Raw genomic sequence first — 60,948 nt, forward strand, 5'->3', positions numbered from 1 at the left:
AAACCCTGTGAGACCGAGGAAACCGCGTAGTGATTTGAGGGAGGTGGGGGTTGGCCAAGCCCGTACTGATTCTAGCTTCTCCGGATCAGGTTGGACTCCCTCATTCGAAACTACGTGGCCCAAGTATTGGATGGTCTTGACACCAATAGAGCATTTGCTTCCTTTCAAACGAAAGGAGTTGGAGAGTAGCAGTTTGAAGGCAATTTCCAGATGAAGGACATGATCCTGTAAAGTGGAACTGTAAACCAATATGTCGTCGAAAAAGACGATTATAAAGCGACGGAGGTGAAGGCGGAACATGTCGTTCATGGTGGCCTGAAATGTGGATGGTGCATTACAGAGGCCGAAGGGCATGACTCTGAATTCGAAGTGGCCATTATGGGTTCGGAATGCAGTCTTCTCCGAATCGGAAGGGGCCATCAAGATTTGGTGGAATCCAGAGTATAGGTCCAATTTAGAGAACCAAGACGCATTGCCCAACTCGTCGAGCAACTCGTCTACGGTAGGAATCGGGAATTTATCCTTAACAGTGACAGCATTAAGGGCCGGTAATCAACGCAAAAACGCCAGGTTCCATCCTTTTTTTTGACGAGCAGTACCGCAGATGAGAAGGGGCTAGTGCTTGGTTTGATGAAGCCCAACTCAATCATTTTCTGAACTTGTGTCTCAATCTCCTGTTTCTGAAAGTGAGGGTAACGGTAGGGTCTCACAGAGATGGGAGCAGTGTTTGGGGTGAGGGTGATGGTATGATCAGTGGTCCGGGGAGGGGGTAGGTGTGTAGGTGTAGAGAAAAGTGAGGAGTACTGGTGGATGAGGGAATGCAAGGGTTGTTGCGGGGAGGAGGGAAGAAGGTTGGTGGAGGAATTTGGTTAGATTCGGTGGGGTTGCTGGGTGTGGGTGTAGAAATTGGGGAAGGGTGATGTTCTAAAGACAATTGGAATAAAGCTTCAACTCTATTTGTGCTCTGCAAACGACGGAGCTGATGGGCCGATATTGGGGATGGGGTTGTGCCTGGATCACCCTTTAACTCTATCAACTTTTCATGCCACATGAATCTCATAAAGGGCTCGTTATAATCCATGACAAAAGGGCTGATCATGGAGAGCCAGTGGACACCTAACACAACGTCAGTCCCTGATAGCTCTAGTGGGTAGAGATCCACTGAAAATTGTTGTTGATCCAAGGAGAGAGTGACTTGAGGGCAATATGAAGAGCAGGGTAGGAACTCCCCATTTCCCACCATAACTCTTAATGGGCTTGATGTGGGCCGAGAAGGTAAATGAAGAAACTGAGCCACTCTACTCTGGATGAAGTTGTGGGTTGCCCCACTATCCACCAAGACCTGAACCGCATAACCCTGGATAGACCTTGTGACCCTGAATGTGCGTGGTGTCCATTGACCAGAGAATGCATGGAGGTTGATGAGACCCGCCTCTTGTGAGATGTCATCAGTAATCTGAAATTCCTCCGTATCCACCGCCTCAAGCTGCTCGTCTGAATCAAAGGTAGTGAGGAGGAGGAATTGCGGTTTGCACCGGTGACCAAGGGTGTACCTTTCGTCGCAGTTATAGCAGAGGTTCTTGTCCCGACGGGCTTGCATTTCTGCTTCGGTCAATCGTTTGATGGGGAGTTTGGTGCTTGGTGTGGGTAGGAGAGGAGGAAGTGGTTTCGGTGTGGTTGATGGAGGGAGAGTGAGGGAATGTGATGGGATGGTGAGGGGGCCGAAACGCGATGGAGGGAAGGGTGGGGGGTGGTGTTTATCGTCATGGAGTTTGGCCAGTGCTATGGCGGTGGGCAAATCTGGTTGTTGGAGGGCTGTCACCTCACGATGAAGATGAGGTTTGAGGCCGGAAAGGAAACAGATAAGATAGAAACTCTGTGGATAATCAGAGATCCGGTTGGCTAAGTTCTCAAACTCAGAGAGGTATGCTTGAAGCCCCTGAGTGTGTGTGAGCTTGCATAAGGCAGCAATCGGGTCATCAAATTTGGATGGAGCGAAGCGCAACTCCAAGGCCCTCAGAAATGCATCCCAAGAAGTCAAGAGGCCATTGTTAGACATCCATTGAAACCAAGCAAGGGCCTACCCTTCAAGGTAGAATGAAGCAACTTGAATGCGTTGGTCCAGGGGGGTCTGATGGAAGTCAAAAAACTGGTTGATCTTGAAGATCCAACCAAGGGCGTCTGTGTCATGGAAGGTGGGAAGGTCAAATTTGAGGGGTCTGGAAGAGGGTTGAGGGTGGCTATGAGGTTGGTTTTCAAGAAGGGTGGTGCGGTTGGAGAGGTCATGGAGGGTGTTAGAAAGGTTGGCATGTGAAAGAATGAGCTGGTCAAGCTTAACGTTGAGTTTGGTGAGCTCATCATGAGGTGGTGTATCAGCCATGGTGAGTAGGGACAATGAAAGCACCAGTGAAAGGTACTGCAGAAAGAAGAAAGTGGCAGCAGAGAATAACAGAAAGGAGAGAGAAATCTTCAGAGAGAAAGTAAAATACTTTTCTATTTCTTTTGTGCCTTTTACCCATACAAACGTGAGCTATATAGTCCAATTGGTAACCACCACACAAACTAATTATAAGCAATTAATAAAAAAGGAATATTACAATCATTCCCTTCTAATAGAATTGCCCTTTCTACGGGAGGAGGGACACGTGACAACATAATCCTTCAGGTGTTGGGGTTGTTGACGAGACCTCTTGGAGCTACCCTCTGGTGCAGCCATGACAGTAGGGGCATGAGGCAATTCAGTATGGGCCTTTGTTGGGTTATGAGTATCTACCAATGGAAAGGACCTTGAGTCCCTTACAGATAGTATATTGTTAGTATTTCTCATCAGATGTATATTTCGTTTTTCTTCTTCGATATATTTGCTTTTCATAAAGACGTTCTTAAATACTACTATTTTTGCGAGTTGGCCCAAACAGTTATGATCAGAGGGCGATATCAGATATAAAGTCACTTTGTTGAGATAAATGTCAAAAAGCATATTTAGTAAAATTTACTTCTCTACGTATATTAGGCCGTGGAATTACTTGGACAGAAGAAACTTTGTAGTGACTTTAATTCACTGTTCACTACAACAAAATAGACTTTTAGTGACATTTAATATGACTTTTAGTAGCAATAAAAATTGTTACAAAATATTTTATCGGCATTTTCACATTAGTTATTGTATACAGTGTCGCTAAAACATTTAGCGGCAATTATTTAAAATGCTGGTAAAAATCCTTATAATGGTCGGAAAAAGTGTATATCTTTTTGTGACATTTTTTACTTTCTAGTCGATGTGGGACTTGTAAGATAAGTACAAATAAATAATTACTTTATCTCTAGTTGATGTGGGACTTGTAAGATGAGAGTTGTCTTTCTACTTATATATTCTTTTTAATTACCTTATTTCTAGTTGATGTGGGACTTTAAGATGAAGGTTGTCTTCTAATTATATATATATATATATATATATATATATATATATATATATATATATATTATTTTCTTATCAATAGTCGACCCCCTTAAGTTTAAGGATTATTGAGTTTGATAATAGTGAGTAATCTCATACTAATTTAGAATAATAAGTTACAGGTCTAACTCAATCCTACATAACAAACTTGTAAGGTGAGAGTTATTATTCATTTATATACTCTTTAATTATCTTATTTCTAGTCGATGTGGGACTAAAGTTTTTCTTAATAAATAATTGTCGCTAATATAGTAAATTTTGGTATGATATAAATATATTTTTAGTGACAATTATATATTAGTCACTAATACTTTTATTAAATAATAAATAAAGGCAATTAATTTATTGCCAATAAATAATTATCGGTAAAAATGAATTTTGTTGTAGTGATTTAAGCTCAAATAGTACCTAGGTTAAGTAGTAGTAGTTTCTTAGACGAACTCATTACCCTATCCAAAGAAAAGTATATAACTGTTTCTAATTTTCACTATAAAAAAATTATACACACTTGTAGGAACACAATATTTATTGTTAAAAATTATTTTTATTTACACTATATATATAATATATATTAATATATAAGTTAATCATCAATACACTGCTAGTGTAAAGTTTTTTACACTAGCAACCAATCATATCTTTTAAAATTATTTATTTTATTATTATTTCATTAAATAAGTAACTAACATGACACTATTAAAAGATATGATTGGTTGTCAGTGTAAAAAAGTTTTACACTGATAATGTATAGATAATTAACTCTTAATATATTATTAAAAAATATAAATATAAGTTATAGTGATATATAATATATATTATTTAATCATATTTATAATTAATATATAATTGAGATAGCATGCATATTCTAACCTAAAATTTAGATGACGACTACATATTCTAACCTAAAACTTTATCGCGTACGTTAAAATATTATGTATCAGCTCGTATTGTCTCAACTTTAATATTACCCGTGGATGGCATGCATATTCACTGTATATTGAGAACGACAGTGAGATTTTTTTTTTTTGGTTTCAATATAACGTATGTGTAATGAATAATTAAAAAAAAAAATATATATATATATATATATATAATTATTAATATATCATTAAAAATATCATGAATTATTAAAAAATTTAATATTAATTAATTATATTTTACTAGCGGTTAATATATAGTACCATCAGATTATTGATCAATACACGTGATTAACTAAATATGAATATGGTTGTAAAAGAAAAAGAATACATACATATATATATATATATATATATATATATATATATATATATAATTTTACTATATATACAAGTGATTAAGATTTAAGAATAATAAATATATATATATATATATAAGTGTCCAAAAAAAAATTGTTAATATATATGTTGTTAAAAATGACATGAAATTATTGAAATGTATAATAGTAGTTAATTTTAGTGTCATGAGTCCGTAAAATACCTAAATATAATTAATATTATCACACAAGTAGTTAATATTTACCACAATAATACTTATATAGAACTGCATTCATTATTATTAATCATTTGTACAGTAAATATATTAATCATATTTAATGTAGTTAACCATGTATCATCCGGATGGATATATAAGAGACATATTTCAATAATAAGTTGAGCTTTTCCTTTTTTTTTTCATCAGTATGATAATACATATTTGCTTTTCTTAGGTTATCTCTAATAGAGTTGCTTATAAGCAACTTCACTTGTTACATTAACTTCATTTTTTACTTTTTCTTAAGAACTGGTGTTTATATAAACAATTTTAGTCAATTTTAAGTAACTCACTTGTTCTTTTTCATACTGATGTGATAAATAGGATTACTTATATATATGTTTAATAAATTTCTGTACGTATTTATGAGATTTCTTTTTTTTTTTTTAGAATAGAGTACGAGGTTGGTTTCTTTTTAAGTTTTAATTTGGGTTTTAATTATCTAATTAAATAAAAAAAATAATGGTTAAAAATATTTTATTGAGCAGACTAATTCAATTGACTCGATTCAAATTAGTCGAGACTTATAACATGATTTGTTATACCGACATTCTTGAGAAAGTAAGAAGAAAACAAAAACAAAAACAGCTGTCATATTTACTAGCTTAGTCGACAAATTGCATTGAAGCAGAAAAAGATAATACATCAACTTTAATAAGAGATCCCATTCGTGTCATGTGCGATTTATGAAAGTGGCCCACAAGTGTTACAATTAAGCTCCAATAGTAAATTTGGTATGTACTTTTTACCATTAATTTATTTCGTCAATTGTAGCTTTTACGTACATGCTATACTATTTTTATACCGTATGGTGGCCGAAACGCCCGAATACCCGAGATCGTTGACCGTATGGTGGCCGAAACGCCCGAATTCCCGAGATCGTTGCTTATGTCGAGTACCTGAACCCGTCGACCACCCATACATGAGGTGAAGCGGGTCGGCGGAGTCGGCCGAGTATGTCGACATCATCTAGATGGTTACGGAGAGATTAACTAGTATAATGCACAGGATTAAACTCCTAATTTTCCGGGGCCCAGTCCCTAATTGCAGCCCAATAAGAACCACTATAAATAGGACCCCAACGAGGTATGTAATTAATTCTGAACTACCGCATTTATTACGCCGAGCACTAACTTGAGCGTCAGAGTGTCTTTGCAGGCACACCCCCCTTTCCCTCCTTCGGACCACCCGGATTGGAACAAGAAAACGGAGACCGAAGATCTGACCCGTCACAACGAAGATAATTGAAGTGTGTATCCTCAAACAGGAACATTTGGCGCCCACCGTGGGGCCGAGAAGACGTTTTCAGCCCCTTCCGAACTCTGCGACTGAGACCAAGACATGGTAGAAACCTGCAAAGGACAATCAACAACAACTCAACCGATTCCTAATCCCGATAGCAACCCCGTCATGACCAACCAAGAACGCTACCCGTATGGAATGCCTCAAACCGAACCTGAACCTGTGATACAAGAGGTCCGGCCGAACACTAACCGAGACCAACCTGACCTCCAAGATGACTTGCGTGCTTTACGAGAGGAAATGGCCGCTATCCGAAGGCAGAGAGAGGTCGACGCTAGGGAGTTGGCTGAACTGCGACGACAAAATGCCGAGCTCCGAGGTCTTAACCAAACAAATGTGTCGTCAACCCCTACTCTCCAAGAGGAGTCGGCATATCACGCCCCGACTGACCATGTGACCCGAACTCCCGTCAGCTCATTGATAGCCAACAAGGCCGATACCACCACTCACTCCCTAAGGCATCCCTTTTCCCGAAGAATAATGGAGGCAACCCTGTTAGACTATTGGAAAAGCATGCCGATCGAGAAGTACGACGGATCATCCGACCCCGAGGAACATTTAAACGTTTTCCTGACCCAGGCAACCCTCTCCACTCAGGAAGACTCGGCTTTGTGCCGAATATTCCCCACATCGCTGAAAGGAAGAGCTTTGAGTTGGTTCACGAGACTGCCGAGTGCCTCCATTGACTCGTTTGGTGAGTTGTCGTCCCAGTTCACCTTGCAGTTCGCAACAAGTAAGCCGTACAAGACGACCTCATTAGCCTTGGCCGGGGTCCGTCAGGAAAAGAAAGAAAGCCTAACAAGCTTCATGGACCGATTCAACAAGATTACAATGGAGATTGGTGATCTTAATCCTGCCGTGGCATTGGATCGGCTGAGCACGGCCCTCAGGCCGGGACCATTCGTGAACAGTTTGTGCAAAAAACCACCCGTTGATATGAATGACCTCCGACGAAGAGCCGAGAAGTATATGCAAATGGAGGAACTGGCGGAGACCCGAAACCAGGCCAGGGCCGAAGAGGGTTACGGCCGAAAAGAGCCAGGCCGAGAGCCCCTGAAAAAGGCGAATGCCGAGTCCCCGACCACTCGACCGCCGAGAGGACCACGTTACACTGCCTACACCCCTCTGAATACGAGCAGGGTCAAGGTGATGGAGCAGGCCCTCGCTTCCGAAATCCTTGCGATGCCGAAAAGGGCAAACACTCCCCCGAGAGCCGATAAGGCGAAAGCGTGCCGGTTCCACCGAAACAGAGGACACTCGACCGAAGAATGCTCGGCATTAAAAGACAAACTCGAGGACCTCATCAAACAGGGCCACCTATCAAGCTTCATCACCCCCCAGGACCACCAGTTGAGGGGGAGTAACCGCCACCACTCACGTGAAGCACCCCCACCAAGAGACCGACGCCGCCGATCCCGGTCAAATGAAAGGAGAGACCAGTCAAGACATTCTCGAGAAGACGATGCCCGACCGAGAAAGATAATAAATACAATAGCCGGGGGCTTCACCGGGGGAGGTTCTACCTCTTCGGCGAGGAAAAGACACCTCCGGGCAATGCGGTCGGTAAATAGTGTGAACCAGCCAAGAGTGCCCAGGATGCCACCCATAACCTTCTCCGACCGAGATTTCCGGGGGGTTGATCCTGTTCAGGACGACCCCATGGTGATTTCCGTCGAAGTACACAACTGCATCGTAAAGAAAACTTTGGTTGATCAGGGGAGCTCGGCCGACATATTGTACTGGAATACATTTGTACAGCTCGGAATTCCTGAGGAGAGCCTAGAGCCGTACCAAGAGCCACTGGTAGGCTTCTCAGGCGAAAGGGTGATGACGAGAGGGTGCATCGACCTGTATACCCGATTCGGGTTCGATCAAAAGCCTTCCCAAGAGATCAAGATCCGCTACATCGTGGTGCACGCAAACACGTCGTATAACATCCTACTAGGTCGGCCCTCCATTAACGCCCTCGGGGCGATTGTCTCGACCCCCCACTTGTGCATGAAGTTTCCGTCGAGAGATGGACAAGTGATAACCGTACATGCCGATCAAAAAACGGCACGAGAATGTTATCTCTCCAGTCTCAAGGTACGACCAATGTCCGACTCCCCAAGGACGAAGGGTGTGAATGTAGTAGGGCAGTAGACGACGGAAGACATCGAACTCGATCCTCGGTTAGGCGAAGAAGAACGAATCGAGCCAACCGAGGACCTCAGACCTTTTCAACTAGGCAAAACACCCGAACAAAGCACAAATATGGGATCTCAGTTGAGCGAAGCCGACTCAAGACGAGTCAAGTGCGTTGTGAGGGATAACCGAGACCTATTCGCATGGAGGGCATCAGATATGCCAGGGATAGACCCCAAGTTCTTATGCCACCGGTTAGCCGTTTGCTGAGACGCGCGACCCGTCGCGCAAAAGAAAAGAAAGATGGGGGAGGAGAAGCGAAAAGCTGCAGACGCCGAGGTGAAGAAGTTGTTAGAGGCTAAGTTCATAAGGGAAGTCAGGTACACGACTTGGCTAGCTAACGTAGTTTTGGTAAAAAAAGTCGAATGGAAAATGGAGAATGTGTACCGACTACACCGACCTCAATAAAGCATGCCCCAAAGACGCCTATCCACTCCCTTGCATCGACCGACTTGTCGACGGAGCGTCCGGGCACTCTATCTTCAGCTTCCTCGACGCCTATTCCGGCTACAATCAGATAAGGATGCACCCTTCCGACGAGAAGAAGATGGCATTCATCACTGAAAACGCCAACTTCTGTTACCGAGTCATGCCTTTTGGATTGAAGAACGCCGGGGAGACCTATCAGAGGTTAATGGATAAAGTATTCCAGGGACAAATCGGTCGAAACATCGAGATCTACGTGGACGATATGGTGGTCAAGTCCAATTCTCTCACCGAGCACATCACGGACCTAGCCGAAATCTTCGGCGAACTCCGCAAGCATAACATGAGGCTAAACCCCGAGAAGTGTACTTTTGGGGTCAAGGGAGGCAAATTCTTAGGCTTTATGCTATCAGCAAGAGGCATAGAAGCGAACCGAGACAAATGTCAGGCCGTGCTGAACATGAGAAGCCCAAGCAATCTCAAGGAATTGCAACGCCTCTCTGGGAGACTAGTCGCCTTATCACGATTCCTCCCACGGTTAGGCGACAAAATTAGCCCGATGACAAAGCTCATGCGGAAGGCGTCGGCCTTCTCGTGGGACGAACATTGCGAAGCAGCTTTCACAACCTTGAAGACGACTTTGGCGACACCCCCGACCCTTACGAAGCCTGACCCTCTCAGCCCAATACTGGTATATTTGGCCGTGTCCGAGGAGGCGATCAGCTCGGTTCTGGTGCAGGAAAGAGAAGGCAACCAAGCTCCCGTGTATTTTGTCAGCCGACTGCTACAAGATTCAGAAACTCGGTACCAATTGATCGAAAAAGTGGCGCTCAGCCTAGTACACACTTCCCGACGCCTACGCCATTATTTCCAAAGCCACCAAGTTGTTCTACACACCGACTGCCCCATCGCTAAGGTGTTAAGGAAGTCCGAACTCGCCAGAAGAATGATGGCCTGGTCGATAGAACTCTCGCAGTTTGACATCACCTTCAAACCGAGGGGACCGATCAAGGCTCAGTGTTTGGCCGACTTTATAAATGAACTTCACCCACAGGGCCAATTCGAGGAACCATGGTGGACCCTCCATGTGGACGGATCCTCAAACAGGCAGGGGAGCGGGGCAAGAGTGATCCTAGAAGGGCCGAGAGGGATAACATTGGAACAATCCCTGCGCTTCCGGTTCAAAGCCTCGAACAACCAAGCCGAATACGAAGCTTTATTGGCAGGATTAAGACTGGCCGAGGACATGGGTGCATCAAAAGTCAAATGTCGAACCGACTCCAAAGTGGTGGCCGAGCAAGTTGGTGGAAGCTTCCAAGTAAAGGATCACAGCATGATAAAGTATTATCACGCTTATCAAAAAATAAAAGCGGGCTTTCAGGAGGTGTCGGTGGAGCACATTCCACGCGAAGACAATGCCCGTGCCGACCAGTTGGCTCGGCTCGCCGCAACCAAAAAGCCGGGGCACTTGAGAACGATAATCCAACAAGAGATCGACCGCCCCAGTGTCGACGCAGAAGTGGTGGCAAACGTCAATGCCGGCTGCGCTGATCAGGACGATTCTCAAAACTGGCGAGCCGAAATAAAAGAGTTCCTTGTAAATGGAAACACGTCGATTGGTCCGTCCGAAGCCAAACGGCTAAGAACCCAAGCCGGAAGATACGTTGTCATCGCCGACCAGTTGTACAAACGCGGTTTCTCTACCCCGTTACTCAAATGCCTAAACTCCGCCGAGGCTGATTATGTGACGAGAGAAGTGCACGAGGGTATATGTGGACTGCATTCGGGAGCAAGGACAACCGTTTCCAAACTCCTACGAGCCGGGTACTATTGGCCGACTATGAACACCGACTGCGCTATGTTCATAAAGAAGTGCCTGCCATGTCAAAAGCATGGCAATTTGGTCCATCAGCCGGCCGAACAATTACATTGCATTCCCCCAGCATGGCCGTTCGCCACTTGGGGTGCCGATATACTTGGACCTTTCCCGGTCGCCAAGGGCCAATGCAAATTCCTCATCGTTGTCGTCGACCTGTTCACCAAATGGATCGAAGCCGAACCCTTGGCGTGTATCTCGGCCCATCAAGTCCAAAAGTTTCTATGGAAGAATATTATCACCCGTTTCGGTGTCCCACGCACTCTTCTGACCGACAACGGCCTGCAATTTACCGACCGAAAACTAAACGAATTCCTAGCCGGCTTAGGAGTGCAGCACAAGGTCACATCGGTCGAACACCCGCAAACGAATGGTCAGGCCGAGTCAGCCAACAAGGTCATCCTCTCAGAACTGAAGAAACGTCTAGGGGAAGCAAAGGGAGCATGGGCCGAGCAGCTACCCGAGGTGTTATGGGCATATCGATGCACCCCCCAGTCAACCACACAAGAAACACCTTTCTGGTTGGTCTATGGATCCGACGCGATGATCCCAGTGGAAATCGGAGAACCGTCATTCCGCCGAGCCCACTTTGACGAAGGAAGCAACGAAGCCGAACTCCGAACAAACTTGGACATGGTAGAAGAGGTTCGCGACCGAGCACTAGTCGTGGCCGAGGCCACCAAGCAACGCTACAAGCGAAGATTCGACAGCAGGGTGAAACCAAGAGAATTTCGAGAAGGAGATCTCGTTTGGAGAGCCACAGGTGAAGCAAGAAAAGATCCGAGACAGGGGAAGCTCGCCTCAAATTGGGACGGACCATTCCGCATCCGACACAACCTAAACAATGGAGCTTTCAAGCTATAATACCTATCAGGAGAACCTATTCCTAGGACATGGAATTCGACACACTTAAAGATGTATTACAGCTGATGTAATGGTGCACTTTTTTCCTTGACCGACTCTTTTTTCCCTAAGGAGGGTTTTTGGGTCGGCAAGGTTTTTAACGAGGCACTTCATTAATAAAAGTTCAGAATTCTTCATATCGTGTTTTTATTCTATGTCTAGGCCGAGCACTACACCCAAATACGGCGGGCCGAGCAACACTCGGCCGACGACAACAAAGTGAACTCGTGCCTAACAGGTTTCCCTCCCAAGTACCCTCCTCGGCTAAGGACGTACCTAGGCCGAGCACTATCCCCAACCACGGCGGGCTGAGCAACACTCGGCCGATGACAACAAAGTGAACTCGTGCCTAACAGGTTTCCCTCCCGAGTACCCTCCTCGGCTAAGGACGTACCTAGGCCGAGCACTATCCCCAACCACGGCGGGCCGAGCAACACTCGGCCGACGACAACAAAGTGAACTCGTGTCTAACAGGTTTCCCTCCCGAGTACCCTCCTCGGCTAAGGACGTACCTAGGCCGAGCACTATCCCGAACCACGACGAGGCCGAGCAATACTCGGCCGACGGCAACAAAGTGAACTCGTGCCCAACAGGTTTCCCTCCCGAGTACCTTCCTCGGTTAAGGATGTACCTAGGCCGAGCACTACCCCCAATCACGACGGATACTCGGTCAACATTCGAGGATGCGCCTAAGCCAAGCACCACGCACGACCGCGAAGACGCCAACCAATATCCGGTCGATTACGGAAAGTGCACTCGTTCCCCAGGTCGAGCACTACGCGCGATCCGTACCGAGCCCGACCAATCCTCGTTTAATCATACGAAAAACACTCGTGTCCTATGCCAAACACTCCGAACACACCGCATCCAAAGTAAATCTCGAGTAATCGTTCAAAACACGTAATTGCAACCGAACACTCACCAAAACAATACACCCGGTTAAACACACGAAATACGCACTAATCATCACTAAACATCACCCATACAGGTCGGATTATGTCTACATTACTAGGCACTATAAACATGCAAAAAATCAGTATCTTATAGAAATAAGAGTATGGCCGACCAAAACGGCTACTTACAAAAAATCTAAAATCTACCGGCACCGATGGCCAAAAACGACAAAAGGAACTTAGGGCCCGGTTACAAAAAATAAGTAATCCTAAACTGTCAACGGGCTGATCCCTTAAGTAGCTGCCGAGCTTCCAGGATTACCTCCATCGCCTTCGCCAACCACGTCAATGATCGGATCTTCATCCTCAGCTGGTTGCAAGGGAGCTTGGACGGAAATACCGTGACGAGGGGCCTCGGCATCGGGTTGAGCCCCTTGGGGGAATTCAGAATAGCTCATAAACTTGCCGCCTAAAAAGTCCCGGCCAACATCGAACTGAAAGTCAGCTGGAACCTCGCAAAAGTGATAAGTCTGCCTCACCGCATGCCGGAAGCCGGCATCATGTTGCTCAAGTATCTGCTCGGTAGCTTCGGCTTCGAACTTTGCGGCCGCCTCTTTCAACCGAGCAATCTCGTTCGTCGACGCGACAGCGTCGGCCTTCATTCTTTGTACGACCAACTTCAAGTCGTCAGCCTCCCTTCGGTGGGCGTCGGCAATCATTTTTAATTCTTCAGCCGACCCGGTTAACTTGGCGTTCGCAGCCAACGCCTCTTTTACTGTGGCCTTGGCCTCCTTGAGTCGGCCATGGATCCTTTCCTCAGACACGGCATGCTTGTTCATGACATGCTTCGCAACAAGGGAGGTCCGAGTATCGAGTTCGCAAAACAGCTTATATGCGGCCTCGGCAGACATGGCCTCCAGGTATTGCAGTCCGCCCCCAGTAGCAAGATCCAAACCGACCAAATTTTTGGTCTGCACGTTCGGGGCAAGGAAGTTGGAGCCGGCGACAACAGCTGGGATAGCGAAGTTGCCGCAACCCGATTGCTCCAAAGACAGCTGCTTGGCCCGCTTGGTAGAAGAGCTCGGTCTCTCCAGCTCTATATTGTGCTCGGTCGCCCTCACTCGGGAAGTGCTTCCTTTCTTTTTGGGGTCGGCGGCAGGAATCAACACATGTGAAGGCTTATCCCGAGCCATCCTCAGAGCCGACCGCGCCGGGGGAACCTACCCACTACCCTTTGCATCCTTCGCCCTTTTCGCGAGCATGGCGGTCACGTCTAGTTTACCTCCGGCCATTAAACCTGCAACGAAGTAAATCTTAACATCAATTTAAACTGATTAAGTAACCGAATCCTAGAACGCATACCTAGCAAGGCCGTCTCAAAATGAGACGTTTCAAAAATGTCCAAAAGGCCTCGGACAGGCAAGCCTTTCGGTAGCTGATCTAACAAGTCCACGATCTCCTTGTCCTCGGCAGGGAGTTTAGACGCTGACATCGCTTCATAACGCGTCGGGCGCTTCGTCCAATAAAAGGGAAATAGCGGTTCGCCTTCTCGGTCATAAAAGCAATTCTTCATCTCCGACCCCCAGCGAACCTTGAAGAACCCGTCTTTAAACCCTTTGTAGGAAGAAGTGAAGGCTCGGAGAAATCCTCGCTTCGGCACCCGAGACAATGACACCCACTTTGCCAGTTTACTCGGGCGACTGGTATAATAGTAAAGGAAAGCCAGGGGTCGGGGAGTCAGACCCAAACACAAGCATAAATTCTGAAACGCCTGCATCGCGGCCCAGGCATTCGGGTGCAATTGAGTCGGTGCCACATTGAGTACTCGGAGAACCCCCATTTGAAAATCGTCAAAGGGTAGTTGAACACCGAGGTCTTCGAACCAGCACATGTAGGCGTAGAAGTAATCGTCTTCATCGTCCCCCGACTCCAAAAACACGAAGTCAGTCTCCGGGCCGTCGTCCATGCATGCCTCGGCAAGTAGGGGAAACTGATCCTCCCCACTCCCGAAACAGTTCTCCAAAGAGACAAATGTGTCTAATAGCCCCTGGTCGGACAACTTCGAAAGATAAATGCCGACCTCCCCGTCGACCCACTCGTAACCAGGAATCTCCACAGTTCCGTAGTCGATCCGTGCTCTTACCCGAGTACTCGGTCCAACAGCTCTCTTGCCTCGTGCATCGCCGACCACTTCCAGTTCGTCCCCGCTCACATCAACTTGCAACGCTTGCTGGTGCGGTTGACCGACTCGACCTAGACCTCGGTCATCCACCTCGGTTGCCCGTGCCAAGGCCACGGCCAATGTTGTCGGAGGCGATACTTCGACCACCTCATCCCCGCTATCCTCTTGTTCGGGGCGATCGGAAGGGAAGACAACTTCGCATTGCAGCGGGGGTAACCTCGATATTTCACTTGAAGTCGACCCCTCTTTGTCTGATGAAGCGCCCGACGCTTTCGAAGACGTCCAACTCCTAGCCGAATCGTAACCTTTATCCATTTATTGCTAAAATTAAAGAATACAAAATTTTACCTTGCTCGGGTGGTTCGGAAGAATATGATCTTGGGAGAGCTCGGAAAATTTACAGCGCGTAAATTTTCACATCAACACCCCTATTTATAGGCAAGGTAAATCAGGGGAGGTGAAAAGACGCCCCCGGGCCACAACCGTTCGATCTACATCATCCAACGGCCCAGATTTAGTAACCGTTGGGCTTGTAACCGCTAGGGCCAACGTGGCAAGACACACCTGCCGAGGCCTCGGTCTAAGTCATCAAGATTCAAAGCCCCAGCGCAGGAGGCCTCGGCCTGACCTCACATGGCCAAGGTCTCGGCCAGGACCGCCTGAGGTCTCGGCCTAGACATCGCTCGCAAAAGACCTCGGCTAGAGCTCATGGTCAAGGTCGACCCAAGCATAATCAAGACGACATCGAGATACGCCTATACCGACCCCTATTCCTCGACAACGAATACCACGTCACCATCTTCTCCGTACCGTCTTCGTCTTTTCTCATCCTTGACGCTGCGGGGGTTGTATACCGTATGGTGGCCGAAACGCCCGAATACCCGAGATCGTTGACCGTATGGTGGCCGAAACGCTCGAATTCCCGAGATCGTTGCTTATGCCGAGTACCCGAACCCACCGACCACCCCTACATGAGGTGAAGCGGGTCGGCGGAGTCGGCCGAGTATGTCGACATCATCTAGATGGTTACGGAGAGATTAATTAATATAATGCACAGGATTAAACCCCTAATTTTCCGGGGCCCAGTCCCTAATTGCAGCCCAATAAGAACCACTATAAATAGGACCCCAACGAGGTATGTAATTAATTCTGAACTACCGCATTTATTACGCCGAGCACTAACTTGAGCGTCGGAGTGTCTTTGCAGGCACACCCCCCTTTCCCTCCTTCGGACCACCCGGATTGGAACAAGAAAACGGAGACCGAAGATCCGACCCGTCACAACGAAGATAATTGAAGTGTGTATCCTCAAACAGAAACAATTTTTATGTTGCTTTTGGATATATATAAGTTTATCGATTTTGTAGTGGCTTTCTACTGGTTAGATTTTAGCCAATATATGATATTTCTTGATTTTTCGTATTTTAAAAATTAAAGTAAATTATCAATTTGGCATTCAAATTATTTGTGGTGAACCCCCTCTTAACCCCCTCTTTCAAAGTCTTGCTATTTACGTAATAATAATTTATATCACATTTTTTTATGTTTATTTCTTTTCATAATAATATTGACGGGGACTATACTGTGAACAACTAGTTCATATATAGTTTATTGTGGATGTACCTGTCTGAGGGCACACTCCTGTTCTTCCTGGTGAAAGGGGGACCGAATAAGAGCTCTGACGATGTCTTCAAAAGTGGGGGGAGGTACCTGCAAAAGGTACTCCGACGCTCAAGTTAGTATATGCACGAGTATCTAGGTTAAAAATGAACAGTGACATACCTTGTTACGTGTGACCTATTTATAGCATCTGACATGGGCCTGAGCGTGATGGGCCCTATCAGATGTTTACCAAATTAGGTAATACGGTACTAATTGGTCGTTTAGGCTTTAATCATATACTTACCTTTCTTGACTGTGATTACTTGTTATGACTCGCCTAACCCTTCGGCAAGAGGCCGAGCCGTCTAATCAATACTAGTCGGAGCGGCAAATGACCGAACCGTCCAGTCCGTACACGGCAGCCTGTATACTTCCGGTATGTTCTATGTCGGCACGGCACCTGACCGAGCCGACTCGATGAATGATGATGGTCCATATTTGCATTAACCAGCCTGATGTCGGTTCTCGGCCTCATGCCGAGCCGACGTTAATGATGATGCTTGTACGTGGCTATGCATGGGTGTCTGACGAAATGGCACGTATTGGTCAACGTGACCGATAGGGACCTTCCGGTACAGTGGATATTGAGTTTTTTTTTTTAACTTATGTGGTTAAAAATTAATATATCTTATAGGAATGAAATCTTGTTGCAGGGTGGAACATATATTCACCTTCCCCGCAAGAATTCGACATATTATTTATTATATTTTAAATTATAAAATTAATTTATTATATTTTTGTAAAAATGACATTTTTATTTAAATTATTTGTTATATTTTTATGAATATAATTCATATAATATTTCAAAATTAATAAATATTTACAGACATGATTTTACTAATTACATATTATTTTAACGTAAATAAAAATCAAACTCGAGATCGTTGGTATTTAAATTATTTAATAACTTTATTTTGTATATGAACATAACATATACAATTAGGCATGGTAATGGGACGCGGTGAGGGCGGGTTTTACGTTTCCTACTCCTGTCCCTGTAAATTTAAATCGTCCATGCTCCTGCTTCCGATACTCGCTAAGAGTAAAATCTGGGTCTCTATTCCCGTCCTTGGTGGGGTTCGAGTTTCCCCGCCCTGCCCTCGTCCCCGCCTCTATTTTTTTTCTTCTTTTAAATAAATATGAACAATTTAAAAAAATTAATAAAAAAAAGTAAAATAATATAAATTTTTACATATAAATATTTTTAATTTTAGTTTATATATATAAAAATAATTTTTTAATTATATTATTAAGCAGGATGGGGGCAGAGGCGGGTATGGGGACGGGGGCGGGTGGGTATTAACATCCTTGTCTCGCCCCCGATTTTATCAATTGAGAAAAATCTGAACCCGAACTCGAACTTAATAAATATGAGTTTTTCTCATCCAAATTAAAACGGGTTCAGGCAAGTAACTACGAGGGTGTGTTAGATTGTCATGCCTATATACGATGCCCCCATAATCAATGACTCATGTAAGAAATGGCACTGGAAATCCTTTATTTAAGGAATTAGCTGGAGTACGAAGTAGATATACCCGACTGTGGAAGCTTTTACTTCAGGGGCTCCATCTAAGTGATTGATCGAATTTGTAATAATATTATTAAGAATATAATAATATTATTTATTTTTTATTTGACAAAATATTTTTATTATCTTTTATATTTTTTATTATAAATATTTTTATAGGGAAATATTTTGTTTTTCTTTTTATGATCTTAGATCTTCTATTTTAAGCAAATTATTAACTAACATAAATTAATTTTTTTAATTTTTTCTTTTCGTTATATAATTTTTCTAACGATTTTAAAGTTATAAATAATGGTATTTGTAATAAAATGAATTTATTTTCATTCTTTTATATGAATTTGATTATAAATTGATTTGAGAATCAATAATGATTATTAATATTTGTTGATAAGAAAAACATTTGTACATTATATAAGAGATTGACATATTAAATTCTAAGTAACATTAATCAAATTTTTTTTATATTTTACGACAATTTTTCTTATATTTTTTTTTCATCTCTTTGTGACTAAATATAATATTTTATTATTTTTAATTTTCATTGACTATTATTGCCTTGATAAATAATTTAGTGAAAATTTTATTTTTATTGACAATTATTGACTATTATTATCCAAAATAATTGTTGAGTAACATAATTTATTTTAATTTAATATATTTTTATAACAAAATTAAAATACTTATTTATTATTAAACATATCCTCTAAAAATATTTGTGAAACATTTTGAAAATAAACAATTATAAATATTTTATATAAAATTTTGATATTTATATATTTATTAAATATTTTTTTTTTATATTTGACCCTTGTTGTAATTTAATTCAAACTTCATTCTATCCATAACTAAAAATTAATTTGGTTATTTATTATTGAAAAAAAAAACTAATCTAAACTCGTGCAGAATATGAATATATGACTTTTATTAGGTAAACATCATTTTAATGCATACAAAAATCAAACATCAAAACATCATGTCAAGTTGTATATCTTTGGACTGAAATTTATTATTATAATATACTTTTATTATATTTTTAAAATACTTTATTTATTTGATTATATTTTTTTTATTTGTCTCTTTCAATTAGTATGTCCTTCCATATTCAATTAATTGGACATGAATTATTTTGTACGAGACAAGGCCCACTTGTTATCAAGTTGGCAGGATTCACATGAGGAAAGTATAACCTAAACGGTATCCATTTTCTTAAATTAGGAATTAATTCCCGATAAAGTGCAGTGAATTTGAAATCATTGGTGTTTTGGATTCAATAATTAAAGTGTGGTTGTATTTTTGGTTTAGTTCTTAGATACAGGTGGTTTTTTTCTTTTCTAAGGAGTTAGGGAAGCTTGGTGACTTTTTGAAAATATATACTATGATATAAATATATTTATTATCTTAAATATATAATTATTTAGAAAATATTTAACTTATTACTTGACTAATTCTTCTTATTTCAATTGTTATATGAATTGAAAAAGTTACTTTTAGCTATATAGATGATAAAAATAAACTTAGGAAAAAAATTAACAAAAAATAGATTTTTCATTACATATTTAATTTTATATTAAGAGATTAGTTAAAAGTTGATACATATTTTATATTTTAAAAATGATATTCATAAGTTACATATAAGCGATATGATATATTTAATAAATTTATTATTAAAAAATTGGCCCCCTCTTTTACATATTTTGAATCTGTCCTGTACATCGATGTTTAAGTGTATCCTGTATTATGGTTAAAGCAAAAAGTGTATCTTGTATTTAATGATAATAAACATTTTTCTTATTAAAAAATAATTAATTCTTCATAGGGGAAAACAAAGAAGTTATATGAGAGGGAAAAAATTAGAAAATAAAAGAGAAAAACGGTGGAAGAGGCATTGGCTTTTTTTTTTTTTTTTTTTTTTTTTCTCTTGTTTGTCCTTTGTTACTAAATAAAAATAAAAATGAGTGAGAAGGAAATGGGTGAAAAGATAATGGAGTGAATTTTGTCTTTTTGATATTTATTTTTTTGTATGGATTTTATTACTTCATTTATGCTCTCTTTTTAGTGCATGTTTGGTTTTTAACTCTAACGTGAATTTTCACGTTTGCTTGAAGCAAAAAATTTTTGCTTCCACATAAAATTGATATCTAACGTGGAGAGAGAATGTAGAATCATGTTTCAAAAGCTAATCCAAACATGTACTTAATTGTTATATATGAATGGATGTTAGCTTTTTGTGTTTTACTTTTTTCTTATACCTCACTTTCACATATTTCCTTATGACCGCTGTTAACCAGAAGAAAACTCATTTTTTATTTTTGACATCTTCAAAATAAATTAAGGAGGTTAATTAGTTGTTTCTCAAGCCTATGGTAAAATATTTTCTTAGAAGGAATTGAGAGTTTCAATTATACCTTTAACAATTTGAGAAGAAAGGGAGGCAAGTGTGCCCCAATTAAAGATGGAATTAATATCAAGGGATCTATGTCCCTAATTAAAGCTTCTAATTATGACATTCTTTTTTATACATGATCGTGGTTAATTAACATTATGTAATAGGTAACGTTATTTCAGATTGTCAATTAACCTTTATACAAGGAAGATCTATTTTTGATGGAGTTGTGGTTGCCAATGAGATTATTGAGGAGATTAAAAGGAAGAAAAGTAAATGTTTGCTTTTTAAAGATTTTGAAAAGGCATATGATTCAGTTAATTGGGAGTTCCTTCAGTACATGATGGAAAGGATGGGTTTTCCGTTAAAATGGAGGAAGTGGGTTGCTGAATGTGTGAGCACTACAAGAATTTCTGTCCTATTAAATGGCAGTCCCACTGGTGAGTTTGGGGTTGGCAAGGGACTAAGACAAGGAGATCTGCTTGCTCCATTTCTATTTCTTATAGTTGCTGAGGGCCTTAATGCATTGATGAGCAAAGTTGTGGAATGTCATGTGTTTAGTGGTTATTCAGTTGGACACCAGTCAGTTAGTGTGTCTCACCTTCAATATGCAGATGACACTTTGATTATTGGTGGAGCATCTTTACATAATGTTTGGGCGATAAAATCCATCTTACAGATTTTTGAGTTGGTGGCGGGTCTCAAAGTTAATTTTCATAAAAGCAAGCTCTTTGGGTTCAATATTAATATTGAAGTGTTAAACTTGATGGCTTAGTTTCTAAACTGTAAGGTTGGTTCTTTACCTTTTTGCTATTTGGGGTTACCTCTTGGGGCAAATCCACGTTGTATCAAAACTTAGGAGCCCGTGATTTCTAAAGTGAAGAAGAGGTTATCAAAATGGAAGTCTTCAACTCTTTCCTTTGGTGGGCATAGTGTCCTCTTGAAACCAGTCCTTAATTCCATTCCGATCTACTATCTTTCTTTCTTCAAGGCTCCTCAAGGCATCATTTCTAAACTTGAATCTCTTTTTAAACTCTTTCTTTGGGGAGGGGATGAAAATCATAGGAAAATTGCTTGGGTGGCTTGGCAGGAGGTGTGTAGGGGAAAGGAACAAGGTGGGTTGGGAATTCTAGAGCTTAGAGCATTTAACCTTGCTCTCCTTGGAAAGTGGAGATGGCGGCTGTTAGTTGAAAAGGGTAGGTTTTGGCATAGGGTTGTCACTTCTATTTATGGGGAGGGTTGTTTTTAGGGAGTTGGTGATAAAGTACAAAGTTCAAAGTGGTGGGTTGATCTGTGGACCATTGATTCTACTCCATACACATCATTTGATTGGTTCACTTCTAGGTGTACCAAGGTGGTGGGGGATGGTCGAAATACCTTTTTTTGGAAGGATGGTTGGAGTGGTCAGGGACCTCTTTGTAATCGATATAGTAGATTGTTTTCTATAGCTTCTGACAAGGATGTATCGGTCGCAAACATGGTTCTTTGGAGGGATGGAGGTTTTGAGTGGATTTGGTCTTGGCGTAGGAGTCTATTTCAATGGGAATTAGAATTATTATCACAATTAGCTGCTGATTTAGGATCAACTGTCTTAAAGAATGATTGTTGTGATAGGTGGTGTTGGAAGGATTCTAATGATGGGATATATAATGTGAAATCAGCATACAAGGCAGTGATTAATGGTGGTATCTACGCAGATTTTCTGCTTCATAAATTTCTCTGGTCTAGTTGTGTACCTTCTAAAGTATCAGGTTTTGCTTGGAAAGCCTTGCTGAATAGGATACCAAGTAAATGTAACTTAATTAAGCGGAAGGTTCTTAATATTTCTGCTAGTGGATGTGCTTGGTGTGGTGAAGATTTGGAAAATACCTCTCACCTATTATTTGGATGTTATTATGCCTATTTTGTATGGTTATCTAATTTTGCTTGGTTTGGTGTTTCAACAGTTATACACAACTCCTGTCATGAAAATTTTGCTCATTTTATTGGATTTCCTAGATGCAGTGGTAGAGATAGAATGAGGTGGTCTGTGGTTTGGTTAGCCACAATTTGGTCTCTGTGGCTTGCTAGAAATGATGTCATTTTTAAAGACAAGGTGGTGGCAATTAAGGATTTAGTGGAATTAATCAAACTACGTAGCTGGAACTGGATTAAGACCAAAGATAAGTCATTTTTTACCCATTCTCAGCGTGGTTTTCTTCCCCTGGTGTTTGCCTTAACTTTTGGAATAATGATTCTTTCTAATTCTGTACACATCAGGGTGTTAGTTTTGTATTTGGTTTTCTGATTACTGAACTTGTTTGATTATTAGATGACATTTTATAGTCCTAGTTTTGTAATGGTGGTAGACATTACATTCAGGTGATTACCTTTTGTATGGATTACGTTGAATTTTGTTTAGGTGACTTTGTATTTTGTAATGGGTTGGGGTACCCCTTGTACTCCCATTAATTTATTTTGCTTATAAAAAAAACATTATGTATAGTTATCTTTAAAAAAAATTATGTATAGTTTAATAATTAACTAAATAATTAAGAGATAAAGATTAAATAAAATTAATATTATAAACTTTTTTTCTCATTAAATTTTGTTAAATGACTAAGAAAATTTTAATAATTAAAAGATAAAGATTAAATAAATTATGATTTTATAATTTTTTTAAAAAATTAGTTAAATTTTATATATTGTAAATACCAATTTTTATCCATTAATTTTTCTACTAATTTCTTTCTCAAAATTTCTAAATCAATGATTCAAGAATAAAAAAAATTTACAAACCAAATTTATCTATAATAATAATAACTATGTGATTCTTCATCAACATTTATATTAAAAATATCTATCATTTAAAAAAAAAAAAGATTATTTGAATGTAATATTCTTTTGATTCTAGAGTCTAAAGGTACAAGTTGTGACAATTTATTATCTTAAAGTCTTTATATAAATTTAAAATTAATTAAATATAAAAAATATTATCACAATATTCAATATAAATATTTGAAGTCATTATATCGAACATTTTATTGGAGGAATGGTTAATTAGATATGACATATTTTTAACCTGTGAATTTAAGATACAAGTTGTGACAACTTGATATCTTTAAATTTTTTTTCCAAAATAAAAATATCCAACCAAAAAATCTTTTAAGTATATACCATAGTAATAATAACATCGATAATAACAATTATAATCAAAATTAAATATTTTATTGAATTGGCTTTTAGTATACACCTCAGTCAATTTTATATTTTAGGATGAATGAACTAAATCAATTCAAGAATCCTAAATTTAATAAAAATTAAAATTTAATTAAAAAATATATCAACACACAAATATTTTTTACAAAGAATTACGTGACTCTGATTTTCTACTGCTCATGGAGATATATAAGAGCATGAAATAAATCTTGTCAAGCCAAAAAATAAAATAAATAATATTATCTTCCTTTTTACATAACAATAATGATAATTTAAATTTTTTAAATAAACACATTAGTTAAATAAAATAAATTTGATCATTATAGTTAATTTTGATTAATTTTGGGTGAGATAAATATTTTATAAGTTATAAATAATTTTTTTAATTAATTAAAAGTAATTATCTTAGGATGAACATTGTAAAGTGTTAATACCTTCCTCAAACGTAAACGACTCTCAAACTCAAAAATTTAATTTTTGTAGACCATTTTCTATTTTGTGGATTTTTCTAATGTTTTTTTTTATAAAAATAAACATTGGTGGTGACTTCATATTTTTATTTTATTTTCGTCATTCCTTTACAATTTCCATTGTGACAGATGGCGACTCCATTGAAAAGTTTTTTTTAGAGTCAAACCTATAATAATTAATTAAGATAATTAATAATAAGTTTTAAAATGTTTATCTCACTTTTATTTATTATTTATTATTTTTTTTATTTTTTCTCTTTATTCGTTGTTTGTCTTATTTGCATAAATCCTATAAATATGTGTTGTGTAAATTGAACTTTAGGATAGAAGAATTTTATTTTACTTTTTATATTGTATGTGTTGTTTGTTTTGCAGATTGGGTAGTTTAGGATTGCTCCCTTCACATACTTCACTTGCACAATTTCATACACGTTTATGAGTGGGGTCTTATGCTCAGACTTGAGCACAACTTATGATAAGTAAAATGTTGAGTAGTGGTAACCTTCTTGATGAACATCTTGTTTGGTTATCGTGAAGGTCTCACCTAGAGTTTGATCCTTTCAAGGGTATTATCACCTCTAATAATTTACCTATTGTTGTGACCAATATCCTAAGAAGGGTTATTGGCTCTAGGAACCTATTTTTAGAATTGTAGTTCCACCCTTTTGAGAGAAACGCATATTAATGGTCCATAGATTTTTCAACTTAGGAACACCCTTATTAAGTGTCACAAGAGCAGTATTCTACCTCTATATTCAAATAACGCAAAAATAAATAAATTTTTTTATTCCATTCCATAACAAGTATCATGCATTTCATTTCATGGCAAAATTTGAAGAAAAAAAAAGAACCATTTACGTCATATCATGCATTTCAAAATGAATCATATAAAATGAAACAAAAAAATTCATCAATAGCATGTTGCATGCATTTCCAGGTTGTTGGAGAGTCATAAAGACTTGAGTTGCTACGAACACCTTTCGAGAAGTCATGGAATCAAGTCTTAGGAAGACTTTGAAGTTAAAGGTCAGAAAACAGATTTGAGTAGTTTAAAGACTCTCAGTAATAGCTTAAAAAGTAGTCAATGACAAACTTTTGTTGTTCGTATGGTAGGATCCGTAACCTATTGGAGGTAGACGTACAAGAGGGAGCTTTCACTGCCTTAGCCCAATTCTATGATCTTCCTTTGAGGTCCTTCCTTTTTCAAGATTTTCAACTGGCATCATTGCTTGAGGAATTTGAAAAAATATTGGGTATTTGCTTAGGGAATAAAAAGTCTTATATGTACATAGGACATTATCCTTCATTAACCAAAGTTGTCACATCCTTGAGGATTGATGCCAGAGAACTAGCAAGCAAGAAAGGGACAAAGGGAGGGGTTGAAGGTTTCTCGAGAATTAACCTTGAGCGATGTGCATTGAACTTAGCATAGAGTGGGAGATGGGATGCCTTCATGGATGTGCTCACCCTTATTATTTATAGGATTGTCTTATTCCCGAATGTTGAAAACTTTATTGACTTTGTTGTGGTCGATGTCTTCTTGGCCTTCAAACATGAAAGAAAGAGTCTTGTACCAGCCATCCTTGCTAATACATATCATTCCCTTACCTTGTGCCATGAAAGAAAACATGGGATGATTTTGTGTTGTATGCCTATACTATACTTGTGGTTCACATCCTACATGTTCAAGAGAGGAAGTTAGATTGAGATTAAAAATATGACCGAATGGGCTTACAACATAGTAAAGACCATCTCTTAGTACTCGCAAGAGCAAAACATTGATGAAGTGATTTGTCAATGTGGAGATTTCTCGAACATTCCACTCATGGGGACTAAGGGATGCATAAACTACAACCCCGCTCTTATGATAAGACAACTCGATTATCTGATTAGAAGCCCGCCAGTTGAAGATTCGATCACTCCCTTCATGGTTTATGATATGACTAAGGAGTTGGATTTGCTTAACAAGATTAGACATTTCTGGGATAGGGTGATCAGGAAAGGGAGAGAATTGGGAAAAAGAAATTGTAATGTGGAGGGGAGTTATCAACGATGGCATAGCGAGAGGGTCCAACATGTCAAGTTGCCATTTTGGGGTCCCATTCCGATTATTGAAGAAACACCAATTTAAGAACCTATGAGTCTAGAGGAGATCAAAAGACTTAAAAAAGTGTTGGCCAAATCTAAGAAAGAAAAAGAAGAAATGAAGAAGGACTTAATGCAGGCATGCCAAGAGTATCAAGCAGCACAAAGAGAAGTTTCCCAAACAAGACAACGTGTGGAACTAGCCAATAAGAGAGCAAGAATGGAAGAAGAGGGCAAGTTGAACACCCGCATTTGTTTAAAGGCCGCTTCCATAGAGTTAAAAATGCAAAGAGGTGAACGTGTCCAAGCTAGGGTTGATAGTGAGCGATGGAAAGAGGCATGGGAAACATCCAAAAGAGCTGAGCAATTTGCACAAAAACAACTTAAGGATTTGAAGCAACAACTCAAAGGGGTAGTAGCTAAGTACAAAAGTAGAGTCCAAGGTGAAAAAAGACTGAATTTCAATTTGAATATCGATTATCAAGCCACGGAGGAAAAAAATCATCAGGTTATAGGCCTACAAGAAGAAGTAAAATAGATAAGGGATGTCATCGAGATACATGAAGAAAACCAGAGAATTTGGGGACACAATCTTTTGAGTCAAGTTCAGCAATTTAAAAGCATGCTCAGTGACACCTTTTACCTACTACAACAAGCTGAAGCAATGGCAATCCCATATTCCACTCCTAAAGAAATTCATGATTTCTTTGAATACTGTAGAGATATGATAGCTAAGATGAGAGAAATGGATATTAGTGGTGAATGATTTGTACTTTTATCTTTGAGTTGTAAAAGAATTATCATGATGTATTACTTCACCTAATATATTGCACTCACTACAAGAAAAACAGTTATTTCTGACGGATAATTTCCGACGGATTCAAATCCGTCGGAAAAAAAAATTTTCTGACGGAAATTTCTGATGGATTTTGATCCGTCAAAAAAAAAAATTTTCCGACAAATTTTTATCTGTCGGAAATTTCTGACGGATTTATATCCGTCGGAAATTTCCGACGGAATTTCCGTCAAAAATTTTTGACGGAATAATCCGTCAGAAATTTCTGACAGAAATTCCGTCGGAAATCATGCCCTATTTATATTAATTAATATTAAACCATATTAATTAATAATGGATGCTCATGCTGATTAATTAGAACCACTAATAATAGAACATTATTTCCTAACTGCTCATTTGTAGCCACAAAAGCATGCATGAAATTTAGAGAGCCTCTTGTACCGTAACAACTCTTCATACATTATTAATTACAATAATATTAGTTATATAACATCTTTTTAGAAATGTGTTGACAAGATAATCGATAATATATTTATTTTTAGATAAAACTTAAATGTAATATTAAATGTTAGAGGGAATCGGCCGAGCCAAGTTAACTATAGAGTACCATACAAAGAGGGAGAGTGACTCTTAAGTATTGTTAATTAAGATTTATATTAAAGTTTGTATTAATTTTTTATTGTTGGATTTATTGTATTATCCTTTATCAAATTTTTCCCGTATTAAGTGCATTTATTTAGAATTTTATAAATTTTACAGTCAAAATGTGACGAAGTGTGTTAAAAATTTTATATTGAATAATGATATAACTAAAATAAAGTATATTAATAATAAAAATTCGTACATTTCAAATCACTTATATATATATATGATTAAATTAAACTTAGATTCATATAGTTAAGAGAAAACTAATTAAAGATTGTGAAAAGTTTTTAAAATGATCGACTAATTTTTTAAAGCTAAAATTAATAAAATTTATTTAAAATCATCAACATTACAAGAAAATTAATAAAATATATTTGCTGAATTATATTTGAAATCATCAACGTTGATGCTAGCTGGCTTTAATAATTTTATCTATATATGGATAAAAAAATGTTGAAAAATATTGATGTTATAACAATTAGTAATATTATTATTAATCACTTTGCTTCTAGAACGCTATAAAGAAATTTCACTTTGTGATAATTTCTATATATATTTTGTTTTATAAGGAATAAGCGACATATTTAAAAGCAAATTAAAATATTTTATTGATGATAGATGATAATATAAAAGTATTTTGAATGAAAAATATAATTATATTTTTTTTATATTTGTTAAAATGCTATTTTTCCAATATAACAAAATATGTTTTCTAAGATATATATTTGTACATAAATAGCCATCGTTTTTTGTTTCACTTCGGACCCATCAAATAAAAGGACCAACCCTAGTAATATTTTAAGAGTTTTTAATGTTGTTCTTGAATTAAAATTAAGACTTAATCACTTACTTCATCTCTTAATTTATTTATTTGTTTAGATTTGATATTTTTTTATTATTAATAATCATTGATTTTTAATTAAAATTGATATAATATCATCTTTTCCATCCAATTAAGTTAACGTCGTTAACTCTATAATTTCTGGTGATTTTAATTTATACTTAATGTCCATTTTTAACCGCCACTATTAATTTTTTTTGGATTTTATACCATGTAAGTTTTAATTAGAGATTCAACGAATCATATTAATATTAAAGATTTTAACAAATTATATTATGTAAAATTTCCAATGAATAAGGATATATTTTAAGAAATAACTTATTTAAGATATTATATAATAAGTTTTTATGTAATAAAATCTTAATTTATAATTAACATTAAACATTCAATGAATTCGAATAATGATATGCTTTAAGAAATAACTTCTTTAAGATCTTATATAATAAGTTTTTGTATGATAAGATCTTATAATATTATAAGTATTTAAAATTTAATAAATCTTTGTATTTGTATAATTATTTAAATACTTATATGATGTTATTTTATTTTAAAAATAAAGAAAAATTATTATAATTAAATTTTGATTGAAAGTAAAATAAAAATATAAAAAGTAACTAAATAACTTTCAAAATGACATTCTATATCACAATAATATTAAAATGATTTTATCTAATTTAAAAAAAAAAATAAAAAAAATATTAAAAATTAAATATTTTTATAAATACTAGAGAGGTTGAATCACTTTGTGCCACTAATAATGATAGGTAGATAAAATATTAGAAGATTTTACGTAGTTATTTAGAGAGAATATAAATTTTTTTATATCCAAAGAAAAAGTGTTATACATAAAACTTTAAGATTTTGTTAAAATTTCAAAATTGAACTATTATTATTGTTATTATAAATATATTATTATTTTAAATTTGAAATACTATTATTTTGTATTTAAATTAAATTATATTAATCATTATTTTCAAGTTTAAATTAAAATATTATTTATATATTAATTTAATTAATAAAAAATATAATATAGTAATTTTAAAAATAATTGTATTTTAAAGATATTTATTTCGTATTGTTTATAGGAGTTAAAATGGTAGGTTTTATTTTTCAAAATAAAAAATATATTTTTAAAACACAAAACGTCACAGACAAGAGAAGAGAGGCACGAGGGTTCGTCACAGAGAAGAGAGGCACCATTTTAAACCCTAATATACAGAGAAGAGAGGCACGACACTTTCAGAAAGCTCAAAATTTGAATTGGAATTTGAGTGAGAAGGTGTTGGTGGAATTGAGAAGTGAGAAGCGAATAGAAATGCGGTGGAGATTGCTCCATGGATGGGAAGCCTAACCCAGATTCCTCCTCCCCGGACTTCCTCCGCCACGTTCAAGCCGCCCTGAAACGACACCGTCCCCTCGGTCCGTAACTCATAACTCCCTTTCACTCCCTCACTCGCAATCCCATCTTCTCATACCTCATTTCTAGGGTTTCTCCTTTTGCAGGTACAATGCACTCCAATTCCATAAGGCCACGTCGCACGCTGCTTCCTCAACGAACCAACTCTCTACAACAACCACCACCACCTTCTTCTCACAACCTAGATCCTCACAAGAAAGTCCACTTTTCAACTCCAACCACCACTGCTTTGCAGGGTAAAATTTTTTCATATTCCGCGTTTCGCCTATTCCCAACACGTCACTCTATGGATATGTTTTTGTTTTCGTCTTTTAAGTTGCAGATGGATTGCCCACTGAGTTGGAGAATTTATCTTCTCATATGAGTTCGCTTGGATTCGCAGAAATGGAGTGGGTTGAAGGCAACCAAGTTGAAGCGTCGTCGTCGATTGGATTCCACCAGCAAGGGAATGTTCACAAGGTAGGGTTTGACGATTATTGTGATGATGGTAAAGGGAAAGAGGCTGTGGATGTTGCTTAAGCGCGGTAGCTCTCTCTAACAATTCGCTTATTTCATGGGCTTAAGCTTCTTGTGCTGCTTTTGTCTCTGTTTTTGTGTGTTAATGTAAGTATGGGCTTTTTTGTTCATTTATTTTCTTTGGATGCAGGATGGAAGAATTCTTTCTCTGTTATAATTGGTGGAGATGAAGTAAGAACAGCAAAACCGTCCCCTGAAATGTGAGATGCTATGATATATTGTCTAGCCTTGATTATTGAGGGTCAGTTGATTTCTATATTAGAAAGATCTTTGTCTTCTAAAATTCTTATATTGTGTTTTATGATGTTAGATTCCTTGAAGCTGCTAGGAGGTTAAGCGTGGAGCCTTCCAGTTGTCTTGTCATTGAAGACTCTTTGTGAGTTTCTAAATATCTAAATATTTTAGGAGAATTTCTAAATATCTCTTCCTCCCTGGAGATTCTGTTTATGAATTTCTAGCTGAAGGCTAGCAATTTTGATCTTGTAATTACTAATTAGATGTTTGGTTTTGGATTAAATCACCTATTAGCTGAGGACCACTGTTATGTAGATAGATTGCGCAACCAAAATTACATGCCTTTGTGGTGGCTAGTTTTTGAGGAATTGAAACACATTATTTGTATTTGATGTAATTTCCGAGTAACTAGTCTGGTTATATGAGAAAGTATTTGATTTGCTAAAAAAGGAAGGATAACTAAAAGATGCTTGTTCCATGTTCTATTTTAAAATTTTCATGGAAAAGAACAAAACATGAAAACAAAGGATTAAGTTTAGGACAACATTGTAAACAAAGGATTAAATTGTAAACATTGTAATATAAAGGTGAAAGTAACTAATCAATACGTCAATTCATTGAATTGATGAATCACTTATTCTTTTTTCTTTTTGGTAAATAATAAATCAATGATCTAACAATTTCTTTTACACAATTTTTTTCTAATAGTATGACTCGTTAATAGACTCATAATAAATGAATAGTATAAAATAATATTATCAATTAATATATTAAAAATAAACTATTCTTTAGTTTACTTGTATCAATATTAATATATAGTATAGTATGTTTAACATATAATTATGCCGCTTTAGAATATGATCAGACATTGGATTATCAATTTATTATGTATTAATGAGCATCAATTAATAGGAAAAGAAAATTCTTCATGTGAATCTCCATATCTTGACACCGCATAGATCTTTCACGAGAAACAATCAATCTTGTTTATACAATGCTCTCCCTCTATTTTTTTTTAACATTACTTTAACCCTTTCTTGTGTCTCATTTTTGCATAACACTAGAAGGTCGATTTCTAACAACTAAGAAGTTTGGAAGGTTTGTAAATAAACTTTTTCTTCACATTTTAAAGTTTTGTGTATTTTATTATGATATGTGTATTACTAGAGCTTTTTATGTTGTGAGAGAAGATATCCTAATTAGTTTTCCTTATAGTAATTAATGATACAGTAATTAATGCTACCGTAATTAATAGTAAAAACAAACCCTTAGTAATGAAATTGAATTTGAATGTCATTCTTCATTATTGTGTTTTTCTAATTCTCGGCACAATGCTAATCATTGAAACAATAACCATCTTCACCAACGATAACACTATATATGTCTTAGTATTATATAACAACAAAATTGTTTTCCCACTTGTAAAATTATTAATATATTATCTTTTTAGATTAATTTGATTTTTGAACTAGACGAGATTAATTATGTTTGAAGATTAATTACTATTTTTAGATTAAATTTATGTTCTTGGTTTGATAATACTTCTTAATGTATGTTAAACAGGTAAAAATAATGTCAGTTAGTTATATTAAGAAATTTATTTAAAATTTAAAATATTAATTTCTGACAGAAATTCTGTCGGAAATGTTCTAAAGAAATTTCTGACGGAATTTCCGTCGAAAATTTTTGTGAAAGATTTTCGACGGAAATTCTGTCGGAAATGTCCCCCACAAATTTTCGACGGAATTTCCGTTAGAAATGTCTCTCCAAATTTTCGACAGAATTTCCGTCGGAAATGTCCCCCATAAATTTCCGACGAAATTTTCGTCGGAAATTTTTGCAGGACATTGTCGACTGAAATTCCGTCGGAAATTTTCGACAGAAATTGGTATTTTCGATGGATTTTTTTTCGACAACACTTTTTCCGACGGATTTAAATCCGTCGAAAATCCGTCAAAAATACCAAATTTCGTTGGAAATTTATGAGTTTCCGTAAAAAATTTCCGTCGGAAATTGACATTTTTCTTGTAGTGACTTTTATTATCAATGAAGAAGTTTGTTAATTTCTACTTTGATTTCTTTTCCTCATTTGCTATGCTCGTAATGTTACAAGAGACGCTCACACACAAACTACTTGCTAAGTACTTAGAACGCGACGTTCTAAAGGAAAAGTTTAATCGACAATGCTCAAAGATCTATTGATTCCATGACCTAGTACCTAAAACGTAACGATCTAGGAGACAATTAAAGAAAGATGGTCCCATGCGAGTCATGTGATTTATGGCTCTCCAACAATTTAGCATTTGCACATACATGATATATAGTTGCATTTTCATATCACTACATACTCATCATATTTTCTTATGTATTCGTAAATTTGAAAAAAAGGAAAAACAACTATTAAGGCAAAGAAAGCATTCCTTTGACACCTTTACAGGACACGAGCAAAGACCAAGATCATGGAAGAGGTAATAGACTTAGAGCAATAACATGAAGAGATGAGAAAAGACATAAATCAGTTGAAGGAACAAATAGGAAAGATTTTGGGCTTGTTGCAGTCAATGGAATCTAAAAAAAGGACGAATGGAGAGTCATTTAAACAGCCTCATAAGACAGTTGATTACCCTCCTAGGTTTACTCCACGCGCGCAACCCAACCTGAGTGTTCAAGTTCAAGGGTACGCACCACCCATCATCGTAACCACTTCAAAAAATAACTAACATGCTTCCACTTTAAACCTTCAAGGTCAAATCCCACTACCTCCATATGGTTTGCCTCAAGGATACACACCACTTGTCGCTAATATTCCTGAGAGTAATCCATCTACTCCACCTTAAACCCACCTAACCAAACACAAGCCCAAAACCCAACCCTTGAAGTCAATGATCCAAAAATTCCAACCCATCCTTTTGCTTACACACCATATACCCATATGTATGCACCACTTAATATGACTCAGGGCGAAGGGCCTCCTAATCACCAAGGGATAACTCCTATGCCAACTGTTATTCTACACCATCATCATTCAGAAGATATTCCCCATGATGATAAACTTTAATTTTTGGAAGACAAATTAAGGGCCATAAAGGGATTTGATAATTATGGTTTCAATGCTGCGAATTTGTGTTTGGTTCCTAATGTTGTAATTCCTCCCAAGTTTAAAGTTCCAAAATTCGATAAATTCAAGGGGGATACATGCCAAAGGAATCATCTCACTATGAATTGTCGAAAGATGGCTTCATTTGCTCATCACGACAAACTGCTGATCCACTTCTTTCAAGAAAGCCTTATTGGGGCAACACTAAGTTGGTACATGAACCTAGAACGAGGAAAAGTGTGTACATGGAAAGACTTAGTCGAGGCCTTCTTGAAATAGTATAAGTACAATATGGACATGACCCTAGATCACACACAATTGCATAATATGATGAATAAAGAGAATGTGAACTTCAAAGAATATGCCCAACAATGGAGAAGGGTAGCTGCTCAGGTGCAACCTCCGTTGTTGGAAAAAGAGATAATCACAATGTTCATTGATACACTTCAATCACCCTTTTATGAAAGGATGATTGGAAATGTATCATCAAATTTTTCAGATTTGGTCATCATTGGAGATAGGGTTGAGATGGGAGTCAGAAGTGGGAAAATTTCCTATATGACGATAGGATCCACAACCATCAAGAAACCCATAGAAACCACAAATAGGAGGAAAGAAGGTGAAATGAATGCAGTGATGACAACACTAGTCAGACCCAACTACAATCTTATTTCTTTTATATCCAATTACAAACCCCAATATATGTATAACCCACAAGTAGCAATAGATTTTTTTTTCACCATACCCACAACCTTATCCATCCAGAATGTCTTATCAGTCACCTACACAACCATTGCAATTTTCAGTACCTCAAGTAAATCAATCAGTAATTCCACCTCTCATGGTGAATAATGCTCAAAGAAGGGGTAACAATCAACAAAGGACTCTAGCTTTGATCCCCATGACCTACATTAAACTTCTACCGCATCTGGTTTAGAATGCTTTAATTGTGCCTTTTCCTATAAAGCCTGTTCAACCTCCGTATCCAAGAGGTTATGATTTAAACACCAAATGTGAATATCATGCCGGGGCAATAGGACATTTGATGGAATCTTGCCAAGGCCAAGAAGACCAAGAGGTGATACATTGAAGGACCCAAGAGGAATGGGTTAGTCTTGAAGACCAAAGGAGGATTGTATATATATAGTAGTTACTTGTATAGGTTTATTTTGCCTTTGTAAGGCACTTTCTTTTCTTTTCATATAGGATATTCCTTTGAGAATTTAGGGTATGTTACTTGAAGACTTTTGCTCCATTTGACCTTGTATTAAGAGTCACTTATTTTCATATTTTCAGTAGTAGAAGTGGGGTGACAAATAGTAAGGTGTGTAGGTGCAACTAATAATTGGGCCTAGGCTAAATTTTACAAATTGGGCTTGTTTTCCTCTATTTTTTTCTCCAAGGAATTGATTTAGCTAGGTCTCACCATCATTTGGTGAACCTAACTAAACCAATTCCAATATTTTTGGATTTGGAGAAGTGAAGGAAAGCACCAAGGCCACCTAGCTCACTTCCTTTGGTCGAATTTCTTAGCTTCTCTTACACACTTGGGAAGCTTGTGCTACAAGCTTCTAACTTAGCTTGCTTCCCAAGCTTCTAAGTTAGAAACTTGCTTCACAAGCTTCCTAAACTAACTAGGCCGGTCAAGTTTGAGTGTAAGAGGACTAACCATGGTTCTCTTGAACCATGGTTAGTCTAGCTTGCACCACAAGCTTCCTTTCACTATATAAGTTTTTCTCTTGGCTTTGTAATCACTTTTGACATTAATGAGATTAGAAATTCAGAAAATTCTCTCTATTTCAAAGGTCCAATACCATGGAGAACTTTCTCTCCTTAATAACCTTCACAACAGAATCTTTCCTTTGTGCCTTGGTTCATCACTTCTTCTTCTTCTTCTTCAAGAAGATAGCCACGCCACTATTGTTGCTTCCATCAAGCTCTTGGAGTTTGAAGCTTGTTCCGTGAAGAATCCTAAACCTCAAGAGATGATTGGACTTGAAGATGGAACTAGTTGAAGAACAACATCCACTTCCACTAGATTTCTCCATCAACATTCAATTGAGAAATGTTGGGGTTTGAAACACAAGGTGCAAGACTTGATAGATGCAGGATTGTTAAGCTTTAAGGAAAGTGAGCTAAATGTAGGAAGTAATCCACTTCTAGGTCATGAGACCTTATCGATTAATGCTATTGAAGAAGAATGTACTCCGCAAGTGATAGAAGTGGAGAAGATCAAAACCCTCATGAGATTCATTTTTTCATAATTATGCAAATTTGGGATGATTAAGGGAGAGTCTCGTGAAGCAAGAGTGTGCGGTCTCCACCCTACAGCTGCGCATTCAATTGAAGAATATGACGAGTTCAAGAAAATATTGCAAGGAATGATTAGTTTAAACTTGGTTGAGGTGAGCCAAGTGCGAACAAAAGAGGATGTGTTGATGATTCAATCAAACAGAAAGTTCAATATGACTACTTCTAGACCATTGGTAATCACCTTCACCAAAAACACTTTTGTATTGACACCTAGTACCCTTAAGCCACTCGTTGTTCAAATTTTAGCTCCTTTTCCATACAAGGACACTAAAGAAGTTCCATGGCGTTACGATGCGAAGGTGGAGAGTGACTATGGGAATGCCCAACAAAAGGAAGACTCCGACACCGCAGGAACTAACGTAACAAATATCGCAGGAGTAGGTGGAATGACCCATAGTGGTAAAAGTCTATACTCCAAAAGAGTTGAGAGTAGGAGACTTGACAAGAAACCTTGAGAAAAGGGAAAATACAATCGTTAGTGAAGGAGTTTTGGGTGTCAAGAGGAGGGGCGATAAGAAAGTCATGGAGGAAAAGAAAAAAGAAGTGTTAGACAAAGAAGTTACAGAATTTTTTAAGTTTATTTGACAAAGTGAGTACAAGCTCATTGATCATTTAAATCATACTCCTGCAAAGGTATCTTTATTATCAGTGTTGATGAATTTCGAGAGTCATAGAAAGTTGTTGATGAAGATCTTGAATGAAGCTCGTGTGTCCAATGACATCACACTAGACACATTTGGCAGCATCGTTGGTAACATTACAGCTAACAATCACCTCACTTTCACATATGATAAAGTCCCAGTTGAAGGAAGGGGACATAACAAGGCTTTACACATCGCTGTGAAATATGCAAATCACATTTTAGCTAGAGTGCTTATCAATAATGGGTCCTCATTGACTGTGATGCCTAAGTCAACATTGGATCGATTTCCTTGTGATGAGACATATATGAAACCAAGTTCCATGATTGTGAAGGCTTTTGATGGATCACGAAGGGAAGTTATGGGAGAGATCGAGATCCCTGTCCAGATTGGCCCATTCACCTTCAACATAACTTTTCAAGTCATGGATATCAAACTTGTATATAGTTGTTTGTTGGGAAGGCCATGGATCCATTCAGTTGGGGTTGTTCCCTCTTCTTTACATCAAAAGTTAAAATTTATCATGGAGGAGGGTGAGGAAGACATGTTGGTGAGTTGTCTTATTCCTACTCGTAATGTTGAAGCAGCTGAGAAGGCTCTAGAAACCTCATTTTAGTCATTGGAAATAATTAATACTGCTTATGTGGAATCTTCAATGAGAAGTTCACAATCATCGAACGCATCCATGATGGATGCAAAGGTCATGATGAACAAAGGGTACCCATTAGGACTTAGGTTGGGAAAACATTTGGAAGAAGTTACAAAGTTGATAGAATTGCCAAAAAAATAAGAATCAATGGGGGCTAGGGTACAAACCTACTAAAGCCAATGAAAGAAGAATGGCAGGGGAAAACAAAGAGAAAAGGTTGTCTAATATGAAAAATCAAGAGCCCAGAGTTTAGAGAATTTCCCATTGTCACCTTTATCAAAGCTTTCAAAGTGGAGGGGTGGTGCAAGCAGATCAAGTGGCTATGACTAAGGAAGAAGAAAATGATGATAATCACGCCAACTTCGTGTATTTGTGTGACCCATGTGAAGAGCTATACAATTGGAAGATCATTGAATTTTCTACTTTTAATTCAATTTCAAAGTAATTGTAACACAAACTCTATGATTTTGCCCATGATTTTTAGTATGAATTTTTGTTAATGGGCAAGAATATTTTCTTTTAGTATATCACATGAATGAAATGCATTTCTATAATCTCTCATGTGTCCTTTCTATCTTTTATTTCTTTTCTTTCAATATTATTCATTCTTATTAAAAGTTTTATACCTTTATAAAAACAAAGTGTATCAAAGAAATAAATTTACTCAAGTAATTAATTAAAATTAGAAGAAAAAAAAACACAAAAAAAATATTAATTGAGTATTCAAATCCATCAATTATAATTTATCATTTCATTTCATTGTATGCAAAAACTCTTCAGACTAATAACAGTCACAATACTGTAAATAAAAGTAGTTTCCCACCCAATTAATTGAGAAATATTTGTGACATAACCAAAAGAAACCAACTCAAAATAATTAGAAAAAGATTTACATATCTTTTAGTTTAAAATCAAAATAAAATAATATCAACAATATTATTATATAAATATCATATTTTATTTTTATTCATCGTTAATTTTGTATTGTAATCTTTAAATTGAAATTCACAAATATGATTTTTATAATTAATATTAGTGATTTCATTTCCTTTACATGAAAATATTTTTTTATAAAAAAATTAATAATTATAAAATGTGATATAAAATTATTTTATTATTAGTATTATATATATATATATATATATATATATATATATATATATACAAATCTATAATCTGCTATATATTATAAAGATAATACTTTTTAAAAAACAAACATTTATATAAATTCAAGTAACATAAGATATATGTGAATATAAAATTATTTTAATATTTTCATAATTAAGTTGAAATATTTTTTCAAATATCTATATGCATATTTATTTATATATACTTACACAATAAACGTAGTTTGATTAATTTTAAATTTAATAATTAACTCAGATTAAAGTGTACCTTTGATCTATTTGTTTTCATTAATTCACAATTTTTATTCCTCTAAATTTTAAAAATACAAAATTTTGTTCTCTCATCAAATTAATACCTATTAATCATTAAATTTTAATATTTATTTATATTTAATTTATTTGACATTTAATAACATGATATTTAGAGATAAAAAATTATGCAAATAAAATTTATTAATAAAATAAATATCGATCAATTTTTAAAATAAATACAAATAAATATCTTTTACATGTTATTATTTTTTTCACATGTCATGTCATTAAATATTAACAAGTAGTGACAAATTACTAAAAGCAGTAATGCAGTATTATTAATAGAAGAAAAAAAAATGGAGAAGACAAGAACATAGAAAGAAAAAAAAATAAAAAATTTACTTGAAAATTCTTGAAATACTTAAAAAGTCACTTCAAACAATTCTTCAAATTCTAGTGGATTTGGATGTAATTGTTTTATGAATTTAGTATTTATAAATATTACTAAAAAGTCCTTCAAAACCCATATAATATAATAATCCTTTAAAATCATTATATTTTTTAATACTAATGAATTATTTTTAAGTTGTAAAAAGTCTCAAATGAATACCGATTGATTTTAATGGACTCTTTAAAAAATCTTGAAAACCTAGATTAAATACCACTGAATTATTTTTAAGTGACATAAAATCTTTATTAAATACCAACAAACTTTTTTACTTAAAAAAAGTCTTTTAAAATCCTATAAAATCTTAAATCAATACACTCCCCTAAATAACATAAAAATGAACATCAACCTATCGATAAGACCAAATTTTTATATTTTTTAAAATAAAAAATTAAATATCTTTATTTTAAAATAAAAAATTAAAATTACAAATCGCGTAAATATATACACTAAAGCTGTAATTCATCCAATAATTTAATATATTACATAACTCGTGCATTACACGATAACTTATTCCAGTGGTTAATACATATGGAAGAGAGTAGGAAATACAAACACAAGTAAAAAATCCAAATTTTATTAACCACCCAAAAAACCATGAGATTTATACTCCCTCCGTTTTTAATTCATAGTCGTTTAAGGTTTTGCACGAAATTTAAGGAAATGATTGATATTTTAATTTTAAAAAATATTTATTACTTACTTTCTTATTCTACCCTCTATTTTTTTTATAGTATTTCGTTGAAAACATATTATCCTTTTAAATGCAACATTAACTTCACATACGTTGTTGGAGAAAAAATAGGTAGACATTAGAAATAAATAGACACATTGTTCAGTAAACATACATTAACTATTAAGGATAAAAATGAAAAAAAATTAATAAGTTATTGATTTTAGTAAAATAACAATGAAAAAAAATGATAAATTCTGACAAAAAGACTATGAATAAAAATCGGAGGGAGTACTATCCTATCTATAAAGAATCATTCAACCCCGACAATGAGAGATATAGCTAGACATAGAACAAAAAAAAACAAAAGATAAAGAAAATAAGAAAACTAACATTAGATCCTTAAAAAGATTTGAACTTCTGCCCTTTTGTCCTTCTCGTACATGTAGAGCTCCTTAAAAAATCTCTATAAAGGTATGCCAATCTTTCAATATTACATCGGTTTATAAAAGACAATGACAGATTATTAAGTGAAAGAAAAATTATTATGAGAGATGAGAGTGTTAAAATATAATCATTAGATTAACCAAGTCAAAAAATTTGGAGTTTAATCAAGTGAGAAGAAATTAATCTAAGGGTTATATTTTAACCCTCTCATCTCTCATAATAAATTTTCTCTCACTTAATATGTTCCATATATATATATATATACTATTGAGAAGAACATTCTATATTAATCGCTATTAAATCGATCTAGAAAACACTTTTTAAATTGATTATATTAAGATTGGTTGTAGAAATTAAGTATTAAGTTTTTCATCAACCAATAAAAAATGTGGATATCCTTTGAAAATTTTAAATTTCTAAAAAGATTTTCTAGATTGATTCTTTAAATAATTGATCTTGAAAATACTTTAAGATTGGTTCTTAGTATAACCAATTTATAATGTTATATCTTTGCAACTTTTGAAGTTTTTGGCTAGATTTTCTTGATTATTATACTAAGAATCAATCTATAAAATATTATCTAAATTTATTCATTGAAAGATCAATTTAAAAAATCTTGTATAAATTTTATGATTTCAATAGCGTGCTCATATTTACATTCACTCTTCATGAATTTTCAAACTCCCATTCTATGGATTGAAAAATCCAACAAACACCTTGAGGAAAGTATTTTCAAGTTTACATTGAATTTATTCATTTTCAATTTTCTAAAAGTTCTTTATTCAATGTGTTCTCCAAATCCTAGTTTTATGAGGCATTTTTATACCCGTCCTTTTCTCCTTCATGAGATTATTTTCTTTCTCTATATTTATGGCTTCATTTTCTAGCCCTAGCCTTTCAAACTCTAACCTTGTTAGATCCCTTTCTTATAGGAGGTGTGTGTGTGTTTTATTTTAAGACTCAAAACAATAAGTTCAAACACTCCAAACATAGTCGTAAACTCACTCAAAAAATTGTTTCCACAAGTAACAACAAAGAGGTTACGGACCTTTTCTTTTTGCAATACTTGCAAGATCAAACCAAGAAATCACGAGAAAATGGGTGTTGTAGTTTACAGAGTGGTGGTGCTAGCTTTGTGAAACATGAATCAATATAGAGTGTAGGGTTATATCTGATGGAGGGAATTGAATTATTATTGGATAAGAAAACATAAAGACAGAATAAACAATCAAAATTCTCGCATTTGGCTCATGTAACCATTCAAATTGTTTTTGTAATACGATAGTGATTTAGACTTTCTTAATTACCCTAATTATAAGATAATTAGGATTTACTGTTTCATATTTTACTTAATTATATGCGAATGATATTTATAGACCTATAACAATTCCTTCCATTAAGACTTAAGAGCACCTTGACACGTGACCACTAAAAATTGTTCATTTAATTAATCTCTCCCCCTGTTACATGAAATCCCTCATAGCCTCACATGTAAATCCAACTGTACAAGTGCATTGGCACTGTGGTATGTGATTATCCAAATTCCTCCCATAAATTTTCAATTTAGTAAAGAAATCAATCACCAAGAAATTACTTGTTTGAACGAATGTAGTTCCTGATGCCATTTCTCAATGCTCACAACTCACAAGATTGCCTTGTGTAAAGCATTCGCTGAATTAAGCCACGACCACACGACAAGCTCCAATATAGCTAGTAGAATCTAAAATATATTAGTTAGCTTAACATTATCCCTTTAATTTTTCCCTTTCTACTTTAATTTTGCTGATGCTTATTTTGTTTTTTCAGGCATTATTAGTTGTCCTAAAAACAATCTAGCAATATCCACCTTAATGATATCATTACAAATCTAATATTATGAGTAAACATGTTATCAATATTTTATCCTCGATAATACCGCAAAATCTTGAAAATGGAGGATTGTGGGAAAAAATCTCTTCTTATATATTATCTATTAATTCCTTTTTGAATTACATGCTCTTATATATATATATATATATATATGGTAACTCTTTATTGATTTTTTGAATTAGTCATCTTATTAAATAAGGTATCTGTAAAAAAAATATGATGATATTATTATGATTATCAATAAAACACCTATATAATACAAAACTTTAATTTTCATTATCCGCTTGATATTGCTGTTCGTTTGAGTCTCGGAGTTTCTTTATAGGTACTCTACCTTGGTTACATGGCATGGCAAGAAGGAGATCATTAGACTTCTAAGTTTCGGTAAGAACACTTTCTTTAGACTCTAGTATCAAAAGTGGTTTGGTGTGATTATTATTAAAGAAAAGAATGACAATCGTTGCCAATGTGATTCATAAGAGTGATTAAGATAATATTCTTTCCAGACTCCTAGAGTCCTACTACTAGCAAACCTACCATTAAAGTAGAATCACAAGAAAATTTGCAAAAAATATTTAACCTATCAAAAGCTGACGGCGTTTGCTTCCATATAAGGAAAGTTAAAGATTCATTCTTAGGAATCAATATTGTTTTTATATTAGCACCCAACACACACCCAGGACACAAAAAGCTGACCAAAAGAATTGTCTGTTGCTTCTAGATGAAACAACGGATTAGAATACCCACAAAAGCTTAACATTACCTCTTCAAGCCACCAATCTCGATGCTACAATTGCTATTGCCTAACATAGAAGATTGAGACACGGCGAAAGAAGAAACACCAGCAAGAGAGAGCTCCAATGGAAAAAGAGATTGTAGAAAACCTTTGGAACGGTGACACAGAATCTCAGATTCAAGCAGCAATGAATCTTGGTAGATTAAGCCGTAAGCAGAGGCACATGTTGGAAGCAAGTGTTGTTATGGTTCCTCTGGTTTCCATGCTTCATTCTGAAAACTATGAAGCCATAGAAGCTGCTCTGTGTGCTTTGCTCAGCCTTTCCTTTGGCAGTGATAGGTTAGTTCATGATTCATTCTCAAATGATATTCATTGTAAACTTCTTTTTCTTCTCAGTTTAGTTCTCCAGATTGCATGTAGTCCATAATACCTCATTATGAGAATTCAAAGTTCATAACAGAACAAATGTTTTTTTTCTCATTAAAAGCATTAGAGGCAATATAACATATTCAATCCAACACTATTGGAGTGATTAAAAAGTATGCAACTTTTTAGCAACCCATGATTGGTTTTTTGGCAGTGTGGCTAAAGAATATGTTCTTGGTAATAAATAAGGCTTGCCATTGGTTAATAATACATTGTACCATCATATTTCTTTATGAAAAAGTAATGTATAAAACACAGGGAAGCAAATAAATTCCTTCTATTGTACGAATGTCTTCAAAAGTTTCCTTAGCAGTTAACGTAATCGCACTGAAACTTTTTCCAAAATTTCAACAGAAACAAGATTCGGATCATCAGAACTGGAGCTTTGCCGGTTCTGCTGAGTCTCCTCCATTGTGATAAGCAGACAGTGATACAATTGACCTTAGTAGCCATGCTAACCCTATCTTCTTGCAAGGAAAATAAAGTAGCAATTGCTTCATCTGGTGCTGTTCGAGTCTTGGCTGAATTTGTCAACAGCAATGATAGCACTAGCACTCAGTCTCAGCTTGATGCTATAGCTACTCTACACAACCTCACCACCTGCCAAGAGATTATTCCACATATTGTCTCTTCTCGTGTTATGCTCTCCTTGCTTGAACTGATCCACAGCTCAGTGAAATCATCTCCATTGGCTGAGAAAGCAATTGGGTTGCTAGAAAACATTGTGTCTTCTTCAGAGAGTGCACTTTGTGAGGCTGCTGGTACTGGGGGAGCAATCAGGATACTGGTTGAGACTATTGAAGATGGGTCTCTACTAAGTAAAGAGCATGCAGTGTGTATACTTCTGCTTATATGCCAGAGCTGCAGAGAGAAATATAGAGGATTGATTTTGACAGAGGGGGTGATGCCAGGATTGCTTCAGTTAAGCGTGGATGGAACATGGAGAGCCAAATCCATGGCCCAAAAATTGTTGTTGCTTCTGAGGGACTGCTCCAATTATGGCTCAGGATGTAAACAAATTAATCACGAGCTTATAGAACGGATAATGGAAGAAATTGAAGAAGAAGAAGGAGAGAAATTGGCGGATACTACTTTAAAGTTGGTGGTGGAGATGATTGCAAAGCTCCATGCATAATCTGTCGAGTAAATCCTCATGCATCACTTTTTTTTTCTTTCTAACTTAGAGGCATTGATGATGTTTTTGACAACGACTACTAGTTCAGGACTCATTATTAAGAAAATATTAGTAAACCAATGTTGAATTGTCAACTTGGCAGTGTACATAACAATGGTTCAGGATCTACTGGTATATGGTTCATATTTGATTTTGGTGATAAATGCTAGGTCTGCTTGGCTTCTAACATTACTTTTACTGAATTACTAACCTTAAAAAGTTTGAATTCGATTAGAGTTTAACAACTGACCAAACTTAGCAATCAATGCCGTGGGATTTTGTTACTTCAAACTGAATCAGATAAAATGTGATGTGTAGTTATATACTCCATCCATTGTTGTTTGTCCCACTTTGAAAGAAGCGAACAAATAAATCAACATTTTTATCTGAACGCATTAACAAATATCAAGCATCAAATCCCTGGTATGTGGGGTCTTCACTCTTCACTCACTCTTCAGTCAAAACTCAAATCCCTAATGAATGAAAGAGGCGAGTATTAACGTAAATGTGCCGAATTTTAATCAATTATACTAGTCACTAGTCAGTAAGCAACCGTGGCTTATGCAAGCAACAGTTTTTTATTAGTGTGTAAATCCACCTATACTTAATATTGAAACACTATTGAATATCAATGATAAAAAGGCTTAAACATGAAAGACACAAAATCCAGGAGGAAATCAGCTACGGCAATTCAAAATTCAAAGTATATTGCCACCGTGGTGAACGTAATGCGATTAAAGCTGAACAAAAAATTAGAGAAAAAAATATTTTCGTAAGATATTTAAAATTATGCTGAATTTATTTTAAAATTAATGTATATTACACTTTAATTTATTTTAACATAAACCAGTCTATTAGTTATAATGAACAACTATGAATAAGTATTCCGAGAGTACTTTCTCTTATCTTCAACTTTTATTGTTACCCGTAACAAATTTTGAACATTTTATCATCAATTTTCAAACTTTAATACATGAAATGTAATCAACTTTCTTAGGCGTAGGGGTATTTTAAGACATGCAAAACATGTAGTTAGTTTTACGGAGAGACAAACTAATCATGTTGCTCAGACAGTTGCTATGACATAGATTATTTGTTAGTCACCCTATTTTTCATTTTATTCCTACTTGAATTGAATTGTCTCTTCTTAACGAAACAATACAAGTTTTCTTCTGTAAGAAAAATACATGAATCATAATGTTTTGAACAGATTATTGGTTTTGAAAGATAACTAAAAATTTCTCAAAGTTCAGTAGTTCACAATAGAAAGTCAAAATTACACTTCTTCTATCTTGTACGAAATATTTTAGTGCAAAATGACAAAAATTCACAGTGCTGATATGCTATTGGTTAACTAATAATAGTTAAATAACAATATAAAACTAAAGAATGAGTATAGGTTTTAAAATAAAATTAAAAAAATTAGTATAATTTAAAGACTAAAATTTACTGAAAAATTTATAACGATAAAAAGATATAGGCAAATTACAAATAGATAAGCAGTGGCTGAGATAGTTCTGCAGTCATAAAATAATCAAGGCAGTCCAAAATTATGACGAACATAAATTTATATCAACCAACACAGCATGATATTACAAAACTTCCCATGGCCAGTGTTTGATTCAGATTCAATGGGTGCCTTTTCTTTCTAATGAACACAATATGGAAATATATATATATATATATATATATATATATATATATATATATATATATATATATATAGTAATAAAAATTTAAAAACAAAAACCCGAAACTTTGAACTTACTAGAAAACCAGTGACGTAAAGAAACAAATACAACACAATCATAAAAAGGGTGAAGTTTTCATCACTACTACATCTTCTATTTAAGAATAAAGCCCATTTCAGCCTGACCTTTTGTAAACTCTGTAAGCTACAGCAACAGCTGCCAAAGCTCCTAGTATACCACCAGCCGTAAGAATATCACGTTTCTGTAATATAGGCCAATACCAACTTGTATTGCTCCCCTGTTTTTTATATGCCTCAGCGGTTTTATCAATCCCTTCACTTCTGCAGCAAGAAATCCCATTAACACCCTGACAGCATCCTGCCACATTTTCATTGTTGCTCGGATTGGCTTTGCTATTATCATCTCCGTTAGCAAGTTTATAGTCATCTACTCCCTTAATTTCCGCAACAGGTTGCCCCATTTGACCCCTGAAACAATTTCACATGATCGAGTTTAATCATCGTCCATTATAAAGGAAAGTGCTTAAGATGAAATGAATCACATTAACAACCAAGTGATTTTGTTTTCCTTTGGTTGTTCTAAGTAGTAAAGTTAGATGTAAAAGCGCATATGATTCCGTCAGACAGAACCATTATAAAGGAAAACAAACTATATGGATGCATTCTGACCCAATGAGAATCAGGCGCGTGGCAAATAAAGACTGCATTAATTATGATTTTCCACCTGCCTGAGGAATCATTTATAAGTTGGCTAAAACCAGAAATTTAATTAGCTGCAAATTTAGCCACAAGATTATTTGTGTACAATTCGCACGGAACAAACAAAATGGAGATTCCGTTTTACAATTGGGACACATACTATGATACATCCAAATACAATACTAGAATCAGGACGGCATTGTCTCCAACCATCCAAACACTCCTTAAATCAGCCATGTGATCAAATGAACATTGATAATCTTGATAAGTGCATACTCTCATAGTCCAATAACCAATGGAAGGGTATTTAAAGAATCCGGAAAACAGATTATAATTGTTTTCTTTTTGTCTTTACAAGCTATATGTTATTCACTCAAATTAGCACTTCATTAAAGGATGGAAAATACAGAATAAAACCAAAGGTGCCAACCTCCATAGTTTTTGTATGACCTCTCCCTTGGCAATTTGTCGGTCCAACAACGCAGGAACGTCATCCGGAGTAACATAGCCATACCTGTAATTAATAGTACTACAATTAAACCAGCAACATCAAAAGCATCCGTTTGTTTATATTTTTTCAAAAACACATTTTTAATTTCAATATGATTAAAATTTTATAATAATTATGTAGGTTTTTCTAAAAAATAAATCTCATTAGAATATTTATTGATGTTTAAGGTTAATGTACACATATTACCCACTAGAGTTATCGAGTAGTGGTTGAGGAGAAAAGATTGAAATATTAGGAACTTAATCTTCGTTACAGCTATTTTGTAATTTTTCAAATCTTAATAAAAAGTACACATTAAAAAATATTTAAAAGATGAAAAATACCTTTGCATTTAAACTAAAATGTATTTATTTAATATCTCGTTGCTTATTATAAATTATTATTGTAGCACCTTTTAAATAGAGATACAGGTGAAAAACTTATCGACCAAATTTTTTAATTATCAATATCTTTTTTGAAAAAAAAAATACATTAATAGATATTGTACACGAGATAATAGAAGTGTGAGAACTTACCATTGACCGATAATTTTTCCATCTGGTCCTGGACAGAATATGATTACATTCCCAGCATACTTATGGCCACCAACATGAGAACACGCCACAACCGATATCTCATCCTTCAATCCCCGTAGCTGAATCTCTTCATTGAGCTTCTCCATGAGAACCGGCCCACAAACACCGCACCGCACGTCGCGACTTCCGTGAGCACAAACAAATATATGCGAACCCCTCAACAGGCCCTGCTCTCCACCACTCCACTCTTTACCACTCACTATTACATCATCGAAAAAGCCCTCAACAGTTGATTCCTCCAAACCCCTTCCAATCAAACAACAACAAAACATTATCAAATTAAAAAAAAAATACTATTAAACATAAACACGTTTTGGCATCAGTCTAATCCTCAATATGCAAACAATAATTTTAAGCACAAAAAAGTTTACCTGCACTTCCTTAAGAAATTATTTTGATCTTTAATATAAACTTTGTGCATGTTTGGTTCAAGATTAGACCAACTAAAATTACGTTGAGACTTAAAATAGCTAATGTGATTTTAAATACATGTTTAGTTTTACTTTAGAGTATTTTGAATTAAAACAATTTAAGATAGCATTTACAGTGGATAAAAAAAAATGTATACCAAGTTAAGTGACTAATTTTATTTTAGAACAAAAATATTCAAATTTTTAATGTAAACTTTTATTAGATGAATTATGAAAGTAAAACTTTATTCTGATTAAAGAACTATCTTTATGGACTAAAGAATAACATGAAATAATTAATTAGCCTAAGTTTTGTTCTAACTTTAATTTCCTTACGTAGAAACGTTAAATATTTTTAGAAGATCAATCTAATTTATGTTTCATTTAATAATCTCTTTACTCAAACGATCCTTAACATGTTCTTTAAAATATCTATATAATTCTATTATTTTTCACTTTGAATCCACGTTTTAAATTAAACACTGATTAGCAGACAAGTTAAGAGAAACACAGCGAAATGAACGAATCACCGATGCAAAAGAAGAAAAACAAGTGGTTCAGCATACTTGTATTTGATCATGTCAGGGAAAATCAACACGTCTCCGTCGGAGAAACCGGCCTCCTCACGCGCCTCGCACACCGTGATTTTCGTCTGCCACACGAAACAACACACAATTCGAATTAAGCAAAGAGAAACAAAACAATTGGATTCCGAACGAACCTCAAACCAATCGCAGAAAGCAAATCAAGTAATTAAGCAATCAACCTTGACGGCGACGTCGTTCTTGCGAGCTTTCCAGACGCCGGCGAAGCGCTTGGGGAGGGGATCGGCGTCGGAGGCCTCGACGCGCGGCGGCCAGGCGTGGTGGCTCTTGTAGCAGAGGAAGAGGTGGCGGTCGTAGGCGTCGACGGTGCCGGCGAGGCTCTCCTTGTACATCTCCGGGCGAGAGAAGCCGTGCTTGGCGTGGTCGACGGCGGCGGAAGCCATGAGACCGAAGCGACGACGGTTGCGAGAGAGAATGGGAGCGTAACAGAATGTGGCTCCGATTATATGAGCAAACGGCATGGGTTGCGCATGCGTCTCAGACGTAACGTAATGAAGAAAATGACTTCACCGGTTACGCGCTTCACTATCACTTCCAAAAGTCAATCCAAATTTTTTTTACCCTTTTCGCCAGCGTTAACTTAACTTAACCCTCCCCTTTACATCGTCATTAAGAAAATTAATTAATTAACGTAATTAACAGCATTAAATTTATCTTAATTTTATATTATTATCAGGTAAAAATATATTTTTCGTCTTTTATATTATTTATTAGTCTCACTTAAATTAATTAAATTAATTTAGTCTCATATTTTTTAAATATTTTTTAATATTTAATTTTTTTGTTTAAATACTTAATGGATTTGACACGTGTCATGCTACATGTCATACTATCATGTCACATGGTTGGATATCATGATACATGACATGATAATATGACACGTGACATGACACATGTCAAATTTATTAAATATTTAAATAATAAAAATAAAGATTAAATTTTGAGATATATTTTAAAAATATGAGATTAAATTCATTCAATTAATTAAAATACGATTAAATTGATATTAATAAATAATATAAGAAAAAAAATATATATTTTTACCTTATTATTATTATTTTTTACTATTTTATATGTGTTTGTTGATGGCGCGTGGTGGTGACGAGAGTTGAAAACAGAGGCGCGAGAAGGGCAGTTACGAAACCCATCACGAGGACTCAAAATTCAAAAGGATTTAATAAAAAAAAATAAAAATTCAAAAGGATTCCGTTGGTACTTCAGACTTCATTTTTAGTTAGCTGAACTGGTCAGTCAATGTTAAACTTTAGTTTTCTTTAATTAAAATATTTTTTTATCATTTAGTTGCAATGCATGCTTTTTTACATGAAAAAAAAATAAAAATAAAAAACATACGCAGTTTAATTTGAATATATAGCGAGGCGTTGACCATTTTGTTAAAATGTTACACTTTATTACCAACCCGTGTAAATGGATTCGTTTAAGCAAATATTGTTTCTAATAACCCTAAAGAAAATCTTACCGTATAAATTTTATGTGAAAGCAAGAAATACAAAAAATAAAAAAGAAAAAAATTTAATGTTTGAGTAAAAAAAAAATTACACACTAACTAATTAAAAATCATGGTTTGTATGAATTTTTTAGAAAAATTATTATAAAAGTCAATAATAAAAATTTAATATATTCTCTCCAATCTATTTTATTTGTAGTAAGGTTTTAGTACAAGACTTAAGATGGCTGATTTCATTTCCTTAAACATTTTGATTTCCCACCGATGATTAAAGAATGTATTAATAATAGTTCAAAGTATGATAAGAAAAATATTTTTTTTATCATAAGAAAAATATATTTAATGTTATTGATATCATAAAATTATAATTAAATTGGAACGGACAAAGAAATGTTAAAACATCAAATAAAATGGAATGGATGAAGCAATTTTACCCTAGTTCATATGCATAGAAAATAGAAACTACTCGATTTAATGGACATAATTGTATTTAATGTTAAATTAAATTATTCACATCAATGTAATAAAATAAAATAAAATTACTCACATTAATATTATTTAATACATAATTTTGATAATTAAATATTAAGGCTCAAATGTATTTTTGGTCTATTTTAATGAAAAGAACTAAAATCATATAATTACGATAATTGATAGATTAAAATTGTATAACAATAATATTTGGTAGACAAATTATTTAATTAAAAATTTAAATATCAAAATTATACAATTGCAATACTTGATAAAAAATAATTAAGTCAATATTTATTTTAATATTTAAAAATAACATATGTGTCTCATTTGAAAGAGTGTATTATATATAGGGAGACTTCTTCACGATATTAGTGATTGTGAAAGTGTTTTAACTTATTTTTGTAAGTTTTATGATACAATTTATAAAATTAACTTTTGTTAAGTTAATAAAAAGACTCAACCTTTAAATTTTATCAAGCCAAAACATACAAAATATGTGTATATTTTTTCTTGTATAGAATTAACTTCTGTTAAGTTAATATAAAGACTCAACCTTAAAATCTTATCAAGCTAAAACATACAAAATATGTGTATTTTTTTTCTTCTACATAGTTTATCATGACTCTTATTATCAGAGTATGCAAAGAAAGAAAAACAAGTTTGTATTATTAATTGATTGATAAAAATACAAGAATCCATTGGATGGGATAAAAAAATTGGCTACTTGATTGAGTAACATGTGAAATTATGTGTTGTGTTGGGGCATCATTTTTGTCACAATTATCCATTTTGTAGGAAGTGGATGCCTCATCCTTGAATTTCAAAACCAAGGCAATGAGATGCTTATAGTCTTCAGGGTCAATTGTAGTGAAGATCCTAACTTGGAGAATTCTTTCATAGGAGTATCATAGTTGCTTGGGTCGGTACTACATCGACATTGGATGTAAAATTTCTATTTCTATAATCAGGTAGAAATCATGTTTATAATAACATGTATCAACAATATGATAGGGGCGACCACAAAAAGTGCATTGCTTGCCTGAATTTTTGTCATGCCTTATGCCATACTAATTGCTAAAGGTGCCTTTACCTTAGGAATATTAGAGTGAGGAACATGGGTCCAAAAACTATTATTGGTGCGTAAAGGGGTGTGGTGTCACCAATATCAAAATCAAGGATTTTTCTTTCTTGTTGGGTGACTATGGCAAAGACTCAATTTATTGAGGGAAGAGGGTCAAGAAGAAGAATTTGGGTTTTGACAGTGTTGAAATGGTCATTTAGGCCTTTCAAGAAATAGATTACATATTCATTATCACCTTGGCGCATGGAGTGCATCTCTTGAAGGATGTATGAGATTCTAAAATGATTACCCCTATAAAAATGATCTTGCAAATCTAGCCACAAAGCACTGGCATTGTCGATGTATATAGTACTTCATACAATATGAGAATTAAGGCTTCTATTTATCCATGATATAATAATAGTGTTGCGATGCCCCCAAGCATCAAAGAGAGCATTAGCTTTAGTAGGAATAGTGGTGGTGCCATTAATGAACTTTTGCTTATTTTTTGTTAGTAGAGTTCATCACATTATGTGACTCCAAGAATGAAAATTGTCACCGTTGAGCGATGGTGACACAAGAACAGCTTCTAGGTTTTCATCGGGATGTAGATAATAGGGGCTTGTTGAAATTTGTGAGATATCAAGATTGGTATTGGTTGCTGCTGCAGCATTTGATCCTTATTGGTGTACTTCAACATCAATCGTAGGAGATGAATCAACCATGGTAAGCAAGAAAGAATGGAGCTAAAGAATTGCAAAAACACAATATTAATTTGATACCACGTTATCGGAGTATGTAGAGAAAGAAAAACAAGTATGTGTTGAGTGTCTTTTATGCATGATTTGCACTCAACTTTTGGTACTCTTTTTGGTAATTGTAGATATTATATATGTTATTTTACCCCCCTTTATTTAAAGAATCAAGTTATACTAAAAGAGTAGAGGAGTAGTAGCAAAATCTTAAGAAATTTCCTCATTTTTTGCAGGTTTTTTTAGGAAGACAGAGATCCACAGCCATAGCTGTGGATCTGGAGCTCGAGCTGTGGAAATCTGGGGAGAAATTGTGAAGGTCAGAAACTTGCAGCTATAGCTATGGTTCTGTAGTTATAGCTGTGGAAATCTGGAATGCTCATTTTTTGTTCCAGAGACTTGAAGCTATAGCTGTGGATCTGGAGCTCGAGCTGTGGAAATCTGAAATACAATTTGAAGCTCCAGAAAGGTGAAGCTAAAGCTGTGAACTCAAAGCTAAAGCCATGGAGTACCCAGGACTCAGCAAAAACTCCAGAGATCCACAGCCATAGCTGTGGCTTCACAGCTGTAGCGCTGGAGGTTCCTTAAGCTTGAAGGAGTTGCCACAGCTATGGCTTTGGAGGTTTCTTCACCCTGAAGGACTCTCCACAGCTATAGCCGTGGATCTACAGCTGCAGTCGTGGGAGTAAAAGTCACTTTTTGGCCCTGTTTTGAAGCTCATATAAAAGGGGAAAAAAGGAGAAACAGGGCATCACGTACCAGAGGGAGAAAAACAGAGAGAAGAGCACGTGAAGAGAAGAGAACGAAGGGAGAACAAAGATTTGGAAGCTGAATCCTTTGGGAACGAAGATCAACTTCATTTCTTCATCCTTTACTTTGTAATTTTTTCTTTTCACTCTTTGATCCTGTAATGGTCATGTGTGGCTAAACTCCTTAAGGATTGGTTGAATGTAACTACTAACTCTTCTTCTTCTTAAATATATGCATTTTGATCTCATTATTTGTGCTTGATTCTTCCCTTAATGCTTATATCGGCTTGATCACCCGTTGTATGATTTTTGGCTTTTGAATCCAGTTGGAAAACGTTTTTGAAAACCCGAACTGAATCTTGCACCTAATCATTTCTTGTTCTAGGAATAGACTTGATTTGATTAGTCACATTGTTCAAGTCATTGTTCTTAATGCAAAGTGTTAAACTCAAAACATAGAGGAATCATGTTTTGAGCTTAATGACTTTAGGATTCAACCTTGAGGAATCTTGTTGGATTACTTAATGAACGTGGAAATAATGGAATTAGAATCGCATGTATTTTAAGAAGATCTATGAGTTAGCAAGTGCTTCTGAACCAATCCTTGTTTCTTAACTATTGTTTTTACTACTTTTAGTTTATTGTGTGGTTCTACCCTATTTTCACTCAGTTGCAATCATAACAACATTCTCATTTAAATCATTAGAGAAAGAATTACTAAACACTCAAATCCCTGAGGACGATATTTGAATACTACTTCGAAACTTAGTTCACTTGCCAAGTGGTGTGTTTGCGAAAAATCTCATCAGTGTGTATTATTAATTGATGGATTTATTGATTGATAAAAATACAAGAGAGAGGGAACCATATGTATATATATATAAGTAAGGAACCCTATAGAGTCATTAATAAAAGTTGACCAAGTGAAACCAACAAACTAAAAAACAAAAAAAAAAATTAATTATTGATAGATTTATTTGTTAACACCAATAACTCTCATGCTTTCATACAATATACTATATATAAATTTGAATAAATGTTTTGAATGATAGTGCTTTTGCATGTTATTATTTATTGTTTAACAAGAATGTTATTGTAGTTGACTTTCTTTAAGATTTTTTCTCTAACATCTCATTTCTTTTAATTTATCATTTTTATTTATAGCTTTAAATTGAATGCTAATATTTTTTTAAAAAAATTATTGATAATTAAAAATGATTTTATAGCACAAATTTTTTTATTATAAATTTAAAATATAATGTATATTTAAAATACTTATTTATTAAGAATTATAATTATAATATAATATATTTTTCTCTAACATCTCAATTCTTTTAATTTATCATTTTTATTTATAGCTTTAAATTGAATGTCAATATTTTAAAAAAAAAATTACCAATAATTAAAAATAATTTTACAGTACAAATTTTTCTATTATAAATTTAAAATATAATGTATATATTTAAAATACTTATTTATTAATAATTTTAATTATAATATAATATATTTTTCTCTAACATCTTTTTTTTTTTAATTTATCTTTTTAATTTCTAGTTTTAAACTGAATGTCAATATTTTTTTAAAAAAATACCAATAATTAAAAGTAATTTTATAGTACAAATTTTTATTACAAATTTAAAATATAATTTATATGTTTAAAATATTTATTTATTAAGAATTTTAATTGTAATATAATTTATATATTCAAACGTATTTATTTATTATAAATTATAAATTATAACTATATAAAATGTTCATTCTCTTACGTATTAAAAGGTGTTTTTGATATATATATAAAATATACGTTTATCAATATGCATTACAATAATAAAAATACAAGTAGTTAATAAAATGACAATTGCAATATTTCAAATACATGTAATTGATACATGAACAAATTATTATAAATATTAACTTTTTTCACAAAATAATTTTTAAATAGACTTGAACAAACACCAACTGGCGATTCAAACTTGAACTTTACAATGTTATGTTATTTCACATTTTATTTTTTGTTGTTGTAAGATTTAAATATATTTTTAGTTCATGCAAAATGAATGAGTTTTATTTTTGATCCTTATAAAAAAAATTGTTTTTCAACCTTCTAAAATTTGTAAACCTTTTTTTTCCTTTCAAAATGAGTAAATTTTGATTTTGATTTATGTTAAATATTATTTTTTTACTTTCATCCTTCTAAAATCATTATTTTTGGTCTCCAATGATAATTTTAATGTAAATAAATAATATTTATTTTAAATACCTATAATTTTTTTTAAAGGTGTCACATACTAACATAACATCACTAATAATTTTGTGTGAGACACCTAAGGAAGCCACTTAACATTTTAATAAACAAATAAATATTTTAAAAAGATTGCATAATAATAAGGACTAAAAACAACTATTCTAAAATTTAGAAGGATGAAAAATAAGAAAAAAATTTACTAGGAACAATTTTTTTTTTGTTCATTTTGTAAGGAATAAAAACATATTTAAACATTTTTTAATTTACTTGTTTCAAAATATTTTATGGAAAATATTAATTAAAATATTTTTAGATATTTATTTATATTTAAATAATTTAAAGGACTAGGAGCATGTATGGATAAAAAAGAAAGAAAAGGATATATAAGAAATGATATTGTGAAAGAAGAATTTTAAAAATAAATAATATGAAAAAAAAAAAAAAACCAATAGTGAAAGTGGAATGATGACCCATGCTCTTACGACTTACGAGTTAACAAGACTAGGAGCATGATCATAGAGGAGGCATGGCAAATTTTCTGAGTGGTTTTTTCTTCCTTGTATGGTCAAAGCCGGGATTTTGGAATTTTTAACTAATATTTGTAATTTGTAAAGTGCATCTCTCTCTCTCTTTTCTAACCCAAGAGTATTAGATTGAATGTAGTCATGTCATAACTTGAAATCTATTAGAAAAAGTCAAGAAAACTTGCCACAGTTTTTGATTGAATGTTTTATACTATTCAGTGCATACCATCACTCAATCTTCAAGTTAAAGTTTAATTTCAATGTATCGACAGAATTACAAATCAAAAACTATTTTATTTGGTAAAAATCAATAAATTTATGATTTGTAATTATAAGTCAGTGTGACTCCATTCACTATTTACCCTTACCTAATTGTTATTTCAATTTTGTTATATGTTGCCGCCAGGAGAATAATTAAAAGCTAGGCATTGTTATTTGCTTGACCACAACATCCAAAACAGTTTATTTGAAAGGAGTAGAAGTAAATAAGAGAGCAGAAACTGTTACTCAATATAAGGCATGTTGAAGTTTCTTACAACAGTTTTTCATGGACAATTATAAGTGCTGATCAACAATGCAGTTGAAAACGAACCACGGAGACAGAGAAAGCACGAAACACCCCAAATGAGAGAAGGAAAGTGGAAACTAGTCCAAACTCCAAAGGAGAGAAGGGACATAAGTTTCAAAAGAAATCAATATCTAAATAATTACCAGAAGGCTTCACACCAAGCTCCTTTTCAGTTTGAGGAAGCTGCACAACTTGCCTTGGCACCTCTGGAGGATTTGCACAACGGATCAGTGCCCAGTTAACATTCTGAAAGAAAGGATGCTGCTTTATCTCTGTTGCGCCGCGCCTATAGGCAAGACGATGCTGCGGTTCTTTCACAAGCAAGCCTCTGATCAAGTCCCTGGCAGCAAAGCTGACAGTAGGAGATTCAGGAAACCTCAAAGGCTGTCCAATTACATTGAACAGCGTTGCGCGGTTCACTGAGCCTTTGAACGGCGTTCTACCGAACAAAAGCTCATACAAGAATATGCCAAATGTCCACCAGTCTACAGCACTTCCATGCCCTTCACCCTTGATGATCTCAGGTGCCAAGTACTCATGTGTCCCCACAAAGGACATTGATCTGGCATTTGTTGGCTCAGCAATTAGCTCAGGGAGAGGGGTCACCTGATGATGCATGTCATTCTTTGGTTTGTACTTCTTGTCTTTCTTCGATTTTCCGGAGAGAAAGCGTGGCGTGAAGCATGCCGGTTGGATGCAGTCTGGCTGCATTACACATGTTGGCTCAATGCAAGAAGGCTGAATGCAGTATCCTGAGTTTTTTGTCTCCAAGCTGTTGTTTGATGACTTTACTAGAGTTGGACTTACAGTGCACCTTAGAGAGAGGTCAAAATCTGAGAGCATTATGTGACCATCTTCTCTCACCAATACATTCTCAGGTTTTAGGTCTCTGTAGATGATCCCTAGCATGTGCAAGTACTCCAAAGCAAGGAGAACTTCTGCCACATAAAACCTGCAAATCAAGAATGCAGATTAAGTAATTTACAATCCTCTACAAAATATTCAAACAAGCAAAAACAGGTACATCTTTATCTTTGTCAAAGTTCAAGCATTCTACTTGAATTCACCAGGCTTGGAGTGAAAAGAAGCAAGGAAATGACTATTTGTAACATCACTGAGCATATTGAAAGAGTTTAGATTCCATCTGCAGCTAATATAAAACTTCTTTTACACTCATCCAGTGTATTGCCACATTATTGGTAGAGCTTTAAATTAACACATTTATAGTTTATTAATGTAGTAACACGTGATTGAAAGATTTTCACTCAGTCACAGCAGACAATGAATTAAAATTAAATTCAAAGAGAATCAGAATGTCACAATGATGGAAAAGATATAAGCAGAGAACTAAGGTAACTGACTAATCATAAAGGCAGAGACAGAAAAGGTAAAGCATGTGCAAGTGGTATATTTAATAATTTGGCTGACATGCTCAAACAAAGTTGAAAAACAATGGAAGTTTTCATACTATGTGGGGAGAAGAAAAAGAAAATCTTGGCTACATAGAAATTTCAGGGGTCATATTTCACCACATATTACAATCTGGCAGTCCATCTTTTGCCATTTATATTATGAAAAACTCAACTGGTAAAAATCTTTCACATATTTATTCCTAAGGAAAGGATTGAGTTTTCCTTCCAAGTTCCTGGTGCCATGAAATACTTGAGTACATAAATCCAAAGATACTATTATTCTCCAACTAGAGTTAAAGTTTTACTTTAATAATACGCAATTACTTTTAACACAAATCTCAGTAATATATACTTATGCATAATAGTAAAATAAAACTCCAATTCTAATTAAAGAACATCATCCACCATATCTAAAGAATTATACCTAAGTTTTGTCCATATAGAATTTAGCTAATAATAATATCAAGTTCGCTGACCCTTGCTTCTTGAACATGTGTCTGCTTGTTATGTATAAGTACACTTGCAAGGGTTAAGCAGAAAAGGAATTGCTAACCTGACAGCATGCTCCGAAAAATACTTCCCTGGTTGTCTTTGCCTAAGTGCATGCAGGTCCCCACCAGGGCAAAACTCCATCACCAAGCAGGAGAATGTCTCTGTCTCAAAGTGTGTATACAATGTGGGTAGAAAAGGGTGATCCAAAGACTGCAATATCTCTCTCTCTGTCTGAGCCCTCAGAAGCTTCTTGCGGTTCGCCAGCTCGGTCTTGTTCATGATCTTCATGGCAAAAGAAGTTCTTGTGCCACTCAATTCTGCTAGATACACACTACCTATGTCTCCACACCCCAATTTTTTCAACAACCTGAAATGCCTCATCTCCAACATCCCGTCTCGTGCTCGAATGACTTGAATTGCTTCCCATCTTATGTCATTTGCCTTGTGAGGTTTATACAAAACACTGCTCAAACTGCTGGTGCTGCTATCATCACTAGCATCACTGCCAGTACTAGCTCTACAGATGCTGGTCTTCCTGCTCTCATTAAAATCACAGGAATTCGCCACTTCTCCACTTCCACGTGACTTGTCAACACTAGCACACTCACTCACTTCAGTGTTGGTGAAACTGTCTTTGGCTTCAGAATACACAGTGGCCGAATAGAAACTATTCTGAGGGCTTGGACAGAAAGTAACCTCAGACTGGCAGTAACTCTTGGCATGATTTGCAACGGCTCGTTTCGATGGACCTAAGGCACAATTCTCAGATTCCAACACAACACCACTTGGCTCACAATTCTTGGAATCATCAAGTGGTTGCTTGGTGCACAATTTTGTTGGCAACAATCCTTCATGATGCTCAACATTATCTCCCTCCTGGTAGGAATGTTTTTGATTAATTACATGGCTGTTATGGTGATGGATGTTCTTGGTTTGATGACCAGCCCCATGGTTTCTAGATGCTCTCAAGGGAGGCCGCGAAGGACGGGGTGTCCCAGATAGAAGAGGATCATGATGTACCCCAGAAACTGAATTCTGAACCTCTGATAAGGACTCAACTCCATTAATAGGTGACTCCATGAAGGGTATCTGAACAGGCTTAAAAATCAAACTCAGCAAAGTGAATTACCAATGTGTACTCATTCAAAGAGCACTTAATTCCAAAATCTCCTTCACTACAGAAATGTCTATAAAATTGACATTAAGGAAGAAAATAATAAGATATAGGGCATTAAATCATTAACCAACACACGTAATGAAAATTCAAAAAATAAAATAAAGAAAACATGAGAGAATCCGCAAGAGACCCATTTCAGACGCAATGAATCACCAGAAAACCGTCCAATTGAGTACAATCCATTTAGAAAACCCCAAACAAAAGACTTCAAATTTAATAACCCAAAAGAAAGCATAGACAAACACCTAAAGGATTCCACTAAGCCTCAAGAAAATTCTTTAGAACTTTCCCAAGAACCGGTGTTCCTTTCAGGACACTTGGAAAACAAACAAGAGCAAAACATGATGAAGAAACGAGTCTCATTGAAGCCATCAACGGTTTTGTGTTGCCAAATGCATTAAACCAAAACACCCCAAGTTAAAAAGTTTGATTCTTTGGAAGCCCCCTTGAGCTTTCTTTGATTCTACTACAGTGCCTGAGAACCTCCACTTAAAGAAAAAAAAAAAAAAAAAAGCCAAAGGGTGCGAAACAGTGGTTGAAGTGAAGTGTTCATCGTTAAGAAAGAAGCAAAAGGTAGATAGAGAGAGAGAGAGAACCTGATCAGAGAAGAGAAATGGCAATGTGAATGAAGAGCAAGAAATGTTGTTTTCATTTGTTCATTGGTGGTTGAAGAAGAAGCATGTTGAGGAGAGGGAAAGAAGAAGAAGGACAACAGAAAGTGAAGTAACTTTGGCGTGTCTTTGAGCACCACTGAACAAGAGTGAACACCTTCTTTGTCTCAGATCCGATCCAAAAGGAAGAGACTAAACAATTAACACTCTATCAGTAATAGCAAACCAGTTTAATTTCTAGGCTTATATGTGTTTACTAATTAATATGCCTTCTTGGTTACATAATTAATATGGTTTTTAATGAATTTCTCTACACTATTTTTTTTATCCCAATCAAGTTTGCTACAAGAAGCTTTATAACAATTCAGACAAAAAAACTAATTCATGGTTGGTGTAATAATTAGAGATATCATGAAATTACAACTAAGAATACAAACTTATGGAATCAACAAAAATCAAGTACTACAAGCGAAAATAGTCTTTCAGTTTAATAAACTAGAAATACCATGACAAAACCAAAAAACTAATAATTCAAATAAATTG

The 60,948-nt window shown here is 35.2% G+C and overlaps 5 protein-coding genes and 1 long non-coding RNA gene across 6 annotated transcripts; 4 read left to right on the top strand and 2 right to left on the bottom strand.

Moving 5' to 3' along the window:
* Positions 1–6,310: 6,310 nt before the first annotated feature.
* Positions 6,311–8,413, top strand: LOC145954052 (uncharacterized). The gene has a single exon (XM_083067724.1). It carries the CDS (start codon positions 6,311–6,313, stop codon positions 8,411–8,413), a length of 2,103 nt encoding a protein of 700 aa, XP_082923850.1.
* A 21,151-nt stretch (positions 8,414–29,564) lies between these two features.
* Positions 29,565–30,653, top strand: LOC145955218 (uncharacterized). The gene is made up of 3 exons (XR_014431864.1): positions 29,565–29,762; positions 29,847–29,996; positions 30,587–30,653. It is a non-coding gene; the product is annotated as an uncharacterized LOC145955218 (long non-coding RNA).
* A 5,921-nt stretch (positions 30,654–36,574) lies between these two features.
* LOC145954053 (uncharacterized) lies at positions 36,575–37,177 on the top strand. The gene has a single exon (XM_083067726.1). The coding sequence runs from the start codon at positions 36,575–36,577 to the stop codon at positions 37,175–37,177; it is 603 nt and encodes a 200-aa protein (XP_082923852.1).
* A 5,447-nt stretch (positions 37,178–42,624) lies between these two features.
* Positions 42,625–44,518, top strand: LOC109806957 (U-box domain-containing protein 45). Its single transcript, XM_020369485.3, has 2 exons — positions 42,625–43,101; positions 43,543–44,518. The coding sequence occupies exons 1-2, from the start codon at positions 42,887–42,889 to the stop codon at positions 44,321–44,323; spliced, it is 996 nt and encodes a 331-aa protein (XP_020225074.2). The 5' UTR covers positions 42,625–42,886; the 3' UTR covers positions 44,324–44,518.
* A 1,394-nt stretch (positions 44,519–45,912) lies between these two features.
* Positions 45,913–49,395, bottom strand: LOC109808441 (altered inheritance of mitochondria protein 32). The gene is made up of 5 exons (XM_020371445.3): positions 49,035–49,395; positions 48,835–48,920; positions 47,799–48,104; positions 47,203–47,286; positions 45,913–46,541 (listed from the first exon to the last, which is right to left on the bottom strand). The coding sequence occupies exons 1-5, from the start codon at positions 49,332–49,334 to the stop codon at positions 46,229–46,231; spliced, it is 1,089 nt and encodes a 362-aa protein (XP_020227034.2). The 5' UTR covers positions 49,335–49,395; the 3' UTR covers positions 45,913–46,228.
* A 7,236-nt stretch (positions 49,396–56,631) lies between these two features.
* On the bottom strand, positions 56,632–60,671 carry LOC109809939 (protein kinase PVPK-1). The gene is made up of 3 exons (XM_020373369.3): positions 60,391–60,671; positions 58,679–59,706; positions 56,632–57,665 (listed from the first exon to the last, which is right to left on the bottom strand). Exons 2-3 carry the CDS (start codon positions 59,695–59,697, stop codon positions 56,828–56,830), a joined length of 1,857 nt encoding a protein of 618 aa, XP_020228958.2. The 5' UTR covers positions 59,698–59,706; positions 60,391–60,671; the 3' UTR covers positions 56,632–56,827.
* Positions 60,672–60,948: the final 277 nt, after the last annotated feature.

Source organism: Cajanus cajan, chromosome 2 (genome assembly GCF_000230855.2).
Source record: "Cajanus cajan strain Asha chromosome 2, NIPB_CcT2T_4, whole genome shotgun sequence".
Lineage (NCBI taxonomy): Eukaryota > Viridiplantae > Streptophyta > Magnoliopsida > Fabales > Fabaceae > Cajanus > Cajanus cajan.

Coding starts and splice junctions, on each gene's coding strand:
- LOC145954052 (XM_083067724.1), top strand. CDS start 6,311: ATGGTAGAAACCTGCAAAGGACAATCAACAACAACTCAACCGATTCCT.
- LOC145954053 (XM_083067726.1), top strand. CDS start 36,575: ATGAATTTCGAGAGTCATAGAAAGTTGTTGATGAAGATCTTGAATGAA.
- LOC109806957 (XM_020369485.3), top strand. CDS start 42,887: ATGGAAAAAGAGATTGTAGAAAACCTTTGGAACGGTGACACAGAATCT. Junction 43,102..43,542: donor CTTTCCTTTGGCAGTGATAG/GTTAGTTCATGA, acceptor AAATTTCAACAG/AAACAAGATTCGGATCATCA.
- LOC109808441 (XM_020371445.3), bottom strand. CDS start 49,334: ATGCCGTTTGCTCATATAATCGGAGCCACATTCTGTTACGCTCCCATT. Junction 48,921..49,034: donor AGAACGACGTCGCCGTCAAG/GTTGATTGCTTA, acceptor TTCGTGTGGCAG/ACGAAAATCACGGTGTGCGA. Junction 47,287..47,798: donor GGAAAAATTATCGGTCAATG/GTAAGTTCTCAC, acceptor TATTAATTACAG/GTATGGCTATGTTACTCCGG.
- LOC109809939 (XM_020373369.3), bottom strand. CDS start 59,697: ATGGAGTCACCTATTAATGGAGTTGAGTCCTTATCAGAGGTTCAGAAT. Junction 57,666..58,678: donor TTTTCGGAGCATGCTGTCAG/GTTAGCAATTCC, acceptor CTTGATTTGCAG/GTTTTATGTGGCAGAAGTTC.